Source organism: Acipenser ruthenus, chromosome 3, assembly GCF_902713425.1.
Source record: "Acipenser ruthenus chromosome 3, fAciRut3.2 maternal haplotype, whole genome shotgun sequence".
NCBI classification, from domain to species: Eukaryota; Metazoa; Chordata; class Actinopteri; order Acipenseriformes; family Acipenseridae; genus Acipenser; species Acipenser ruthenus.
In genome coordinates this window covers 83,645,575-83,717,663 of record NC_081191.1, presented here as the reverse complement: position 1 = coordinate 83,717,663, position 72,089 = coordinate 83,645,575, and the positions used below count along the sequence as shown (strand labels likewise).

The window sequence follows — 72,089 nt, the reverse complement described above, 5'->3', positions numbered from 1 at the left end:
CACAGTAGAATTCATAGAAACAATGATATGTTCTGAACATAGTGAGTAACCTGCCAGGACAATCTGAAATATATACAAGATCTCATGGGTTAGATTTGTCCAAAATTGAAAAAACGGCAGGACAATACACTCAAAAGTTCTTGTGAAGGTTAGGAACTGCAACACAATGTAATTTTGCTCAGGAAATACTTCAGACTCAATTCACACTGTCTAATGATTAATGGGAAAGGGAAACATGTAATAGACTGCCATTTCCAAGACCGGCCTGGGAACTGGTGCCCAACAGTTGTTTCTGAGCATCTTTTTAACACATCATCCTACGTGCATACATGAAATCTCATAAGTGCACATCGGTTTCACATTTTTTATGCATTTCTTTTGACATGTACTGTGGTCTGCATAATGTCTGAGATTTGTATGTGTTTTTAATTGGATTAACATGATTGTTTTTTCATCAACACATGAATTTTGGTACTTATTGACAATAATGAAGGAAAAAAAGTGTTTTACTATAAATAAAGTATTATTACACAAAATTATAAATGCAATTTCCATTTAAACTATTTTGCAGTATCCTGGATAATAGTATCCAGAATACACAGGGCATATAAATGTGATGGTATTCTGGATGCCAAATCCATTTAAATTGTACCCATGATACGTCACTATTGTTCACGTGTGGCTCCTACCATAGCACCACACTATTCATGTCTCGGTGGACAAGGGACGAGCAAAAGGTCTGAATGGGATTTTTCTTTAGCCAACCATTGCCAAAAAAGGTCTCTTCAGTTGTTGTACTCCACATAAATGAGGACCGGTCATCCCTGGAATTGCATGTTACACATTAGTAGATATAAATAAATATAAATATATACAAAATAATAAAAAGTTGAATCTCTTCTGATAGCAAAGAAACATCTATGCTGCTTAGTTGCTAACCATTGTTCCATAATATTATTTTATATTTTATATTTTTAAGTTCCTCTAGTTCGTATAGACAGGAATCTCTCTGTAATTCCCCTGTAATTTCTGTACCAAGCCAGCTGTAAACACAGGTGGCAGACATCTCATCCTGCACCCATTTATTATCAGGGTCGTCCACTTTTTGTCGCAATGTGAAATTGTATCCCATTCCTCCAGGAGATTGTGGACACAATTGAAACATTGGAAATAGCATGGTGGGTGTTGATATTTTCATTTTCAAAGGTGTCTTAGACATTTAACACTTTAGGGCGGAATTGATTGGCAACTATATTCTGGAACATGCAGGATGTTATTCTGCCTACCAAATAAATAAAACAACATTTGCCTGAGGATGCCATGCTAGGAAGCCAGGCAATGTGCATGTCTCTTTTTTTAAATGCATTGATCTGTGTTTTGTTCAAATTCTTTCTTATAGCTTACCAAAATCAAAAAACTGCAACTACACGCAACTACTCTCACACCTGCACTCTGTGTTCTTTCAAATTAAATTGACTCCCTGTAAGCTCCTAAAGAAGTCTTTCTACTATTAGCGGATGGTCTTTTCCAGAACTCAATTTTAGTGTGAGTGAGTAGGTGCTGATGTTTTTTTGTGATAGTTAAAGTGTTGTTTACATTTTTTGATAAGTGCTTTGACTGCGAGCTCAGGAACTGCACTTCTGTTCCAGTTGCCTTCTGTTCTAGTGTACACATGAGAAAAAGCGGGTCGGGTTCAGGTCGGAATGTGAACTTTTTCGCGGTTTGCGCTTCAGGTGCGGGTCAAAAAAATTAATTTCCGGGTCTGAATTTGAATCACCTAAAAAGTGTTCTGTCCTTTCAGTGTACTCATCTGTAACCCTTTCCCAAATAATGTATTAGAAGGTAAATGTTCCAGTATTTCCTGCACTAAAGCAGGAGGCGATTAGGAAGGAGTCAGCTGACTAAGCATTGTTGTTCTCGCTTGTTTGATACGTCGCAAGATATTTTTTATCACGTCTGCTTGGTGATATTAAAAATGCCTGTGGACAAGGAGAAACAAAAGACAGTGCAGGGTTTGTATCATGTAGTGGATTATAGTTCGAGAGGTAAATCACAATGTGGAATTCTTTTGGAATCATAGCGAATGAAAATAATAAACATGTGACTGGATCCATTGCTTATAAAACCTGTCATTATGTTTTTGTAAATGACAGCCATGTTCATTGATGCTGAATAATTAGAGGCCTTGGAGACCCTACTTTACATAGTTTGTAGATCAATTCACTAAAAGGAACTGGACAACCATTGATGGCCTCCTCTCATTCATAAATGGTATTATGTTTTTAAGTTACGTAGGCTAGATAAGCCAAAAAGTCTTTATATTAGTAAACATCAGCACCCATTTGTGCACAGCAGTGTAAGGAACAAACAAAAAGCGCATGTGTCTGTAGTTTGTTGCTCCTGACTCTTTCTTCAGTTACGATTTATTTACACTACAGTCACATTTAAGGTTCAGATACGGTACTTTCATTGAAATAAATGCTAATTGTCTAAAGGTTAAACCAAAAATCACTTTCTAGTATTTCATATAAACACTAAACATTTAACCCATTTGTATTACAAAAAATCCCACATAGAAACATACAGATTTTGAATGTCATAATAGCAGTACATTGCTGCCTGTCTCACTTTCAACACAATCTACATTGAATGAATGCATTTGCATTTGTGATAGGAGTGTTTGGTTGTTGACGTCATTGTATTACATTCCATTAATTTCCAACCAAACTGACTCGTTTTATTAAAATTGCAAACATTAAATACATAAATACATTTTATATATCAACTCCCTGTTGAAACAAGAATCAAACATAGATACAGGGCCTCATTTACGAAAGGGCACTACATTTGGAGTTAGCACACATGTAAAGTAGTGAGCCTAACATGCACAATAAATCTAAATTTACTGCCCCATTTGCTAACAGAGAATGCATTAAAATACGTGCATAGTATTTGGCTAATTTACATACCATACCGTGCACACTACATGTATTGTGAGTGATAATTTTTAATGTGCACGATAATGTCAGAGTCTTACCTGTGACCACCGTGATATCAAAAGCCCCAGCAATCCAGGTGTATCTTTTGGTCAGTAGCTTATTGTGAAGGTGGAGGTGGTTTACACTGACTGAAAATGAGCGATCAACAGACACAGCACTCAGCAGGGGACAGGCAGAGGCAACGTAAAGTGAAACTGCACTGCTTACCTTGAATTTTAACATGTATTCCTTGTGTGATGTCAAAAAAAAAAAGTATTTTTCCTTTCTCCTTTAATGCATATACAATAAAAGTAATGCTGTGAAATGGTGTATTTTTCTTTTTGTTCTGCCTACTTGAGAAATATTAATTGCTGAGACCTAGCCTCAGCTCTCTTCCTTGTCGGCATTGCCACTCTGCAGAGCAGGGTCCATGGATCAGGGTGGTACCTTAAGGCTCCAGCCACATTCCCACGACGGCTCCTGTCCGCCCGCATACAAACACATATATAATGATAATACAGAGAGATTCCGGTAATTCTTCGCGCCAAGTGCGAAGCGCGAGAACTGCCAGTGACTATCTATACAGCACAGATAGTATAGACAAAAAAGGAATATCATTTCTGAGAATTAGCCAATTCAGAGGACAAAGCAGCTAGGGGCAGTTTACCTTCCATCACAGGAATTAGAAAGATATAATTTATGATGTGCCAGATACTTGGAATTTGTGACCCCCTCTGTGCACCACCAGTGAGCGAGCACACTGACGTGATTTGACCAAGATTATTTTTTCCTTTTAAGAAAACATACTTACCGGTACATGTTATTAAGAAAAAATACATTTTCAAAAGTATGTTACAAAATATAGTACTAATATGAATTATATACAGTATTTCTATGTATAGTTCATATATTAGCATATAACATCTTCCGTTAAATAGACTCATAATTAAAACAATGTATATATCATATTTGGTATAAGAGTATCATATCTTTGTATGGGGATAAAAAAAAAAAAAAAAAACTTTTGTTCTACGAAACGTCAGTAACTAGAATCTGCATATTTCTGTATATTTCCTGTAAAATCAGCAGCAGTGAGTGACAGTGCCAAGGAGACTTCATGTTTTCAAGTTGCCTAAAATCACAGGTAGATGGATGCTGCTTGCAATTATTGTACTTTTAAATATGTTATAAATGATGGTTCCGTGATTTCATATTAGTTCAGTAAAATAATACATGTAGTATAAATGCATTCTGTTAACGGTAAAGGCATATTTTATGTAAGGACTGGGAATCACCAACCTGCTTAATTGTGTTAAACTGTATTACAGTATACTGCAGTTTTGCTAGACCAAGGCTGACTGAGAAATATGGAGTGGACTGAGGGTCTGAGCGATTAGACCGTGTGTATGTAAATGTACAACTTGGCCAACACCAAGCAAATAGGCACAACTGTAAAACCGATGGGGGCCAAGGTTTCCCCAATTGTTTCTACTAACTTGGCTTGTGTTTTTCAGGCACAATAAAAGCAGATCAAATGTATGACATGACAAAAGAGTTTTAATAGAGCAGTCTGCATTTCCCATTTTGTATTTGAAACTGCCAGTAACTAATGCTGCGGCCAATGCTCATTTTCAAAACTGGAGCTAATTCAAACATCGAATCAGGTAAAATATGGATCAGCTAAGACTGAATAAGTTGACATAAATGTTAATCGAGTGTGGTGATAGTAAAACAGTAAAGGGAAGCAAATGAATACGCAAAGAGGGACCCCCAAAACGATAACAGCCCCGGACCCCTGTTAAACTTAATCCGGCCATGTGTGTTAGGACTTTGTGCCCATAGAGTGAATCTAATTATCTTATTAGCCTTGGCTGTTGGAAAACTACAAAGTGGACTACCATGATGTGACACATGGAGTCTAGAGAGAACAATTTAAACCATGCAAGGTTGAAAAGAAAATGAAGATAGGACATTTGTTTCAAACAGATGTTTTAAATAAGTTTGCTGTTGCAATAAATCACCCCTGAGGAGAAACTCTAGCAGGGACAATATAGAGTTACATAGTTTAGATCATTAAGCTGTACTGTACACAGGTTTAACGCAATGTAAGCCTTAGCTTATGTACAGTACAGCAAGACAATCAGCCACATGAACATGATATACCATAACGCCTGATAAAAACTACAGCAACCAAATATATACATTTTTGGATGACAGGAGACTAAAGTTATTTACATTGAATCTAAATGAGATTCTGTTGTGGAATTTTTAGTTTAAATTTATGGTTCTAAATTTCCAGTACTTATTTAATTTCTTCTAAATGCTATAATTAAATTGTAAATTGTATCTCAGATGGCTTGTGTTTGTTTTTGTTTTTTTTGGGGGGGGGGGGGGGGGGTGTACATTGGTGTGAAATAGCTCCTTTAAACACTTTAAACAGACATCCTCTTACGCAGGAAATGTAGTACATGAAAATATACTCTTTCATATTATAATCAGCATTGTAAGGTGTAAGGTGTAAAGTGTAATGTGGGATGGTTGACAGTTTGGCCCAGGATCGGACCTTCTGGAGCCGCCCTCGTTTGAGGTGCGAACTCCGATGTCGGTCAGAGGTCACCAAGGCCAGGTGATGGAGGACCACCCAACCCCCAGAAGGGAGATACAGGCTGTGGGGAGGTGGAGGAGAAAGGTGAGCCTGGACTATATAGGTTGAGTAACCAATAGGATTAGCATAGCGAGCTGAGCCCCTAGAACTACGGCAAGCCTCTATTGAAAAGGTTAACATTTTTAACAAACCCACATCTTTCTACCATTTCCCTCTAGATATAGACTTTTATACCATATAGAATCAAAACAGTATTAACTTAAAAGAGTAACTGAATAGCAAAGTATATTAACTACAGTGGAATTAACTACATAAAAATGCTCTGTGATTTCAAACTATTTTGTAAGATTTGACAAACACCAATGGGGAGAATGGGCACAGCCTATTTCCCTGTGCTAAAGGAAAAACTTTGGAGATGGGAAGCCTGCAGTGTACTGAAAATGACCACAGTATCGCATTACCCCCATGTATAGAGCTTGTGATATTTACCACTTGTTTTCAGTTGTGGAGAGATCAAATGTGGTGTAATTTCTTGTTTAAACTGACATGAACATAAACAGAAATAACAGACAGACACACAATCAGTTTGACCAATGTCATGCAGGAGAACCTTGCTATTCCAATTCAATTTTTATATAAAGTATAAAGAATGCTGTTTCTCAACATCCAAAACCCATCTTCTTTGAGTTTCTAGAAGTGATGGTTTTAACGAAGGATGCAAGGATGTAGGTTGGCAGAAGTGTTTTTTTGTTTTGTTTTTAAAGTTTGGTGATAAATATAAGAGCTGATTTGCAGCAAAAGAGTCAGAAGCCTGCTATGTTGTTTTATCTGCCTAGCACACCTTGCTTATGTTATAATGTTATAGAAGGTGTGTTCATCCTGACAGAATTACTGTGAGGGTTGGCACTGGATTACACTATAAAATATCAGTAGTGTGCCATGCTGCCACCACTTAGTTGCCAGGGACACTGCTAAATGGAAGGGAAGGAGGAAAGAGAGACTGCCACAGTGGCCAAGGTGGTAATGACACCAAAGATGGGATTACTAAAAAGGAATTAAAATACTTAAAATACTTAAAATCGCCCCAACCTCATAGTAATGCTCCTGTATTCCATATCAGCTCTTGAACTCTCTTCATGCCTCTCGCTACACATTTTATGTAACATAATGACTAATAAACTAATTATATGCATGTGTGCATGCAATCAAAGAAAAAGGTCCTTTATTTAAAAAGTCTACAATCAAAAAGCGGGGCAGCGTTTTGTTTTTTTTTAGTCTCAGTTCATTACATACAAGCAGTATCGATGTGAGCTTTCCAATATTTGCAATGCAACATGTCAGAAGCCTGCCCTCAACGGGCCTTCTTATGAAGCAGTTAGTTCTGCACACTTCTTTTTTTTAAGTCAAGTTTACACAATCAAACTCATTTAATAATAAGCTTTAGTTATCCATGATCGTTTCAAATGAACCCATTAACCCACTGCCCCACCTTGCCCACTGAAACTCTACCGAGTGGTCCCTTCTTATGCAAGGGCTTTTCATGTGTGCCAGACTAATGCCTAGTTAGGATTTCCTGAATGTGAATTCATGAGCATTGGGCACTAGACAAAGTGTCCCAGAACAGGTTATTTTTGAGACCTGAGGGAGCTGTCACATATGAATAAAGTTAACTTTCTCTGATCCCCACAGGATTCTCATCAAAGGGTCAGATATAGATTACAGAGGTTTAAGGCACACTTAACCCACCTAGGCCTCCTCCTGAAGAACCTTTCAGGAATGGCAGCTCATATTTCATCCAGTCTTCTGTGACCTGTTTCTCCATTCCAAAGAGTGACACTTACAATGCTCTGAGCATTAGAACGAGAACATAAATGAGACCCACTTGTCAAAAAAGACTGTTAAGACATCAATCAAGTGTGGAGTAATTCACACTGTGTACAGTGAGTAAGACACTGTAGCCAGCTAATTATAAATCACCCAGGTAGATGATGTAAGTTTAATTTGCCTGTTTCTATTATACAGATAAAACTACATTTCATAGACCTGTTTGTATACATTTGAACATGATCCAGTTATCTTTGTTGAATTGATAAATGACCAGGCAGCAGGTGTTTTTTTCTGATATAAAATATGCTGTAAAATGGCAACTAACTGAAAATGCACACCGCAATGTATCACTATCTCAGGTTTGACAGCCATCTTAGTTTTCAGAATGAGTGCATTTGAGGGTACACCTTTGCAACAAATATACCCCCCCCCCCCCCCCCCCCCCCGGACACTTTAATAAGACCTGAACCTAGTATTGGGTTAGGAGGCCACCTTTTTGCCCTTATCACAGCCTTAACACAATGTGGCATAGACTCCACAAGGTGGCATAGACTCCACAAGGTGGCATAGACTCCATACGGTGCTGGAAGGTGCCTCAAGGAATGTTATTCCATTCAGTCATCAACATTTCATGGAATTGATGCAGAGATAGAGACAGGTCGTGATGACGGATGCATTTGTACATAAATAATCAAAGGACCTCTCATTTGGGCAGCAGTGTGGAGTAGTGGTTAGGGCTCTGGACTCTTGACCGGAGGGTTGTGGGTTCAATCCCCAGTGGGGGACACTGCTGTTGTACCCTTGAGCAAGGTACTTTACCTAGATTGCTCCAGTAAAAACCCAACTGTATAAATAGGTAATTGTATGTAAAATAATGTGAAATAATGTATAATGTGATATCTTGTAACAATTGTAAGTCGCCCTGGATAAGGGCGTCTGCTAAGAAATAAATAATAATAATTTACAAGGCTGTTCTGAGAACAGCTGGATTCTTGCAATCAAACATTCAATCAATGACATAACAATATCCATTAAAAAGAACTAGTACATCAGTTACAAAAATGACCTGTTATAATATATTGTTAAAAGAGCAGGATTTAATATACTCTGGCAAGCCATGACGGGCCTTGTATATTGAAGGTGAATGCCTGTATCCTCTCTTCTTATAGTGTCTCTCAAACAGTTGGGCAGGTACTTGAACATCCAACGTTAAGCAACCAGACTAATCCAAGTGGTTAAAAAAATTAGCTATTATATGTTGAGGGAACTGAACCTATTTCACTTACAACAAAGAAGAATTAGGGAGACTTGACTGAGTTAAGGTACTGACAAAGTTATTCCTAGCTAATACTTTTCAGCACAGCACAGAAACCAGGACCAGAGGTCATTTAAGTGGAGACAGACTTATAGTATAGATGATAAGAGACACTTCTTGAATGACAGAATGGAATGGGTTGCCTTGTCATGCAAAGAGTAATTTATTCCCAGAGGGAGTTTAGAGAACCACCAGGTGACCTGAGATTGAAATTCTGTATTTAAAGCAGTGGTCATGAGTAAGTAGCATTTTCTTTTTTTTACTTTCTTTCCCATTGTTAGTGCATTTTATTGCATTAACTCAAACACTGCTTTTAATTATTTTTGATAAGTTTGTGTGAAGCCCTCTTCACACTGGACATGAGATGAGAGAGCAAAAATATGTCACAGTGGCTGTTTCCATTGTTATAGTTTTTTTAAATACATTTTTTTCCCATGTGACAGTACTTTTTTTAACTGACCTGTTAGGGACTAGAGTGCAGGAGGCAGTTTTTTACACAGATAATTTGAGGGTTTGGAACCAACTCCCCAGTAATGTTGTTGAAGTTGACACCCTGGGATCCTTCAAGAAGCTGCTTGATGAGATTCTGGGATCAATAAGATACTAACAACCAAACGAGCAAGATGGGCCGAATGGCCTCCTCTCGTTTGTAAACTTTCTTATGTTCTAATGTGCGTGGAAATGACAATGCTCTTTCACCTGAGTTCAGGTGCTGCTCTTCAGTTCTAGTTGCCTGTCATAGAGATATGTAATGAACCATAGGCTAGAGTAATGAAAGTGTCTCTATAGAAGTAAGAGCCAGCACCATCTAGTGATCTGCCATTTTAAATCAAGTTTTGTTTTGCAAGAGCTAATACTGTATAAGGGAAGAAGACAACACTGGGTGGAAACTTAAGGTTCTTGTTCCATAGTCCAAGCATTGCTGGGCAGCAGTGTGGAGTAGTGGTTAGGGCTCTGGACTCTTGACCGGAGGGTCGTGGGTTCAATCCCTGATAGGGGACACTGCTGCTGTTCCCTTGAGCAAGGTACTTTACCTAGATTGCTCCAGTAAAAACCCAACTGTATAAATGGGTAATTGTGTGTAAAAAATAATGTGATATCTTGTAACTATTGTAAGGTCGCCCTGGATAAGGGCGTCTGCTAAGAAATAAATAATAATAATAATTGCTGTATATAGTTGAAGAGGTTGGTGAAAAGAAGACTGTCTTCAAGTTTTGGAACGCACCCCCTAAAAGTTATCATGTAATCAAAGAAACTAGAAAAGGATATCGTAAAAGTCTACCGGAAGCCATAATAATAGTACAGCATTTAGGCCCATATTCATAAAGCTTACCGTCTCCTTTATCATGGCAGTAATAGTGTTTAGCATGACAGTATTTCATCTAGTGATGCAAAAACGGCATTTACCGTCAGAAAACTTCACTAGAATAATGTGCCCTTAGACACTAATTTTCTTATTAGCAAATTATTATTTCCTAGCATAATGTCCGCGTTTAGTAACATGTATTTAAGCCAATAGTAATAATAATAAAAATGTTTATGTTTAATTATCCAATAATTACATAATGTAAGTATTTTGTTATTTGCAACGCATACATTAAATTGCATTGTTAACTCGTCTGAACAGGACAGGCTACTTACTGGTTGGGAAACATAAATCACTTTGTAGCCTACTTGCTCTAAGTAAATGCCAGGCTTCGATGTGCTTGTGTGGAGAGGAGGGAGAAATCTCGGAACATGATCCTCCCAGATGAGTGAGAAGACCCCGCAGATCTGAGCTGAAACTCTGATGATGTGATTCGTTGCAGGTATCGAGTTAACAAGAGCACCTTTTACACCTTTTTGGAGAACTAACATGTACTGAACAGTTGAACTACTAGAAACAAGGCTGTCCCCATAGTAATCCATATTGACTCATTGCATGATTAGGGTTCTGATGTTGGCGAGTTTTATTTTTCGTTGCTCAATTTTATTTTTCGTTCCTACAGTATATTCTCCAGTGCTGCGCAGAAAGCTAGTAGACTACTTAGCTTTACATATTTTTCAATATTTAAATGCAAAGTCTTTATTTTAAAAATAAATATATATATTGTTATTAAATATTTATTTTGAGAATCAAGATTTAGCTCTTCGCAAATAAATCTGGATTTTGTGAACTTAAGTATTTAACTAAATCTTAAATCAAAAAAAAAAAAAGATTTAACATTTAGCTAAATATTTAACTGGCCAGCTAAATCTCTAAAAAAGATTAAACATTTAGCTAAATATTTAATTAAATCTTAAATCACTTAACTAGATTTAACATTTAGCTAAATATTTAACTAAATCTTAAATCTCTTATGAAGATTTAACATTTAGCTAAATATTTAACTGGCCAGCTAAATCTGGAGTTTGTATGCAAATGAGCTCCACCTGCTTTGTGCTTTCACGTGATTTGATTGGCATTACAAGAGGCAATCAAATCACGTGAAAGCACAAAGTGGACGGTGCTCATTTGCATACACACTCCAGATTTAGCTGGCCAGTTAAATATTTAGCTAAATGTTAAATCTTTTTAGAGATTTAAGATTTAGTTAAATATTTAAGTTCACAAAATCCAGATTTATTTGCGAACAGCTAAATCTTGATTCTCAAAATAAATATTTAATAACAAAAAATATATTTATTTTTAAAATAAGATTTAGCATTTAAATGTTGAAAAGTTGCTAAATAATTTAAGATTTATAAATTATATCTGAATGTACACATTTTTAAAAAAATATATTTTTCACAACATATTTAAATCTGGGGAAAAATACAAGACATGTTAAAATATTAATGCTTTTTTTACACATGGCACCCCATAGTGCATTCTATACTTTTCTTGTGCGCTGCAAAGGAAACATATGCTAACATGAGAGGATCCTTTTTTTCACAACCAAAAGTATAATATCATGAGCTGTGACAATGCATTACATTTTTGGTGGTTACAGTTCTTTTTCAAGAAGGCATGTGCATATAAGCTATACACAATATTTTTTTATTTTTTTATCAAAAAGCCTATACTGCACCTACTCTAATCTCTCACTCGTATCAGCAGCTGGGTGTGCAATTATTATTATTTTTAAAACTAACATCTCGATATTTCAGACAACCTGCCTGTCTCCAGACATGAGCCATAGCCATAACGTGACGGTGTAAACAGACGGTGTATGGCATTGACATCTTAAGTAGGGGACACGTCTCATTTGTATACATCTGACAATTGGTTATATACAATATCTCGGTAACTATTCATGATGGAAAATCACGTCTAAAACCATTACCAGCCGGTAAAATAACCAGACCATAGTTTTTTTATAAATCACATTTTAAATACTGCCCGGTAATTTTTTTTACTGGTTGGAAATTACCGCCATCTTTTATGAATATGGGCCTTAATGTTAGATTTCGAAATGTCACATCTTTTAATTTGTCAGTTTTTCGTTAAGTATATGGAAAACTATAAAGCGGTATGTAATTCAATATGTCAACGTAACATTATTCAGCAGGTTTTATTTGACTTTATGGTGCAAAATTTGTTAATTCTATAGAGTGCTGTAAATCTTTTGGCCATATCTGTAGTGAATGCATGAGAAATGTGGGAAGGTTCCTGTTGTTACCTTGGAGAATTTTTGAAGTAGGGCACATACAGAAGCTAAAGAATGAGGTTATTTTTTCTGGAGATTTTCAAAGTAAATTAGAAGGCCGGGAAGGTTTGACTAACCGGACCAGGCAGGAGACCAAAGGTTAGGAGAGGCACTGTGCCAGCAGGGATCGGTAGCAGTGTAGGTTGAGACGGGATGAACACTCATGTCCAACAGTATGGAAAAACTAAAGTGTGACTGTGACAGGGGCCACTATTGGTGGGTGGGTGAGGCTGACAGGGCCAGAAGAAAGAGATTGGAGAGGAAGGAGCAATGTTTTGTAAAGATTCAAGAGTTGTCCTTTGGAAGCTGATACTGGAAATTGGATAGTGTGTTAGAAGTTGTAAGGAAATAGGAGCCAGAGAGTTAATAGCATCGTAGTTAGAAATAGTGGATGTTTATTGTTTGTTTTTTGATACCTATTTATTATTAAAACACCAATACAAAAAAATCTGAAAAAAGCAATGGAAAAATAATTTTAGAAACCACTTGGTTTCTCTTGAAAGAAAATAATTGATATCATCCAAAAATATATAAATAAAATATATTGGTTTACATTCCCATTATATAAACTGTTAAAACTAAATACATTTTAGCTGGTATATCCCAACTGGAAAATAAATATCTGCATGATTCCTTGACTAACTTAGTTTAAAACTTCACATTTACGTCGACAACAAGGGTATACCAAACTTGGACATTTCACAAATGCACCGTAAAAGTAATGTTATTTATAATTCAACTGATTGTATACCTTGTTATGTGTTTAGGTATTTGTAAGCACACAAAGCTTAAATAGAGGAAGAACCTCAGGAATTGATAATATGAGAGAAGTGCTTCCCTCCAGAGGGAGACCGTTGCAGAGGTGGAGCAGCATAGTGGAGGAGGAAGGCATAGTGGAGGAGGGGAGGATGGTGGAAAACAAAAAACAGAAGACAGAGAACAAGGGCATGACTTGGGGTTTAAATAGGGAAATTGGCAGATATTCTTGGCAGGACAGAACAGGGGAGGAGCCCAAGCTCCTGCCCCCTGAATCACACTAAAAGTTACAAGAATACTACAAAAAGTGACCAACAGACAAGTAAACATCCAAGGCTGTAATACATTTAGAGTAAGAGCTATTTCATATTATAATTTTGCCAAAAAAACTATAGTACATGTATGCTTTTGTAATTAAAGAAACTATTGTATTTTTGGCAGGACTTTTTCATATGGGTATCCAGTAAAAATAAATAACATATCACCCTTAATATTTTTCAACCCTTGTTCAGTCATGCTAGTGTTTAACATGACAGTATTTCATTGGGTGATGCATAAATGCCATTTAGCATCAAAAAACATCACTTATAGTGACGTTAGAATAACGTGCCTTTAGAGACCAATTTTCTCATTAACATATTATTCGTCTGATTCATAAATCTGTAATTTCCTGTTAATTAACCCTTACCGGCATCATAATTAACACATGCCTCAGACCAGGCACAGAATGAGATGCATCTTAACGGTATCATTTCCTAACATCATTTCTGCATTTAGAAACATATATTTAATCCAATAGTAATAATAAAAAAGTCTATGTTTAATTATCCAATAATAACTTAATTTAAGTATTTTGTTATCTGTAATGCATATATTAATGGCATTGTTTATGTCTGAACAGGATAGGCTACTTACTGGTTGGAAAACATATTAATCGAGTTTGTAGCCTATTCGTTGCTCTAAGAAAATGTCAGGCCTTTTGTACTTGTGTGAACTACATCATGAGGAGGGAGATATCTTGGAACATGAAGAGTGAGAAGACCCAGCAGTTTTGCCAGACGCTTTTGTCAGTATATGATCTCCCCTTTTATAATACCTACCTGATTAGCTATCTCCTTCCATATTTTTTCAGTCACAGAACCTGTATTTACAAACAACTGATCTGTGTTGACAAGTGCATCTTGTTTTAATACTGCAAGTTACTGGGGAGTGAATGCAGGTTTTCTTACTCTCTCACTCGCGTCCAGCACCTTCTAGTACAGGAGTCTCTTGCTATACAGACACCTTTATGCCGTACATTAATATGCCTGATATGTCCCCGATCATAATCAAGTTAGTGTGATGCTAGGCATTGCATTATCCAAAGAGACCCATTAAAAAAAATAAACCGACTGTTATACTGACTGGATGAAAATAAACCCAACAACAGATACAAGTAGCCTACTAAATCGCTAAAATGAAGAACATGATTAAAATAGGTCATATAAACATGCTCTAGAACAGGGATTCCAAATCCTGGTCCTGCGGACCCACTGTGTCTTTCGGTTTTCATTCCAACTGAGTTCTCAATTACTTAATTGAACCCTTAATTGAACTATTCATTAGCTTAATTAGACCCTTTTAATTGTTGTCAGCTTTTAAGCAGTTGGAGATATCAAATTAAATCAGCAACTTTTTAGGAGCTGAGAACAATTAAAAAGGTCTAATTAAGCACATTATTAGTTAAATTATGGGTTTAATTAAGTAATTGAGAACTCAGTAGGAATGAAAACCAGAAGATTGTGGGTCCCCAGGACCAGGATTGGGAAACACTGCTCTAGAGAGTTTAAACAAACTACCATCAATCGGTTGGAAATAGGCAAGAAACTTTTAGAAATACTGATGGACTGACTCCACTGGTTTGACTACAATATTCTGAATTTGAAGTATTTAATTGATTTTTGCAAAGAAAAGAAAGTTTGACTCATGCCAAAAGAACACAAAAGTAGTAGGTCAGCTATGTGTTACTTGTAACCACCCGTACGCTGCACAGTTTTCTATGTAGTTTTAAAAATGATTTATTTCTGTAAAGTGTGTGCAGTATATGTAAGGTAATGTATAGTTTCATAACTTGTTGATGTGGCACAATGATCTGTTTTGTGTACTAAGTAGGCTACGGTAAAAGAAAATGCGCTAAAATTGTTTAATTTTGTTTAAATATTTATTTATTTATTTTTAGTATTGTACAGTAGTATATGTAATGCGGGAGCAGCATGATTTGTTTTGTGGTACCGGTAGCCTATAGGCCAAAGCAAAAAGAAAGCGTGCAAGGTTATTCACTTGATTTTACTACTGTGCTGTACAGCTACGCCAAAAGTTTAACATCACCTAGAATTTTAGGATTGAGACGTAATTAAAAAATGAAAAAAACTATATGAACATAACTTTGATATTTTATTTAACGTCATGAAACCAAAGAAATTACAAAATGGCAAGTCTACTGCAAGCCATAATAGCAGTACAAGATTTCATGTTAGGTTTCGAAATGTCAAATTTGTACATTTTTTGTCAGTTTTTCGTTAAGTATATGGCAAACGGCAAAGCGGTTATATTAATTCAAAACATCATTCACCAGGTTTCATTCGACCAATGTGACGCTCCCTTCAGAGTCCCCAGCGAAGACCGGCCTACAAAAGATGATGTTTCAAACACAGAACTGCTTAAAATAAGTACTTTCATTTGTTTATGAATGGGAAAAGATTTTCATTGCTGTTTAATACAAATACAATGTAAAAGAAACAAAATAGTATGGTGTTTGCCAAACACAGCATATAACACCTTCAAGTATTGCAAATGCTCATGCATAATGTAACCACAGCATAAGGGTGTTCCCCCCTCCATTGTGATGGTGTATAGATATTTTAAGATTCATCTAAAAAGGTGTTTTCAAGTTATAAGAAAAGTGTTTACTGAAACATACAAACATCCATACAGGAAAACATATAAAAAGAGTTTGTGCAAGCAGTGATTCAGAAAATCAATGAAACCATTAAAAAATAACAGAAAAAATAACTGTCACAAATATTAATCAAACCATTAAAAATAACAGGGAATAAATAACTGTCACAGAGACAAGGTGAAAGAAAGTAGGAATCTCTACCTGATTCATGAAAAATCCATTGACAAAAGCCAAATCAGCAGAAGGTTGTCAGTATTTGAAAGACTTAAAAACAAAAGTGTTAATCATGTTCCAAATATCATACATAAGTGTAAACATTAGACTGAAAACACAGTATTATTTGGATTACAGGGAAGAGATCAAGGTAACTGGTAGCATTGTGTGATGCTAGATAGGAGATGTTAGATAGGAGAGTTGGCTGGACATCCCAATGCAGGAATGCCAAAGTTAAAAAATTAATCGCAGCCTCTGTCTGTATCCCTATCTTGCCAAACAGATAGATAAATATTTTTGGGGTGTGCAGCATCATTATTAATGGGGAGTGACATAATCGTGTGGTCCACTACAGAGCAATCAAGCCTCTTTCTACAGCGTCCAATTCGATCCAGATGTGCTTTTGATTAAAAGCTTAGTAGAGATGGGGGGGTAGGTCAACCAGTGGGATTCAAACAAATAGTTTTATAAATGTATTTTAAAACAAAAACAGCTGGATGGAAAATGTTCCCCCTATTTCTTTTCTTTCTTTTTTTTCTTTCTTTTTGTTTTGTTTTGTTTTGTTTTGTTTCATAAGCCATTATGAACACTTCATTTTAATTGTATCCACCATTTATTTCTCAACAAAATGTTTTGCTAGGAATGACTATGGGGAAAATCTGAGTCAGTATTTAAAACAAAATAAAAAGTTTTTTTGTTTTTTTTCCTCTGTGGACATGTTGTTTGTAAAACTAAGTTGATAGTTTGTTGTGTTTTGCTTTTTGCAGACAGAATATAGTGAATCATGGCAGGTAAGGCAGGTGAATCATGGCAGCACAACTGACACCCGCAGGACTTTCTGTAGCATAAAGAGTTATAGAGCTTTTCTACAAAAGGGGACAGAATCTGTAACGGCAGTGCATCACACAACACGGCCTGTTGTTACCTTGATTTACCTGTATGTATGCCATTGCATGCACTGTACAGTACAACAGTATGCCATTGCATGCACTGCATCATCTGTTTATGCTAGTGATGGGAAGCTCTGTTGAATAGAGACCAATGTTGTGTTTTAGTTCAGTCTGCTTGTGTTGATAGGTGGAATCTCAATGTGTGGTAAAACACTGCCCAACAACACCATTGTGGTGGTGCCTTCATAACTTTTGTACACTGGTTAAGACATTGATTTGGAAAGCTGAAGTCTCTGCTGTACATTGGTTTGCCTCGAACTGCAAGACCATTCTCCAAGAAACTACCAGGTGCATCTTTCACCATTTTCCCTGGATACCACTGCAGTGATAGTAGCAGGTTACGTATGAAATACGACTTAGGTTTCATGTTTAATATTGGATTCCCATCAATAGTCTCACTTAAATAACGTTGTATTAAAGATATAGCACTTACAACTGAAAGGGTAAAACTTACAACTGATTTTATAAAGCATAACTAAGGAGAGACCACGAGATAAAGAAGTAACTTAAAAACAAAGAGTCAGCCAATATATTCTGCCTCAGACAGGTAATTGCTGGACAACTTCCTATGTCACCTAGCAGCCAGACAACATGGCAGACACTTTAATCCCAGTTTAGTAGTTGAATATGTGAACCATATTATTCTCAGGGCTATATTTATTTCACCCCAACAGTGTCTTTGGGTTCAAAGCATCTTACTGCAGAGAAAATGTATGGAACTTATTTTTATATCTACTGTACAATCAGTTTGTTAATGTAAATCTGTTCTGATGCAGTAGAACACCAGAAAGCACATATGCATCAAAATATTTAAACAAATAAATAAAACAAACTTTTGTTTGTGAACTGCAACAGGGTTATTTTGTTTTGTTTTCTTTTTTTCACTAAATATTTTGTTTTTCTGATTAAGCCACATATCACGATTTATATATTTTTTATTAGGTGGTTGTGTTTTACTTTGTTGATTTATAATGTTTTATAATTGAGCCCTGTTTTGTTTCCTTATTCTACACATGTGGAATGCCTATACAAATGCACGACATTAGTGACAAACTGTCTGATTGGGAGATGATTGCCAAGTGAGCAATCAGGAAACTCCCAATCAAAATGCCCCCTGCGAAATTGCAATGATCTCCGGGAGATTTAAAAACTGTGCAGTGGTTGTGCTGGTGAATAGGCTGCTCTGACCTGTGCTTTGTCTCTCCCTGTTTATTTCAAGGTATGGTACTCGTCTCTAGCTTTTGTTCGGATCAGTATTGCCACAGGTTTTACGTAGGAAATTGTTTAAAGTATTTTAATGAAATTATATTTGCTTGATAAGAGGATAGGCTGCTCTGACCTGTGCTTTGTCTCTCCCTGTTTATTTTAAGTTCAAGCCGTAACCCACTGCCTCTGTGATCCACCTGAAGTGAGCAGGATACCCAAGCTGTGTGGCTTAGAGAAAGTAGCATTGGTTGTTATTAAATAGCTACTAATTTAATAACGGGGAGTTTGCATAGGTTAATGATCTCGGTTTCAATTATTTTTTAAATCATTTTATTTGGCCATTATTTTAGTAGTTTTAATGTATTTATGGTTTGCCTGTTAATAGTTTTAATGTATTTGTGTTTGGCCTATTGATAGTGTTAATGTATTTATGAGTGTTATTAATTAACCATAATATTGTAAGTTAGACAGCTTGGGGTGTGTGCTGGTGCTGCCACTAATTAGGTTGAATCAGGCTGCTGACCTGTCTTTGTAGCCAGAGTCAGGTAAAATTGGTTAATTCAAACAGACTAGTTAAAAGCATAGTGATCTTAAAGGGCCCCGACTTACCAGTAGGGGTGCAACAATTAATCGATGCCTCGATTATTGATCATCTGTCCTTAAATTTCCTGAGCTTCGATTATATAATGGTGAATTGATGCATCAAATTAGAGCCCAGTTTGAAGTCTCCTGTTGCCGGTTTGCATTAAAACCTTGAGTGTGTGAGAGTGCACTTCTTTTAGTGCTAATACGGTAGATTAGCGCGTTGCTAGGATACACAGTTTAAAGGGTACATAAGGACCTTTTTATTTTATTGTGTTACATGTTCCCATGTGTTGCTACAACTGTTTATGTAAGGTGTGTGTATTTTATTTATTTTTTTGTTTGTTTTAACATTTTGACCACTTTTTTAAACTTTTAAATTGCATTTCCTGCCTCAAGATGGCTTCCCATGTACCCGCATAGACCTCTCAGAACTACATTTCCTATCGTCCTCCTGCTCACTGGTAAATTCATCTCAGTTTGAAAATACAAATTGGGAGATTTTTTGGGGGGTGGCGGCAGGGGGTGTTGGGGGGGGGGGAGAATGGGGGGGGTTGCTGGTGCTGAATTAAAATATATACATACCTTTTTAACTACCCCCTGTCGAGCGTGGTAGCGCGAGCGGTGGGAGGTTGTGCTGAAGTTGGATATATACATACCTTTTATTTTACTGTTTTCCCTGTGTAGAGCGAGCAAGAGGGGGTGGGTGGTGTTTGTTAGAGAAAATATACTTAAGGTAGTAATGCATTACAATTGGCAATCTAAATTATCTGGAGTTTTTTGAGTCTCATCGGGAGATGAGGCTCAAAAAGATTCACTCTCTATATTGGGAGTCTCCCGACAAAATCGACTTAACAGGTATGGCAATTTTATATAAAAAGAAGCAGAATTCAGTACGATAGTTAAATTAGTCAGGATTTGTGAGATTAATTCAAGTGTTTTGCTTTGCTGAACAACCATAGTTCATACAGAAATTACTTCTGTTAAAGTATAGTATTTTTTATTATTATTACAATGTTAAAGGGACATCTGATGCAGACGCACGTATATTCTTTTCAGCTGTTAAAAACTCAAGTCCTTTGTGTTTCTTTTTTTGTAATCTGAAGTGCTGTATTTTTAATGTAAATTTAGCTTTTTGTTTAACTATTATGCACAACAGTGTTTTTAGTTATTGGATCTTCTGTTAAAAAAAAACAACCATTGTTTGTTCTTTATTTTGAAAAATAAAGCATCAATGCACCGGTTATCATTGATAAATGTCTATACGATAATCGAATACAAAATTAGGGTGTCGATTGCACCACTACTTGCAAGTAAGTAGGAATTAGTGGTATTACAGTGGCTCACTAGGATTCGTTGTATTTCTAGTCCCAGATCCCCCACTCCGAACTACCCAACGTGTAGCGCTCCTATTGTAAATCACAGGGTTGCTAATTCTGTGCACCTTTTATACTGCAAATCATTGTATTAATAAACAAGCATTGGCCAAACTGTATCTGACTTGGCTTGGTGTATTTGTAAGGATCGTTGGGGATTGCTCTACTGCCAATTTACAAGTACTGTGTGGGAATCTCTAATATTTAGATTTTTATCGGAATATTTTCGTGTGGCATAGTCGATTTAAATAATTGTACAGTTTATTTCCTGCATAAGGAATCGATGCCTTGTTACACACTTCTGTTCACTATATATGCAATATGTTACAGTACTTTTATTTTAAAACATGCTGTACCTGGTACTACACTATGTTAAATAAATCTCTGTTTGCAAGCCTTGCGTTCAGGAAGTGTTTCACTTGAAAAGTGATATTTTTCCCACCTCTTCAATGCCTTTACTGTTATAAACCATGGTCTGGCATGCAACAGTAACATGCTTTAACCCAAAGACACTGCTGAGGTAAAATAGCCTTGGAGGTGAAACAGTAACAGGCTTAGCTGGGTACTTTTTCCCACTTTTTTAAGGACATTTAAAGTTGGAGATACCAGCAAAATAGCCTGTTTCTTGGATACAGAATTAATATAGACAAGTAAACCTCATTCGATAAATATTTATTAAGGTTAATTTTATTTTCCAGGCAAGCAAAGCATAGCAATTAGCTTCAGTTAATTTCAATACATTAGAGTATGCACAAATGGGGGAGTGGGGTAGGCATGCACCCCTGCAGACACCTTAACCATTAAGCAACATATCTTTCTGTTTAAAATATCTATCACTGGAAAATGCAGGGTTTAAATCAGTCACCAAGCCCACCTACTGTAATACAACAGTTTTCTTGGACATGTTTGCAGCCAGCACAGGAAAGGACAGTGAAAGCAGATACGTGACAAAACAATTAAACAAGCATATGCTCTCGGTTCTCTCCTCGGTCAGCCAACACTGCCTGGGAAAAGGTCACCCATCCCTTTAAGAGGCACAGATACAGTTGATCACAGTTTATAAATGTTCAGCACTTTGTACTTCTGATCACAGTTCTGATTTTCTCTTGCTTAGGCTTTGTAGTAATTCCTGCACTGTGTGTTTACCAGACTATACGCCGACCCCACCACCGCAAGACCCCCTCCCCAACACACACACATACACACATAAGCGTGCAGTTGGTAGGATCTCTCTCTATTTTCCATGTATAATGGGCCACCGGAGAGGAGGCCTGTGGTTTAGTTTACACAGATGTGGTGATGGAATCTTGAACACAAAGTGACCACATTCATTTCAGATTGAGCCTAGAGGGGAACTCCCTGTCTATCTGCCTAACACTCCCCATTCCCCTGATCCAATTAATAATAAAAAAAAGTGGTTAAAAAGGAGAACTAATAATTTATTGCTTATTCTATAGGCAAAAATAGCATCTGATTTTGGGGGCATAACTTAAACTACACCACACAAGAAGTAGATGGTTATACCAGTGTCATAAATACTGTCTGTTCTGGTGCAGTGACTTAATGTGTGGCACGCTTACGAAACTGTTAACAATGCAAGGGGATGCCGATCATCGAAGGGTATCATTATTCAAACCTGCTACTGCACTTTGAAGCAGGGCAGCCACGCTTTGAACGATGTAGTTTGGCTTGTCATGGTGGATTTAGTGCAAGTTTACGTTAGAGAAGTAATAATAAAACTTTTTGTATTGGCATGACTCTGGCAAATGCCTTCAATAATGAAGGACATAGCCAAAATGCAAAATGTTTGTCTACTTGACTTAGGGCTAGATTATTTAATACAAATCGTCATTAATGTGAAATTACAATTCAAGGAAAAAACACCATTTGCAATTCTTTCACAAATAAGAAACACACGTAAGACTAATCAAAAACCCCTAAATTAATATCCTGGTTTGGTCATTTTTCCTTTCTTAAAATTAAATTAGAACCTATATATGGGTTAAGTGGGATACGATGTGTAATTATTTGTTTTATATGTAGATGCAGATGAGGAACAGAGAAAAGTACTAATTGCTCTATAAAGGTATGTGAGTAAATGTAACATCTGGGCTGTTCTTCTACGGTTATAAAATATCTTCAGTGTAAGGTTTGATCCAAGCCTTTTTCTAAAATATAATACAAAATAAAGTAATCAACTGGGAGTCAGTTTACAGTAATTAGAACACCCCAGGGATCCAGTAATTACATTTCATATTATGACCACTCCTTGGTTGCAGGCAATGGAAAACTGAATTACCAAACCCTTGGTGTCGAAATGGAGTCCACATTTTCACAGAAACTGTAAAACCTGTCACAGTTAATCCAAAAGAGCTGTACCATAAGATATATACGTTATTTATTAGATATTCACTAGCCTGTGACTATATCTAGCAATAATCCGAACTGGAACACAGAATCAATTCTGCCACACCTAACAAATATCAAATGATTTATGGTGCTAGAGAAAGCACTTAGCAGTTTGTGTGGAACTGCTATTCATCACTTTTTGAGTTATATTGTACCTTTCTAGATTTACATTCTCCAATATACTTTTATGGAGATATACGAGTCATGCTTCAGATTAAGGATCCATTTATTAAAGCACTTATGAATGTGTCACTGAAGTTTTTTTTACAATTATTAACAAGGAGTTTCTTAAAAAAATAACTCAATTACATGTTCTTATAACACTACATTGCTATAGCCTCTTATTATTATCATTAACATAATCTATTATAACACCTTTTATAACACATTCATCTAAAAGGTTACTGATAGTTTTTTATAATATTGTCACAAAGATTTCCAGTAACTCCTTGTTTCCTCCGAAAGTGATATGGGTTGTTTACAGTCATTGCAGTGGATGATAATTCACACTTGTGCTTATTGTTTTAATGACAAAAGTATTCCATATATATAAACCCTTGTGAAGATTTATTTAACTGGATTGCAAGTTTCTAAAATAAACCAGGACTTTTAAGTTGAAAGCGTGCTGTTTCCAATGCTCATTAGAGAAAATATTTACTCAACTCATGAAGATTTCATCTGGCAAACCCGTCTTCTAACATGACAATAACATCTCTCAAACTACACACACGCACACTGTTATTGTATTGAAATCAATAGTACAAGCTGTATAAAATGTGCTTATGAGTATAAATAACTCCAAAATGAACACTCGCCCAGTATTAAGTGGTAGATGATTAACCAAACAAGAAGGTATGCAATGTTTTGATTTGTATTTATAATATATTGTGTTTATACTACCAGTATTTACATTACACTTCAAAAACTAAAAGCAACTCACTGCTCAGGACTAATGAATTCCACACTCAAATAAATTACTACTTAAATCAAAGCAGAGTAGATTTCTGTTTGTTTCATTTGTTATGAAAGTGAGTGTGTGAAAACATAGATCTTGCTTGAGTCGAGTTGAAGAAGTTAGTAGAAGGTATATGCATGACACACACTGCCAGATAAAAGATTTTTTTTTTTTTTTTACAGCAGAGGTTGAACACATTTGAATTGCTGTTTACTTAATCCCAAGTGATCCCAAAGAGTAATCACTAAAGAACAAGAGTAACTGTAGTCAGACTCCAGGTTTAAATTTAAATAACTGTAGCATGTTACTCCCCAACACTAGCTAAATACTCACACACATACTGTACATGTAGATCACAAACAGTGATATGGTCAACACAGAGTTGGCAATCTTCAAGTAAAGGGTTGAGGAGCTAAGGTAGCTTAAAAAAAAAAATCCCCTCAAAAGTGTTCAGATTTATACAGTGAATGTGGATTCTGCTATACAGTACATCACATCAAGCATAGATGTGATGTGTAACACATAGACCTGTTAAATCTACAAATAGTATTGAGGTGAATAGTTTAAACTACATTTTGGTTCTGGTTTGAATTATCCCTTTCTTGAAGGCTTATCCCAATTTATTTTCTCAGCATTTTGGTAGAAATATATATTAAAATGAGAAAACCAAGAGCTCAGCTGAATTGCAGGTACATTGTTTATTGGAGATCTATTTGTGTTAAATATTCACAAAGGGCATTGATACATGATGTTAAGTATTTGCAACAGGTTATGTTGCAGTTTATTTTGTTAAGTGTATTCTAACTACAGGTTATTTTGTTTATTCTGCTGTGCACTTTATGGTCTGCTGGCTGCTCCACTGTGCCAACACTTGGTGGGGTGGGGCGGAGAAACACCTTTCATGGGCAATGAGTAATACAGGAAAATAGTGCCTTTTCATTCCCTTACCCTGCTGTGGCACTGTGAGGTTCTTCTAGACTCACCCACCTAGTAAACAGGGTGGGTAAGAAACAAGAAACACTGCTGGCCAGAAAATGCATTAGAACTTACCAGCCTGAGCAAGTGAGGCCTCAGCTGGTCTGAGGTGGTCAGAATTTCCAAAGGATTACTGGCGCCCAGGTAATGCTGAGGCTGTTGTCTGCAGTACCTTTCACAAGGAGATTTTTCAAATGGTCTTTGGCGTGTAGCCTACTGATCTATGTATAAGTGAGCATAGTGTTTATTTACAATATGAGTTCATCAAGCAAGTTAGCAGGGGTGTTCAATAATTATTTTATTTATCATGATTTTTACATTAGCCAATGTAAGATATAGTGTATTTTATGTATACTTGAACACAACATAGATTTAAAATAAATGAAAATACATTATTTACTGTATATTTAAATAAGCAATAACTACAGAGTGTATGTACAGTAACAGTCTTTGGTTTTTATAGTACTGTAGGTTTTCTCCAAGTACCTTTTATGCAGCCTCTTTTCCTTTTAAGGTGTTATATTTCAATAGAATGTGAGTCATAATATTTTATGTACAAGTGTTAATGTCTGGGAGTGATTTACTACAATTTTATAAGACACTGAGGCTGTTCAGGGTTATTGTTGCATCAGGAAATGTAAAAAGATTCTTAGACCTATGAAATGATATTAACTGTCTCCACTGCAAAGCTTGCACACCATTTCTTAGTCATCATCGCCATTTTTTAAGCTTTTTGAAGCTGGGGTGCAAATTTGGCGCTATGGCACTAGATTCTAGCACCAGGGTAACTCATATAGTGCCAGCAACATTTAATTATGGCGCCAGTAGACATGTTTAATTACTTATTTATGAATTATTTATTTTTTATTTTTTATTCCTTAGTACTTGGTACTTGTTTCTATAGGCAGAACCTTGACTTAACTTACAATTCTTTACCGATTTGTTATGAAAATGCTTATATGGTGCATTTCAGTGCCTGGGCCTCGATGAAGTGATTTATTTTCCGTGGGGAAACCAAATTAGTCTTTCTGCTCCTTGTCATTGACTAGGCACTTGAAACAAACAAAACAGTGTTCCACGATTCCCTACGTGCCATTTTTGATTGTAACCATTTGGGTTAATATTAGGATATTTTTGTGATACTCGTGGGTAGTAATTAGGGTAGGGTATTTTACTTCCTGTCCATCTTGACCTTCTAAAGTATCTGAAAACGACAATGACCATTTACAATTATTTATATCCTCTATTATTCTTATCTGTAAACAAACTTATCTACAAACATTCTTCTGTAAACACTGTTTATTTTCTCACCCCCTCCCATTCCAAAGAAAAAAAAAACAGTGCTATCAGACATCAATGTATTGAATGATAATATATATATTTTATCGTCATTTTCTTATTTTTTATTTTAACAGCGAGAAAAAAAACTAAAGAGAACCAAGTACACTTTTCGATTGGTGGACCCTTTGTTAATTTCTTAAACAATTGCACTAGATCACCTTCTTCGTCAACTGTATTGTAATTGTAGAGGCTTGTCCTCTAAGCAGTATGATTCTCATTTTCACAGACACACCCCAGCAAGCCGGGATCATTAGAGGGCTACATTGCACAGGTTTGAATGTATGAACCTTATTTCTTGGTAAGCATGTGTTTGAATCTGACTTGGCTGACAAGGGAAATACATGTGGTCATCAGAACTCAGTGGGCAGTCACACAATTCAGTTTTGACTGAGTCCTTGAAGTAGACCAGGCTCTGGTTTAATGGATCACAGACAACACAGCAGATACAACCTCCAACCCCCCAAGCCTATTTAAATCAAAGGAAGTGACATAATACATGACAGTGGCAATACCATGTCACTTCCTTGGATTTAAATATGCTTCTGTAAAACAGCCAAGAAATTTGAATTTCTTCCCATAAGCCTTGGCCACAAGTTTGTCAGGTCTGTACTTGTTCTCACTTAATAGAAATGCAGGGGAAATCTGTCTGGCAGAGAAAATACCCATGTGTCAGCTTTAATAGGACCATTTCTTATTGTCTCTGTTTCATAATCTAACAAATGTATTGAACATCAGTAAAATACACATAATAATAAACATTCATGCCAGTGCTTTGATGTGCTTGGAGAATTTAATGAATGAATCAGTTTTTTAAATAATCATGTTTATTAATGATAACCAAGCATAGAAAACAATTAGTTGTTTTCCTAATCCACAATTTAACTGTTTTCATTAAGATATTTTATTTCTGTGAAAGTGTAGGTTATGTATTTATCAGAAGTTGGGTGGTTCTACACATTTTTTTTACGATATTAACGGCAGGCAGGGGTGCAAATTTGGCACTATGGCAATAGATTCTAGCACCAGGGTAACTCATATAGTGCCAGCAACATTAAATTATGGCGCCAGTAGACATCTTTTATTATTATTATTTATTTTTTATTCCTTAGCACTTGGTACTTGTTTCTATAGGCAGAACCTTGACTTAACTTACGATTCTTTACTGATTTGTTATGAAAATGCTTATATGGTGCCTGATCGCTCTAATTTCCGTGCCTGGGCCCTGATGAAGTGATCTCTTTTCCGTGGGGAAACCAAATTAGTCTTTCTGCTCCTTGTCATTGAATAGGCACAGTGTCCGATTCCCTACGTGCCATTTTTGATGGTGCAGTTCAAGTCGGAGTCTCCAATAACAGGTGCTTATTTTAAATGTTGGCAGAGTCAAGACAGTCACAGGAAGAATGTGCAGCCATGTTTTCCCTGTGTCTCTCACTTAGCTGGGGGTGGGGGATGGTAAATCAAGAGGGAGTAGCCTGTAAAAGTCGCATAACCTGTTAAATGTGTTACCTCAAATTCAATGTACAAATAAAAAGTGAATGTTTGTCTAAGAAAATCAATATTTTATTGCCGTTCAGATTTAGGACTACAACACTGTTCCTTAGCAACCATAGATGATGATAGTTTCTCATTGGGTCTGGACTACAAGACTGACATTAAAGCTTTAACAGAAAACAATATCCCAGACTGACAACAGGGTTGCATAAAAATAAAGATTAGATTTTAAAATTAAAGGGATAAACTACAATCCCTTTGTGTGGGTAACCGCTGCTTAAGCAACAGAGAGAGATATTGGAGGTGGAGTTGAAACGTCAGCACAGGCACGCAGGATTTATTAACAAAAACAGAAAGTAAATAAAGGTGGTCATGTGACGTTACCAGCCATGGTAACACACAGAGGACACATACAGCAAGCTGTACAAAAATACAAGATAAAACACAGTACAAAAACTACAAATAAAAGGTGCCACAGAGGGCGAGCACTAGCCTTATAAAACGAGGTGTCCCGCTCCAGGAACCGGCTACACTACATAACCCTTGCTATACATCTCATGGGATCACTATGCCCTAAACTAACCTACTGATGAGCTGGTATTCATACAACGACTCCTGCTGCTTCATACGGCCTCGGCTGGGCATTGCCTTCACAAGCACCGCTTGCAGTCTCAGGGTTGCGTAGCGGTCGTTCCTGCAGAGCGGACCCTCTCCTGTATACGCTGCTCCCCTCTGGCATGGCGTTGCAGTCGCCCCGAGCTATCTCCCGTGGATGTTTTTGAACTTACGGACACTCGGTCAAGACCCGCCCACCTGCTGATTGAGGACCAGCACAGCCAATCACTTGCTGCCTTTCCCTTCAACCAAGCCTAGCAGGCAGCAAGTCTCAATCGAGCGCCCGTCTGTAAACAATAATTCAGTCAAACAAATCAACTCCAAATAGACACAAAATAAACCCATTTCCCCATATAAATTATACCAACACTAATTTACACATGTGCAGGGCAATCGCCTGCTACAACGTGTGTGACAGAGAAAGAATGATTCTTGGTGTTAGAGCTCCCTCCTGACCTGTGAGGGCGTTGTGTAAAGGGAACAGAGTACCCTGGACTGGATGACCTGACAATTCATTCCCAGGGTTCGGCGGAAGTCGGCCATCTAGAAAGGGGGCAGAGCTACGGTACATTAAATCATTGACCCAGAAGGGAAACGATGTGGCATCCGTGGATTGGAGGAGCTGTTGCACTCGTTAACCAAGGGGTCATGGTTGACGGTATATAACGCACAGTTTGTTTGTTTGTTTGTTAGATTAGACAGCTAACACGATCCGGAGCTGTCGCCCATGGCCAGCACTAAACCCGGACAATACTGCACTACTTTTTCACCACAGTAAACTGCACTTTCACTACAAGCACTACAGCACTCACTTGGATTGGCGACCGTGTTTGTGTTTTGTGTATTCATTGTATTATTGTTTATTGTTTACGGGACTGCAACCCTTCATTATTGACTGCACAATACACATCGCTCCGATTTGTTTTCTGTTTGGTCATCAGACCCCTTGGATTTAAAAATAAACAGAAATAATTTCACCCGTACTTTGTTGTCTGTCTTTTCATTGTTGGATTACTGCACCTGCACTGCACCTGCACACCACTTACCACTTTGCTGCAACCTGTCATACAATAAGAGAAATAAGTTGCCAAAGTAAGGTAAAAATGTCCTTCTCCTTTTTCTCCCATTTCTTTGCAGACCGCAGGCACTTTTATCCATGCATATGTATATTACAGGACATCCGAGTTTAATGACAATTAACTTGTTTTGTCAACATGGAAATATACTAGGGAACGCATTTATTTTGACGTCTGTATCATTTATATTAAACAGTGTATTGATATTTTAAATGGACTAGTCGCACGCATCGCACGCAAAAACAACAAAAAATAAATAAAAATGTGAAGACCCAGGGAGAAACCTTGGGGCAACCTTGGCCAGCACGAAGCAAATAGGCACAACTGTCAAAGCGGTAGGGGTCAAGGTTGCCCCAATTGTTTCAACTAACTTGGCTTGTGTTTTTCATGCAAATTCGATCCGCTTTTATTGTGCCTGAAAAACACATGCCAAGTCGGTTTTACAATTGTGCCTATTTGTTTTGTGCTGGGCAAGGTTGTCCCAACGGTTTCCTGAAACTTGGCTTGTGGTTTTTGATATCTCCACTTTAAATTGCTGGGCACTTTTGATAACTTGGTGTTTTTCACATTTCCAATGTGTTTTTGTTTCAGATAGTAAAATACATTAGAGAAGCAAATGCAGCTTTAAGCAATTATTTCTTTGTTCAACTCTCTTAATCACATGAGTGCTTCAACCTAATTTAAAAAAAATAATAAAAATGGTGTTTGGGGGTAAGTTTCCCAAAATATTGAAATAATATTTTATATAATAGTGTTAATGACCTCTGAAGTCAGTCTGTAACTGGCAGAAAATGACCAAACCCTCAGGCCATTATCTGCCAGATAGAGACCAGCACAGAGGTCATTAATTCTTTATTGAATTGAATTGCTCAACTAAATAAATTTCAATGATAAAGGGAGGCATGTTACATGAAACACATATGTAGTTCAACATTTCCAGCACCGCTGTTACTGTGTGTATATTGCTGACAAACCTGGAAAGTTCATCTTTCACCTTTTCTTACATTAATCAAATCTCCTTAATGTATACTATAATTTCAAATACCAGTTAAACTTAAATTGTGTCCAAAAAAAACATTCAGAAAATGTGTTAATGGATGTTAAAATTCTTACAGTAGTTATTTGTTTCAAGTTGCTCAATAGTTAATACATCTGCTATATGTGGAGTACACTAAAAATAAGATTAGCTTTAACAAAATATTAATTTATCAATCAAATTTTTGTAGTAAACCTCACAAGAACTCAATAGAGTGCTCAAACATGTCTTCTCTCCAAGTGCAGCTGGTTCTCCATCCAACACTCTGCTATTAGTGTTGCAGGGGGTAGGGTAATATTTTCACTCTGGTGTACCAGCTGTGCTTAGAGAGAACATGTTTGAGAGCTACTGCACAGAGGCCACAAGAGTACTTTTAACTTCTGCGTTTTAAAAGGTCAGTTAATGCTTAATGCATTCTTTTTAGGCTGGCAATCAGAGCTTAATTTTATAAAAAAAGTTTTTTCAATACTGAGTAATTGTAGGTAGACATACTAGAATTCCATATCATACGGGACTAATTAGACACGTGATTGATTATTTTTCTTTTTAGTATTGCTAAGTAAATTATGAACTAATATGAAAGCCACAGAATGAGAACACTAGAGCACTACTGCTATCTGGTTGTATTTAAGATTCTCTGCAGTCGTTCAGCAGCAAAGTGAAGAAACAGTGGTCTGTGTGTATGTGTGTGGGGAGGTAATAATAATAATACAACTTACAAAATATTGGCATAGATGGTTTGAGATGTCACAATGATGTTGTTTCTGTAGGTGATAACATATTTTTCCATCTGCGCTCTACAAGATGTATTCTGTAGCAAAGTGTTTATTTTTCTCTTGTTTACTTCTGGTGTGAAAAGGCCAGGAAGTTAGTTCTCACTTTCCTGTTTTATTAGTCCAGTGACTCATGCAGTGAGAAACCTCCTGGTATGGAACAACTTAGCAACTGCAACAATTATATTTATTGTGGACAGCAGACTCATTAGAGACAGTTCATTTTTTTTTTTTTTTTATAAATTTAGTCGTTGCCAATTATTTTTTATTATTTTCTCCCAATTTGGAATGGCCAATTATTTTATTATGCTCAGCTCACCGCTACCACCCTTGCGCTGACTTGGGAGGGCGAAGACGAATACACACTGTCCTCCAAAGCGTGTGCCATCAGCCGACTGCTTTTTTTCACACTGCGGACTCACCATCCAGCCACCCAAGAGCTACAGCGTCGGAGGACAACACAGCTCTCGGGCAGCTTACAGGCAAGCCCGCAGGTGCCCGGCCAGACTACAGGGGTCGCTGGTGCGCGGTGAGCTGAGAACACCCTGACCGAGCTAACCCTCCCTCCCACCGGGCGACGCTTGGCCAGTTGAGCGCCGCCCCCTGGGAGCTTCCGTCCTCGGTTGGCAAAGGAATAGCCTGGACTCGAACTCGCGACGTCCAGGCTATAGGGCGCATTCGGCACTGGTTTTACTGGATGTGCCACTCGGGAGCCCCAGAGACAGTTCATCTAATATGAGAGGGAGGGACTGCTAAACCAGAATACCAAGGTTAATTTATTATTATATATATACATATTTTAAATAAAGAGACAATCAGTCAGGTGTATATAGGTGTGAAACCATAATGTGTAAATCAGGGGTCCATTTTTACAATAGGGTTAATCTCAGTGATAATCACAGGTAAGTGATTTATGCAGTCCAGTGATTCCCCTGTGCTGCAAAATGTTCAAAAAAGTATATTATTTTGAGAATGCACTTTTACTTTCAAACAAACATCTCACGAAGTAAAAGGCAAACATTTTCTGTATTTATTTTATTTTATTCACTTATTTTAAGTGATACAAATACAGTATGTATATTTACACTATGCTTTTAGAAATGGGAGTTTTCACAGTGAACTACAAATTACACGGCAATGGGCACATTTCACAGAAATCGTGAAATTCCTGATAACCATGAAAAAAATACAGCCTTATCCATGGGTGATCGTAGGTATGTTTTCAGCCGTCGAAGGCACGAAAAGCTGTGCTCAAGAGTAGCATTAGACATCGGGATAGTAAGGTAGGTTTTATGTAGGACACAGAGTATAAACACAACTAAACATTGTGTGCTATACAAGCACCTTCTTTTCCACTGTGCACAGTTGTCTTTTGTCAAAAAGTGAGGGGGCATGGCTCCCCGGCAACAGCACTTCTGCTTGTGGCCTGTAAGAGCTGCTCCAACCAAACTGTAACAGGGCTTTACTGCAGAACTAATAAGGAGAGCTGAGCCTGGACAAGGTATTTAAGGGTGAATTGCAATTTCAGCATTCTCTTTCCAGACCACACCAGGCCACTATACAAAGACCCCCCCAATGCTGTGGGAATAGCTACAAATATATACAAAATGGAATATGAACAAATGATAGCCAACACATCAGTCCTACACTATTACAGGGCTAAAAGGTGGTCTGCTAAATTTGGACTATGACTTGGTTGAAACTTGCTTAATTCTGTAGGCACAGTGTGGTATGGTGTATTTATTTTAATAATATTTTCACAGGATATCCCACTGAGATTCATCCTGTGATTTACTGTGAGGTCCTGGCAAGGGTAATGAATCAGCAAATCGCAGTCAATGTGTGTACACGATGGGAGTATGAAAACATATGAGCAGAAGAGAAAACTAAATACTGGTAAGGGCACTTTTTTGATAAAATATTTGCAATTTTTAAAATACATCAATAATGCCAATCAGTCATCTAAATTTGGGGGCATCTTTTTATCCACTTTATCTGGGAAAGCTTGATAAGCTTAATTAACCATTTATTCAAGTCCTACAGATTGTGGTCTATGGTAGCTGTAACACACCCTGACTCTGGAATTATCTTCTTTGGGATCAAACTATAAAGTGTTATGTACTCTTAGTCCATGTTGTAAATGGTATTGAGCTAAGATTTTACATCTTTTGTCATAACCCTTGCTAACACCCTGAAACACAGCCTGTTGGCATTAACAACAGGAGCCCAAGAGTTGCAGGTCAGTGGCAGGTTTGTTTCTGTATTGAGTAGAGCAATGTATTAATTAAATTTTAAAGTAGAACAAAATCATTATTTAAAGTAACAGGCACTAGGACCTGCTGCAAAGCTGGACTTGCCCCACCATAGAGAATTGAAGCAGAGATTTCTGTAACTGTTTCAAAAATACTGCATTTGTTCAGCTTGTGCACAATAATTGTTTATGGTGTATGATAATAGTAATTGGTGTTTTTTCCCTGTTATGTGGTTATGAGAACTCCCTGTACAATATGTGCATGCACATACTAAATCTTGACTTTACAAAAACAAGAGTATCACTGAATAATGTTCCAAACATTCCATTCTATTCCATTTTCACCCACCAATCAGGATGTCATTTCAACATTACATTCTCGTGTTCAAAAATGCCTTGGGGAAGAGTGAACCAATACATATTTAAAACAATTACAGGGACAGTCAAACAACTGAATTAAAATGCAAGATAGCTGGTGGAGCTTTAATAGTGTCTGGCAAACTGTTACACTACATAGCAAAATGATTTTCGGTAATTAGAACTTTAATTGCATTGGAATGTCATCAAGTAGTTGTATGAATAGTCAGCGCTCTGATTTATAGTGTATTGAGGATGATAATACAGGAAATAAATCATCTATTGTTAGCAACACATGACACAGCGTAAAGTAGAAGATTCTCACTTGGGAACGAATCTACACAGCTGGATATATACTGTAGCACGTTCATTTTCGGGTTTGACACAACCTGGTTGATAACTTTCTTGAGTAACATTTCTGGAAGCTAACACATCTTTACGGTATTGATGTTGGATAACATAATTAACTAGAACAAAAACAATAACAAAGCATCCCAACTCCACAGTGCAAGGGGAATGGCACCTCTGTTAGATGCAATCAAAACTGAGAATCATAAAAAACATTTGATTGATTAAAAGTTGCTTTGGCTTTCTGATCATTATCATCTAAAAACCAAAAACTCAAAGTCAACCATTACATTTCCTCAGAGGAGATTCCATGATACTGAAAATATGAATAACTGGTGTAGCTGATTTACATATATTATTATTTCTTTATTTAGCAGACACCTTTATCCAAGGCGACTTACAGAGACTAGGGTGTGTGAACTCAGCTGCAGAGTCACTTACAATGACGTCTCACCTGAAAGACGGAGCACAAGGAGGTTAAGTGACTTGCTCAGGGTCACACAATGAGTCAGTGGCTGAGGTGGGATTTGAACCGGGGACCTCCTGGTTACAAGCCCTGTTCTTTAACCACTAGACCACACAGCCTCATTGTGGTCAAGTGGTTATATTACATATATGTGCATGCTCTATTTGATATATCCATTTATAATTCTGTTTAGTAGTTAAACTAATTTACATTTGTGAGAACTTTTTCTGATTCAAAGCCTGAAGTTCGCAAAGTTTAACTTTTTAAGGTTTGCACACTGTCAGTGGTTACATTATAAAGAACTAGAGTATGCATTCTTGTCAATTAGCATGTAACTGAGCTTAATATAATTATTTCCATTGTAACTTTTAATACTTTAATAAGGAGAAATATGTGTGTGGTCTCCTAACTCAATGGCTAAATCTGTGGGATAATAAATCATTTTAAAATGCCATATCAGCATATCCAATAACATTAGCACATGACTACATAACACACCCTGTGAAACAGCAATACACTGAAGATCTATTTGATGTATCTGTAGTCTCTTGTTCAATGTTTATATTTATACCAACTTTAATTAAAATGATGATTTATTGTTAGTTTCAATACTAGGATGTCATATGAGAGACACTTATTATGTTGTACGAGAGGTGTGCATCATACAAGGAATATAGCACCAAGCTGTTTATTCCTAATGCATGATGTGTGGATTATATACAAGGTGCATGTTACAATAAGTGCCAAAATGTATAGCACTGGATAATGTATCTGCACTGCAGATTGATAATGGCTACACCTCTATACATCTCCAATTGGAATCTCCAGTGGACTCCCTGGAGAAGGAAGGGAGTCAGTGCCTCCTCAATATTTCAAAGTGATTACTTGTTAAATTATATATAAAGTATAAATGCCGGCGCTACTTAGATGTTTTAGTCCATTTAATCAGACACAAGGTGCTTTGTCCCAGGAAAAGTTAAATAGAAAACACTTCTTACATGTTGCCACCTCCAAAGAGAAAATACGTCAACTCCCGCTAAATAAAAGTCTATATCCCAAAAGTGTCTCTCAATCATTCATACATTATTCATTAAAACAAGGTAAAAAAAAAACAGATATGCTGACGCGTTTCGACATGTTGTCTTCATCAGAGCGTATTGAAAGCAGGATTAATTAGATCTATTAATGATTTCCATTACACGAGAGTAGATGTTAAAACTTCATGCTGATATGAACTCGGCTCTCGCCAAGATAAGCACCAACTAAGACGTAGCTTTACAGTAAACTAATGTGATCCATAGGTGTCTCCATCCATTTGCGCTTCCTTCCATATGATGATGTAGATATCCTTCTGTCAGGTGTTGATGGCTGAAGTGTAATGCTGGCTCCAGGGATCAGCTTATTTTGCCTCCCTAGCGCATCAGCACACACAACGGCTGCGATGCTGGCTCTAGGGATCAACCACAGTGCAGCCTCCCCAGCGCATCAGTATGACAACTGTCTGGACTGAGCTGAGTAGGGTACTTCTCTGGGGTTTTCAAGTGGGCACCTTCCATCCTCGGTGTTTCGTCGACTAGCCCACGACACCTCAAGAGTTCTCGACGGTGATTCTGGCGTCCCAGCATCACCCCCCCTCCATCCCCCACTCAACTCAGCCCAGCTTACTTAACCGTACATCAGCGTTTCTTTCTTTCTATTGTGCTTGAGATCCCCAGCCAGAATCTTTCCGTCTCAACCACAGCCAGTTGCTGCTCCTCTCTGCTGCTTCAGATAAGTTCTTCACTGTCCGACATCACTGAATCCGACGTCTCTGAGAAACCGGGTTGTAGAGTGTGCCACAAATCCTCGACAACCCACCTCCACTGGGTAAACCCGGACTCTCCATCCTCGCTGTTCCGCTTCAGTGGCTAGTTGAGCATACCGCAGTTTCTTCCTCTCATATGCCTCATCTACAGCATCCTCCCATGGCACTGTTAACTCTACCAGGTGAACAAGGCGTGCTGATCTAGACCACAAGACAATATCTGGTCGAAGGTTAGTGGTAGCAATCTCAGGTGGAAAAATAAGCCGTTGACCAACATCTGCCAGCATTTTCCAGTCTGTAGCAGCTTCCAGTTGTCCTGGGCGAGGATTGGTTTTAACACCTTTTCTTGGTGGTTGCTCTCCTGGACGGAGAAATGTTGTCTTTTGTGTGTAATGTTTTGATGGAACAGGTGGCAACTTATTGGTCATGTTACGCTTGTCTTCCAATGCTAAGGCCAAACATCGCAGCACCTGGTCATGGCGCCAAGTAAACCGTCCTTGGCTAAGAGCCACCTTACATCCTGTCAAAATGTGCCTTAATGTTGCAGGTGATGAACACAAAGGACATGAGGGATCCTCTCCTACCCAGAGGTTTAGGTTCTGTGGTGATGGGAGAACATCATATGTTGACCTGATGAGTATTAAATACACCTGGTACTGATTGTCATTTATCACCATTATCCAGTTACTAGAAATAATGATATAGCAACCCATGCATTCACATTCCAGATACTTAGCAACAATCTGCTACATATATTATTAAACATTAGTTGATTCAACACATGCAATTGTCATATTACAGTAACAATCTATATATGTTCATTTGTTATATGTAACGTTATATATGTTATATATAATTGCTTTGTCCTCTTTTAGAATAAATGAATGAACCAATTTGTCTAATGTTTTTGCTCATTTAAAAGCAATACAGGGCAGTTTATGTTATGGAATTCAAGGAATGATCACTTTTTAGTACCTGCCAATGTTTGAAAAATATCCCCTTGATATGAAAAATGATTAGGCAGAGGAGCATCGTATACTCCCCCCAAAGCAACAGAGGGGCTGAGAGATTTGCGGAGAATCCCTATTCACTCATAATGGGTGCACTGTGTTCATCCCGATGAACAAAACCAAAACCAAACCAAAAATGAGAATTAAAAATATGTGTAAATACATATATTATTATGGCCATCTACACCACCACACATTGCTGAATGTGAAAAATATAAAAATAAAAACAGTTAACCGCCCCCCCCCCCCCCAAAAAAAAAATAAAAATAAATAAATAATGTGATCTATGTTTGTGTGGCAATGGAGGGAAGGAAAAAAAAATGTAAAAAGGAAAAAATCTCTATGGGCCCTAGACCTTCAGCCTCCTCCCCTTCAGGCCTAAAAAATAACATAATTATACACAATAGTTGGCATTGTATAGCAGAATGCAGTTTGTTTGGTTTTTCTTTCAATATATGCAAAGGATATGGTAGGGTTGGATACTGGAATACAGTCCTTCTTTAGGATGTTGGTTCCAGATGTTGTTGGGCAACGAGAATGTCTTTAATATTATTCCTTATGTAGATCTCATAAGCCTCTGAAGACCACCGATCACTTACCACACAGAGACAGAAAATGAATACAATAAAACATCATAAATATCCTGAAACACATAGATTTAAATATAAATTTAAAAAAACACCAGTGCACAAGCCAAGTGTCACTGAGGTGAAGTGCAGCCCACAGAATATTAGTTAAAATTGAGGTGTTCTTCTAAAATGTTGGTTTTTTTTGGCACGTTATGTATAAGATATCTGGGTTTCTGGTGTGTAATCTACATAGTAGAGTCGCTTTGAAGTTACAATTGTCTAAGATTTACAATTCTTAACTCTACTGAAATGCAATTTGTAAACAAAGGCTGTCACAACTATATTGAATGAGTAATACCTTTAAAAAGATGAAAAATTGAGTCGGATTTGCTAATTGTATGTCTGGGATTAGAGGTACGTTACCTATCCATTGGGCTACTGATGTTGGTCGGAAAACAAGGTCCCTTTACTGAGGCAAGTGTGCATATATAGAGGCTAGCCATGGTTCTGAATTAATCCTGTCCATATTTTGTAATAGTATGTTATTTTTTGTTTATTTGTATATCTAGGTACATATAAATAAATATATTATTTATTTGCAACATGGATCAATAGGGCATACTTTAATGCGTGACAGTGTTTTAATGATAACTGCTAAGAGGGATTACAATAAGTGAAGAATGAAACTAGAAACAAAACTACAGCTATGTTAAAAAAAAAACTGTGATAGCAGCCTTGCCAAATAAATGGCTTGTTAGTTTATGTTTTTTTTTTAACAAAAGTAAGCACATTTTGAATGGTGAAATGTACTGTACTCTATTTTTACTAATGAAAATTGAATTCACACCAGTCTCAGAATACACAATAAGCATGGGTGACGTGGTTTGGAGAAAAAACATGCAGAACAATTGGCTGTTCTCCACTCCCAAACCACACCCAATCTGCATATGTTGTACTCCGCTGAACTTTCCCGAACTTCCCTGCAACTCCCCCTTTACTGGGAAGTTTAAGGAAAGTCAAGAGTGGGAATTTGCAGTATGATGCTGCAGGTAAGTTAGTTTGATTGACTTGCCTCCTAGTCTTTTCTTTCTAAAAACAAACTGGAAGTTTATGTGTGTCTTTTTAAAACAGGTTGCATCACTATCATCAAACAGTTATTGTGACAGATTTACAGAGGTTACTGGGATGCAAGGTGTGGCCCTGTTTTCTTTGACCAATTAATTAAGTTATTGGTACTGTGTGCATGTATTTGCTTTTTCATAGCTGTTTCAAGTTAGCTTTAAAAATAAAATTGAGAATACATGGCAAAATATATCTCCAATAAAAAAATAAAACTGTACAAGCAAAATGTTGAAAATAACCACAGTCAAAATGACTTGCTGTTGTATATAGTCCCCAGTTTTAATAGCCACCTAAAACTCATTCGCAACTAAACACTCTTTGTTTTTGGCTTGTACCACATACCTTATTGATTAATGCAAGATGATGTATGTTATTGTGTTTGTTTTTCTAAATTTTACTTTGAATTTATGATTTATTGTGCTGGTATTCAGAAGTCCAATTAGTAGTAATGAAATATTTAAAAACGTATTCATTAATGTCTAGAAAAGGACTTTTGCCAAGTGCTGCTGCAGTGCAATTCTGTGGGATACAGACAGTATTACTATAAGGTACAGTAAATGATCTACCAAATGTACCCAACATGACCATAGCAAAACTACATTTAAACTTAAGAAAATGAGGTTTAAAATAAATTAGTTTTATCCAGGCTTGGCGATAGGAAAGCTTTTAGGCTTCGGAATTTATGCCAAAATCTTGCTGGATACGTTATGCTTAGTGTGGTTGATGGAGAGCACAGTTTAGACTGTGGCTTAGTAACAGTACCCAGGAGGTCAAGGCTATGTGGTCAATTATTCTTAATGGTTGTCCATTGTAGCATTATTTCTAAAAACTACAAATCCCACACACCACTGCTTTTACCAGTAAGTGTGTGCAACAATGTGCACTTTTATCAGTGTTCAGAACTCAGTTAAGGGCGTTAAAAAAAAAAAAAAAGAAAGTTTCATACAATATATATATTTTAACGTAGCAGTTTCTTAGTTTCTAATCCCATACCCTGTCAGGGTCAACAAGCTTTTATTTAATGTACAGTATTGGAATAGGATTCTAGGACATGTCTCCAAGTAACTGCATTCTAAATAAATAAATAATAGTAATAATAATAATAATACAAGGACATTTTAATTTGGAATGTATTCATAGTACCATCATATATATTGTAACAGAGCCTCACGGCTCGGGTTCATTTTCCCCCTTGAATAATAGACCCAGACACAAGATTTATGATTTTAGCGCTTGCACACACTTTTAATAAAGCAAAACAAATAAAAATGAAAACAAACACCTAACTCTTTTCGAGCACTACCTAAATGTATGCAGGTCCCTGACTAACTCGGAGGACGGCTAAGCTGTTTACCTGGCATATAAACAAACCAGTTTCACACAGTACCTTTTAGTACAATTGAACACACCGTCAATCGGGCTTCTTCACACAGCAGCAGCCTCAAAGAGACTGACTGCTCTCCTTTAATACCCTGCACCTGGCTCTAATTTACAATAATAGCTGGTGCAGGTGATAATTAACAATAATACACATTTTTGGCAGGGAGGATATTAAGCCCCTCACTGATATGCTCATATATATATATATATATATATATATATATATATATATATATATATATATAAAGTGTGCAGAGCAAGTGCCCTGCCTGTAAATAAAGTGTGGGTATTATGTGTTTTAGTGGTGGTTGGCAGGGATGGGGTTAATTCCTATCCCTGCCAAATACATGTGAGAATGTGGCTGTTCCCAAATGAGATAATTGGTGTCAATTGGGAACAGCCACAGAATATAAAGAGAGCTAGGAGCGCCTTTAAAAGGAGACTGCTAGGGAGCTGGTAAGAAAGGAAAGTGCTGTGTGTAATCAAATAGAAAGGTATTGTGTGAACAGTAGTTTAGTTTAAAACTTGTAAACTGTGTGAAAGGGTGGTTTTGGCTGGTAAACAGCTTAGCCGTCCAGTGTGCTAGTTAAGGACTCTTAAAAGTTTAGTTAGGTTCTATGTGGGAGCTAGGCTTTTGTTTTGTTTTATTTTTGTTTTGTAAATAATAAAAGTGCTATGAAACTGCAAGTTCTGTGTCAGGGTGTGTGTTTAACAGGCAAACGATATATATATATATATATATATATATATATATATATATATATATATATATAACAATATAATTAGGGCTGTCACTCAATTCATTGTTAATTATTTAATCTATGGGCATTAGCTGATTAATTGGTAGATTAATCCGTCCACATTTAAGGAAGGTAACTATCTTATTCTGGCTGTCCTGCATAGTAATACTAAATCAATATAATCTTTAAAAAAAAAAAAAAAAAAAAAAAAAGACCAATGGGAATTTATTCTTTTTAAAAGCATTTTTTATTTTCTTTTTAGTAAATGTAACACATTTTCATAGAACAACCATTCATTTGGGCCACTGTCAGTCACATACCTGGAAACACAAGGCAGCTGAGCTGCATTTCCCATTACAGCTACATACTTGGCTTCCTGTACTACTTCTTTTTATTGCATCTAGCAAAACCTGAGACACCGAAGAGATGAAGTCGTTCGGAATCTTGTTAGAGGTACCCAAGAATACTGTGGCTATTGACAAGTGATTGCTTAACATGCTGTCATATAAAGTAATTCCACATAATTATCTCTGTTTGAGGAAATGGTGCTTTCATTGTGCCCTATGAAAGCCACTTTGTGCTTGCTCATTGTGATGTGTTGTATCCTTACGCTTCTGCATTTGAACATCAATCCCGGTTTGTCCAAACGTTTTGAGTGCAATAGTGGCTCGCAAGTGACTTTGTGAACAATCATGTTTTTGTGCTGACTTCGTTAGACATACTAGATTGCTGTAGCCAGTGCAAAAAAAAAAAAAAAAAAGAAGTAAAAACTTAATAGTTGATAGTTTTCAAGCGAGGAAGTTTAATTGTACTATAACCATTAAAATATATAATATATAAAATGTAATACACTGTTAGTATGAACAAAAACTAATACATTATGTTAGTATAAAAGTATAATTAATATAAAAAAAGTTTTCACCAGTTTTCGATCCACTGGTCTTTGGCGTGCTAGGCAAACATGCTAACCTCTACACTACAGGCTCCAGCTTCATGCCTGCCCCTTATTATTAGCCAAGGACCCAGTGGCAGTTAATGCTTGTTTTTTTGCTTTTCACTGGTTCCATATTACAGGGAGAGCAGAGGAACAAAATGAGGGGTCTCTTATGGAACAGAGGCTGAGATATCAGCAATTAAAATATAAAGGATGTACCTCACACTGCTGCCCCAGGAAGTGCTGTCTGTCTCGAGCAAACCTCTCCCGAGGACTCTGCGGTGGCTGTCCACATTCTTTTTTAGCCAGAGTACATCTTTTTTCGCGAGAATGAAAGAACCTCACAAAAGAAGATCCCCTCACGACAAACAAAATGAAATTCTAAATTCCTTTTTTACCAGAGTACTTCTATTTTCGCCAGAACAGCTGATTTTTTCGTGATATACAGACATGTCATGGTTTATTAAAGATATATGATTTTCAGGCATTTTCAGGTTTTTTTTCTTTCTTTTAAACTGAAGAAAAAATGTCCGCCACACGAACAAAGTTTTTTTCTGACAAAAGAAGATTAGACCCTCGCAAAAAAGGATATTTTGTCGTGAGGCCAATTCGTATTTTGAGATCAAACATCTAACTGCAAGAGCTGTACTGAGCATGCTCAGAACCAAAATTTCAAAACCCTATAACTCATAAGTCATATTTTTCCACCAAACCAGAAAAAGGCACCGTTCTGGGCCAGTCCCCTTGTACCCTAAAATTATGATACCACTATAATATAATATATATATATATATATATATATATATATATATATATATATATATATATATACATATGAAGCAGTGGTTGAAAATTCTGGCCTGTGATTGACTAAAACCTCATCATAGGAGCAATAGACTGAACCCTAACATCCTTACACCACCGGGCAATAGTCTCCATCTGTCAAGTGATTGGTTCACATCGCTGTCAGTCCCACCCCTTTTCAAAGGAATGCCTTTTATCTCCACTCTTCACAACAAGAGAAAATGGCGAAATGTGAAAAAAATGCTGAATAGAGATTCTGTGACTTAACAGAAAATGAATTACAAAACATACTACAAAAGAAAGATGCTCCTAAAATGCTGATTAAAACATCACTGTCACTGTTTTCTGACTTTCTGAAATTCAAACAAATGCAACTTGATGAATGGATATAAACGGAATTATGCAACAGTCAGTAAGTCACACAGATAGCTGTACTCCAAAAGAACTTTGTTAACTATGCAGTATGAACTTCAAAAACATTTTCTGTTATTTATTTATGTATGTTATTTATTTACTTATGGAGTAGCAGCTATATTTAAACAAAATACTTAAGTCAATATGTACTGTATTTACGTATGTTGTATCAGCTATATTTAAACAAAATATATAAAGTCGTATTTACTATCCAGCCTTGCCTCGCTTATTTTCTTGATTCATATATTCAATATGTACTGCAGACTCAGCTCACAGTGGAAAATTAAATACCCCTCGGGAAGACTAAATAAATAAAATAAGAGCACCAGCAAGAGTATACACATAACAGTAGATGAGGAACAGCTAAATGAAATAGAAAAAAAACAAAGATTGAAAAAAAAACACACACAAAAATAAATACAGCATGGGCTGGTTAATGTGCTTAATGAAAAGAATATGGGCATTCATTTAATAGTAGAAGTTTTAACATCTCTGCTGACAGCAACTTTAAAACCAGCAATAATATTCCTGTCAATCAGGAAAACTCTTAGAAAAGCAGGTAAAGACAAGGCCAGACACCACCCCCTGAATTACCGGCCTGGATTTGAAGTGTCTGCGGGAAACTGAGGTACTGTCCCCTGACACCGCGGTCAGATTGGTGTGTAAAGTCTGGTTCGATCGTCAATTTAATTTGGCACGACTTGGACAGAAGGGTGTCCGACAACTAACAAAAAAATATTTTGCGATCCAGAAGGATGAATATGTGTGACTTGCATATATCGAGTTAACAAACTCACTTCAAGATCATCAGTCTCCATCGCAGCTGCTCTCCTTACTTCCTTAGCCCTTAGCGGTCCATTTATTCAGTGCTTGTGAGGCGCGTCAGGTCCAATTTATTTTTACATGTGCTGTTTATTTTACACACGCTGTTTAAAAGTATTTTTTTTCACAGTAAAACAGGTTTAAAAGGCACTGCATATCAACAGGACACTCAGTACTGCAGCTCCAGCCCCGCCCCACCCCTTGTTCGCTGTATTTTTCACATACCTCTTCATAGTCATGCATACTGATAAATCATCTCCTGATCACTTGTTTTATCACCAAACTCCTCAATAATGCGATCCAAGTCATTATTTTATTACTATAACATCTCAAAAAGCTATGCAAATGTCTGATATTCTTTGAGTGCTGGATGCGGAAGCAGCTATCTTGTTTGTTTATGGCCATGTTATCTCTGTGGTGCCGGGGCTATGTGTATTGCTCAGATCCGCCCTTTTTTCGGCTTTTCTCGGCTCCTATCTGTCTCACTCAGCCATTGAATGGTTTTCTCGGCTTTTTCCGGAGAAAAAACGACTAGAGACCTGTGCTTTACATCTTTTTGAAGATGTTGGACAGGGTCCGACATCAGACTGGAAAGGGAAAATTGTAATATCGGACCTGGTCCGACATAGGACTGCTAAGGGTTAATGTCATTTGAAACTCCACCCATCATCACAGCTTGTGCTCAGTCCTCTAATTTATAGTGAGATGGCACTTTCAATGCAGAAATTCACAATAAACTAATATTTTTAATAAGCGAACAATGAATTCAATTAAATTAAATTTGGGACTATATTACACTGCAGATGTGTACACAATAAAAGTTTCTGGTTTTGTCTTAATTCAATTGTGTTTTAATTATTTTAATTATTGTTCTTCCAACAAATGACAGGTAGTCGTGTTATAAGCGGTATAAACCACTTCGGGCCGTGCGGTTAGATGATATATACCACTTCTCCTCAGGCGTGGTATATATCATGGGAACCCCGTCGTGGTTTATACCTTACATATATATTAGCTGTTAGGTAATAATGTTCATATTTTTTGTTTAAATATTTAAACAGGCACGGTAATACAAAAACTAAACATATTTTCTGTGAGGTGCTATACTGACATACTGAACGACTATATATATAACAATTAATCCAATAGTTTTTCCACAATAATAATTTAATAATAATCTATCAGGCTAATTCAATGTTAACTGCAGCGATTGATTGAAAAAGCATCGGTGGTTTTATTATTGATTATGTAAATTGCACCCAGTCCCTGAACTTAAATTCCCTGCACTTGAATAAGAAGATTATATCGTATTGGTCTTCAAGAGTGAGGGATGAGGCTATACTTTGAGTGTTGAACTCGGTTTGCAATAATTTCTTTGTTGTTACAAGATTGTGTAGTTTTTGGAGATTTTGTTTTTTATGTGTGCCTAATATTTGTCAGTGTGCACCTAGATATCTTATGTGGCCAAAATAAATTGTTTCTGTTGATGATTAAAAAAAACAGAAACCTCCATTACATTTATTTTGTATGAAACTTCTCAAGTGCTATGTACAAAAGAAAAATAAGAAACAAAATATATAGATTTTTGCAAAATTTTAAACCAAAGAAACAACAGTTAGCGTAGATCCTATATATACTGTATATATATATATATATATATATATATATATATATATATATATATATATACACACAGTCAACCTCAGTTAACTCAACACTCCATGGGGATGCCATTTAGTGTTGACTTATCCGAGGTGTCGCGTTAACCACGGGTGCACATGAGCCATGGCATTAACATGCATATAAGTAACAGAACTCACGCGTTTACAGTATTTACAAGTTTATTTCTAGTTAAATGGAAACGGTTGAAAGAACTGCAGTGAATGAATCACTTACAGTATACAGTACTGTACAAACTTGGAAAAACTTGTATAGTTCAATTGAAATAAGAATTAATAAAATAACTACAGCGTTATTTTTACGAAAACAATCCAACCACTAACTGTGCACAAACTGCTGACTACACTATACTTTTAGGTATTGGTTTGTACTGTTAAATTTCATGGCTTAAATAGAAAAAGTTAACAAATGTACATAATACAGAACTAACTTGGTGAACAAAAACAATAATAAACAACTTACAGTTTCACACAGAAATCAAACATTATCGATTGTTTTGCATACAAAATCACACGCTTTGAAAGTTTTGCTGACAAGCTTGTTATCCCAAATAACCTGAGCTTTAAAGCCAGTTGAACGAGAACTCATTTTTTGCTTCTCACTTATTATGAACTGACACTGTAACCAGCTGCACTTGGTAGTTGTGAATGAATGAATGAACAATCTGTTTCCAGTCAGAGGTCAGTCACGTGAAACGACAGTTTTGAGTTGTCCACTAGTCTTTTTAATAGTTTTTATCCCTTTGGTACCGGTAATAAGTGTTGATTTATCGATGCAGCAGCATTTTCAAAATGTCCACAGGAACTGTCAATTAATTAACAAAGGTAAGGCATCTCCTAAACAAATATTAACCATTTTTTAGGAGTGTGCAAGACTGAAGAAACTGTCTTTGCTTTTATGTTTTGTTGTTTTTGTTAATTTCGCAATGTGTAAATAGCTTGGCACAAGGACTGATGCAGCTTTCATTTATTCCCTGATTCTCTCTTTGTTAGTGTGTCATTTTCCACTTCGCAATTTGTTTAAATATATTTACACAAAGAACAATGCTGTGTTCTATTTTTCTCCAATTCACTCTTTGATTGTTTGTCATTTTGTTTAAATCGCTTCATACAAAGACAGATGTTTTTGTCTTCTGATTCGATCTTTTCTTAGTCTGTATTTTACTCTTCGCAATTTGAGCAAAATAATTTACTCAAACACTGAAAAAACATTTCATTTAGGTCTTTTCAAATTTGGTCATGTTCAAATCGCAAAATGGTTATTTTGTTCAGTCAATGTCAGAATTGTCCGATTGAGTGTAACATATATATAAAGAAAGAGATTGGGGGAGGGGCGGGTTTCATTAGCCCAAACAAGCCAGACAGAACAATACAGCAGCAGACAGATGCTTTATTAAAAACAGCTGGTCCCCTCTCCCTTTAAAAACTGCTGGAGTAAGAATCCCTCACTGACTGCTCCCAGACCTGCTCTGGGGGAGCCCAGTGTTGCGGTTCCACCCATTTCCTTTCCTTGCCCTTCCCAGGCATGTCACAGTGAAGCACAGCCAAAACAAATCACACCGAAGTGGCTGCTGGATCGACAAACCTTAGCTAGTACAGTAATTACAAATGGCAGCGAGTAAGGGAGGGGGGAGGGGGGAGGGGGGAGGGGGAGGGAGGGAGGGGGGGGGGAGGGAGGGAGGGAGGGGGGGGGGGGGCGCTGTACGGGGCAGGCATGTCTTTGCCAGGCGGAATCAACCTTTGCCAAGTTCTTAATAAAATCCTCAAGGGATACAAAAAGGAAAATATACATGTAGATTTCTTAAAGGCAGGTTGGATGTGGGATGCGCACTCATTTGAAGGATAAGTTTACCAGACAATACTCATGGGAGAATTAAAACACCTGAGAATTAACCAGTATCCCAATATATTTAATACTGTAGCATGATGCCCATTTGGGTGTCAGTTTTCATTGAGGTTCTATTAATATCTAATAACTTAAAACATGTGAAAGGGGAAAATCTGTGTATGCACACCTCTACTTTAGACCTGACTAAGAATGACACATTTGTATAGTTAGAAAACACAAAAATGTCCACACAAAATGTCCACACAAAAGCTGAGTAAATTGATTTAATTGAAACACGACTATTTATTTTTGATATGTGTTGAATTGCACATTGCCATTGAATGTACATTGTTTAAAAACATGCTGAAGAGATGCACCAGGAGGCGGCGATACAGCACTGAATTCATTTTTTTCTCAGTTGAGGAGGCTGTTGTTTCAGCGGAGTGTAGACTATGGGAGTTGTGATTGCCTGTAGTTTTCTGTTGTAGGATTCCACACTATGCTTGTCTTTCACTGGAAGAAGGAGTCCAATAGTTTCTATGACTGGACTTGTGACAGCCATTATGTGTTGGCTTTTTAGACTGACAGAGCTGAGAGTTTGCACCACTGTGCTTTGGAGGTAGTGATTTGTGTATCGTCTGAAAAGTTAAGCTTCAGTGGAAAGCCGAGGCATCATTGAAGACAGGTAGTGAATGCCCATGGGTTCTCTGGAATATCAATGTTTTTCCCCATCTAGAACATGTTGAGGCTGTCTTCTCGGGTGTAAGTAGAATGCCTGAGCATCGGGGGGGATGGCAGGGCATTTTTCTATATTTTTAAATAGGCTTTCGACTGGATACATTTTGTTTCCTGGCTGTTCATATATGAAGCCACAGAGGCTGTCTTTGTTTGCCTCATGAATATCTTTGTGATTTTAGCCGTCTTTTTGACCGAACACGGTTTTAAAAAATTTTGGCAGCTAGGCGTCTGTGTGTTTTTTGACTTTTCCTAAATATATGTATTAAATATCTGAAAGCATCAGTAGACCCAGGGTTTCAGAAACGTATGGAGATATAATATGTTATACTACTAGAAATACCAGAGCTGTCATTTTGACCATCATAATAAAAACGGTGGGTTTGGCTTAGTGTGCATGATCAAGCTGTTGAACTTGAAAGCTTTGCATTTATTTTTAATAGCTACAACAGGATACTTTTTCAGACAAGTGATTTATTTATCAACAACTGTAAAAATACTTATTGTCTATTGAAAACGAACAGACAAACACAGTTTAGGACTGCACAGCAAGTCTTGCAGTACTTTCAAGAGTTATTGGAAGACAAATCTGGACACGAAAATGTACTAGACCAACAAACAGTGATGAAACTTACTGTGATTACAATGAGGTTACTGATAGTGACAGTGGAAGTGATAAGGAAGTTGCAGAAATTTTGGGACAGAGACAAACACAGCCACAGCTTCATACTCAAGTAAGATTTTTGTTACTACCCGGGAGGCAACAATTGCCTTCCTTAGACAGAGGTTGATCGACGGGCCGTGTATCAACTTGTGGACGCAGAAGGGCTGCACTCTACAGTCTACAAGTGCAAACCAAGAAAAAATGTAATTTTGCTAAGCATGATTTATCTTTCCGTTGCCATCGGGAGTTATGCAAAGAAGATCCCACAGACTGAAGTTTGGAATTGATATAGTAGACCAGACACATGACAGCTGTGTGTAATAAGGCTGTGTGTGGCGAGTGCACTGCACATGTCTGTGTTGATTGCACAAACTAGACTCCACAAGGTACTTCAGTTGTAAGTTCCATCCTTTGAAGAGTTGTAAGTTCCATCCTTTAGTTTGAGCTAGTCCTGTTGTACATGATTATATTACAAAACAAAAATAAAGTTATGGAATAATCGTGTAGCAAACCAGCTATTACAAGACTAGAAACGGAAATTACCATTGAATAGAAACTCAGGCACAAAATAAAAGACAGGTAAACAGAAAACACTTGTATAAAATAAAACACTCAAACAAACAAATGTGAGGCACTGTAATTGTCTGCTGCTCCACAGAGTGTCGTAAGCTCCCGCTGCATCTCAAAAGTCGTCTCTAAGCTGCTAAAGCCGCCCCATTTTAAAGCCCAGCATTTGCATACATGTGCAACATTTTACACAATGCAACCAATCAAACTCCCCTTCCAACACCACCCTCAAGTCTGGTGTTCATCATTTTTGCCAAGCAGGCTGCAAAAACAGTGTAACAAACATAATCCTGAAGGAAAACAAACAATAATGTCAAACGCAAAGTTTTTTGCAACCCTGTGTTCTACATGTTCATTTGCGCTCCCAATATCACAGGCAAGATGGGGGAATGGCTGATTATAGCAGTGCAGCAATAGCCTGTTCTTTATGATAAGCAGCACAAAAAATATCTCGATAAAGAATCTAAAGAAATTATGGGAAAATATAAGCGAGGAAAATGGAATTCCAGGTAAGCACTATGTTTAGTATGTTAAAATAAACACACTGTTTTGACTATAATGTAAAACTATCTGTGCTGTTTGACATTTGTAGTTCTAGTGTTAAAGGACAATGTTATGTATCTTGCACTGTTTTCATCCTTCTTTAGTTGGAAAGACTTGAGTCTCAGCTCCCATTGTCCCTCTCGGCCACGACGCGCAAGATAATACTACACGTCTACCCAGACTTTCCTCTCCAAGCCCGGAGCTGTTTCGGTTGACATAGCTTCAGATTTAATTGATTTTTCAAGGTCTTTGTTGGAGAGGGGTGAATAATGAGTAGAAATAAATACATTATTTTAAGTGTTTTGGTTAGCTACTGTATCTCTAATTTTCAGAACAGCGCATCTAAAATTTGTACATGCATCTAAGAAATAAACATGCTTTATAAATACCCCCTATCTAATTGAATTACAATTGCATTAGGTGCACATGCAGCAGTATTAACAACCCTTTATAGGAAACTTGATGCAATTTATTACCGTCAGCCCAATAAATTTGCCATTTTGTTATTTTAAAATTGTGTCTTAGCTTTCTGTGTTTAACAAATGCTGCTATATTTGTTATGCACAGTATTTATTTTTTCTAAAATAAGGGCAATCACACTAAAAGGAGGGCTGTGTGGTCCAGTGGTTAAAGAATCAGGCTTGTAACCAGGAGATCCCCGGTTCAAATCCCATCTCAGCCACTGACTCATTGTGTGACCCTGAGCAAGTCACTTAACCTCCTTGTGCTCTGTCTTTCGGTTGAGACATAGTTGTAAGTGACTCTGCAGATGATGCATAGTTCACACACCCTAGTCTCTGTAAGTCGCCTTGGTAAAGGTGTCTGCTAAATAAACAAATAATAATAATAAAGTAGCATTTTTAAATTGCATGAAACATTTGCAATTAATAAAATGCCACCCAAGTTCCATTTATTCATTGATTCAGAATTTTGCATTTAAAGTTATTCTAAAAGTATTAACTAATTTAAGATAAGTAAACATCTATACATGTACAAAAAAAAATCTGATACAAAAGAAGAGTATTGGCCTTTTTAATTTTGTACTATCCATTATCGTAATGGATCATCGTATGATCCTAGTACTCGGCACACATGTAATTTTAATGAAGAAGCACATACCTTGCATAATCAGAAGCCTGAAAGCATCATCTTTGTGTATACTAAACCATGATCATTGTTCGGGGGCAGCACAGAAAACAGAAAAAAGCATGCTGAATCAACCTTGTAAAAAGTTAATTTAACATTATTAATATAACTACAATTACATTCTGTGATGGGGACACTAGACCCAGCTGTGCTTTGATTCCAACAGATTTATGAATTTGTTCTTTTATTAGCTCTGATTATTTTGGGGTATGTTCCTGTATCATATGGGCAGTGGGTCCCATTCCCTACCTTAACTGTTGTAAAAAGACATTCCACCTCCCTTACAGGTGGCAACACTAAATCCAACAGACTCTGGAAACCTCCCACTTCTACATGTTTAGCTTTACTTTACAAAAACAGGCACACTTCAGCGTATCTTGCTTCTCATTACTTTTTGTTCTCCACTATATGAGTATGCCACACTTATGGTTGTATATTGTTATAAGGGCCTGTCAATAATTATGGACATTTTCTGAAAACGTACAAAGCGTGCTCTTTGCCTTCCTACAAAAGAACTATAGCCACCAGAATGTGAAAAGGCCTGGGGAGAACCCTGTATACATTTCAGAAAATACGTGGTGTTACTCAATCGTGTACCTTTCCAGATGACTTAAATGGAACATGTTTCATTTTGACCCTTCATCTGGGGTCATGCACCTTTCTTACTTCTTATGTTGGTTACATTTTGTCAGTCGATTCACAGGTAAATGATTACATTTGATGTTTTGTACAAGTTTGAATCATAAACATCATACATAGTGTGATAGAACCTCTATGAAATCAACAGGTATGATATTTTGGAAATTGGTATAGCTTAAATCTATTAAATATTCTTCTTTCTGGAAATCTGGTCTGTAACTAGATGTCATCTTTACACCAGGTTAACATTATATGTATTTATGGTGGCCACCAATTGATTTATTAAGCAGATTTTTTTTTTTTTCTGAAAGAATCTGTGAAAATCATTCATGAAAAGTTGTGATCAGTCCTAGTTTTACCATGGAACGCCAATTAAACAAGTCCTAGTTAAAGGATAGGGTTATGGATGTCCCATCGTTAACAAGTCACTGGGCATGAAGAAATATTTGAAGCCTGCCTCCCTTGTGTCCACAGGTGAAGTATGTAAACATCCATAGTGAAATGTCACAAAAGAAAATCTGCGTCTTTCATTACCCACTCCCCTCCTCCACACAGTTTTCTCAGCTAAAAGTAAATAAAAAAGTAAAGTTTAGAGGCTCTTGCTTTTAAAAACATTTTAACAGTACAGGTTTTTCTGCATTAAATAAAGCTTGAACACCCACTAACATATACCAGACTCTCTCTAAAAAAGCAGATAAATACATTTCAGTACAGGGGGTGAGGTTCCTTACACCTGCCAAGTCTTTCCACTATAATGGTTGGCTGACTGGCTTCCTACTTTGGAGGTCTGATTCCAGCTCCCAGGGAAACAGAAAACTAATGCATTTACACACATCAAACACTTGAAACCGATTATTTCACTAATATATATATATATATATATATATATATATATATATATATATATATATATATATATATTGTGAACTGGTGAAGTCCATGTAAATATGAGATGTGTACGTAGTGCCTGTTTTGGTGCAGAAGAACGTGACAGAGACCCAGGTCCAAGGAGATTTCGGTTTTAATGATTTTCCTTTTCCTCTTATATTCTACAAATGAACACACAGAAGTTCCAATTATCAAGACAAATAATAACACAACTCAAATAAACACAGTCCAGGACTTTTTGTGGAACGAGGCCCTCAGGTAAGAAATGGCTTGCTGTATCCAAGTTTTTTTGGTGGTGGCTTGGTATTGTGGCTTCTTTCTCTTTTCCAGGTTGTCGCGGACATCCACCAGATGGCGCTGTGGAGTTGTGGTAGTCCCCGTCCTACTCACAGGTTTGTAATCCCGACGGCCCCGGAAGCCTGTTTGCAGTATAGTGCGGCCCCAACACCCGGCCAACCTTTCGTAAAGGTAAGTAATAACACTGCTGTGTAGAATAGAATTAATACAGGTGAAAAACAGTGAGCACTGAGCGTTCTCTAACTCTCGCCTCTCTTTTGTTGCAGGTTCCACTGTTCCCCGGACATACAATAAAGTGGTTTTCATTTAAATCACCCTTTCTGTGTCCCTGCGTAATTTGTACACCGTTCAACTCTTCCAGCCGAACACAGTTCTCCTGTTAATCAGTTGCCCAGTTCGGGGGCTTTTGATACAGTCTTTAAGCACTCTGTTTACATCCACACAAGTCCCGTACTTCCATAGCTCCCAGCATATCAACAGTACAATACAGCGTACTCACTCTACAGCGGTCAGTGTTCTCGGCGTTGCTCCGATGCAGGGAAGCCTGTAGTCCGCCGTGTTGTTTCCAAGGTAAAACCACCGTGCACAGTCCCGCTGTAGAAACAATGGTTGTCTCCGACTGGTGACAATGGTAGTCCGCAAGGTTGCTTCAATGGAATGTCCCACTACGCTGTACCGTTTTAGAAACGAGTGCTACAATTGTATTCCTCTGAGTTACCACTGGTTAATTTCCCAATTTCGCTCCCAATGCCGCTGCCCACTTTCGTCTGGGTTAGGTACTCTCCCGTCCCACGGCTCGTGTGTGCACCTGTTCTCCCTCTCCCCTCTAGCTGATTCACGCAGCTTTTTAAAGCTACCGCTGATACCCGTCATGCACGGTATGTTTGCCCCGTTGTTGGGAATTGTAGTTCCCAGTCGTTCTGGGTCTCTAACCCCTTTGACACTCTTAATTTCACAATATATATATATATATATATATATATATATATATATATATATATATATATATATATATATATATTATAAAAGGATTTTAAAAGTATTTAATTAACTCTATAGGGTGTATTTCATATGACAGAAATTGTATTGCTAGCCACCTTAAGTGTGTAGCTAGTTTTTTTGGAGAGCCAAGTTATACTTCACTCCCCAGCTTGGGGTTATCCAGAAGCTGATAAGTATAAGGTACAGTACACTATGGTCAGGTGCTCTGTCTGCTGGCTCTGTGCTTCTGTGAGTACTGCCAGTCGGACAGTGATTATGACAATTAATCTGAGTGGGGAAAGCAGACAATTGCCCTGCCCACACTATGCCTTTAAACCGTATTAGTTGCATTTAAGCCGTCTTAAAAGTGCTAAATACGGTTTGCGTCCACACTACGCAGCATTTAATACCGGACTCGAGAACCGGACTCGAGACCACCTCAGGAGGTAGTCTCGAGTCCGGTTCTAATTAGATCGCATCAGGTAGTGCGGTTTATCAGAAGTGTGGACGCTGTAATACCAAACTACATTTTTTTGTGTATCCTCCAATTTCCCAAAATGCTTTGTGGTATGTTTGGCGAAATACTCAGAGCAGGTGCCTGAAGGACTTGCTATCAGTGTACACTCCGCACTAGGTATTCATTTTTATGCTTAAAAAAACTCTGTCAGGACATCTCTGTTAAACTAGTGTCGAAAATAACAAAAGCACAACGTTAAATTAGGCGACCGCAAAAATGAAATGCGAGTTAAAAGTACGATCGGGGATGAACAAATTATGTAATTTGTCAGCTCTGTTTGAAATAAAATTAAGAGGACCAGAATTAGGCTCAGGCAAGATATGAAGGTAAAAACAAAGATTGTTTTGTAATTAACAGCTTTTTCCGAGTTTAATTATAAAACAGAATCAGCTCAATTTGTTTAAAGGAACTTCACCTGATGAAAAATATTATTATTATTATTATTTATTTCTTAGCAGACACCCTTATCCAGGGCGACTTACAATTGTTACAAGATATCACATTATACATTATTTCACATTATACACATATCACATTATTTTACATACAATTACCCATTTACACAGTTGGGTTTTTGCTGGAGCAATCTAGGTAAAGTACCTTGCTCAAGGGTACAACAGCAGTGTCCCCCACTGGGGATTGAACCCACAACCCTCCGGTCAAGAGTCCAGAGCCCTAACCACTACTAAAACTTCAAGCCCTACTTGTGTGTGTGTGTGTTCGGATTTACTTTTTCCACAATACTTGTTACATTTGTTTTTAGCAATATGGACCTCTGTTAATATGGGGCATAACACATTATTTTAAAATAAAATACAGTGCATGGTGGGATATTATCGTATTCATTTCTAAGGTTCGTTGTGCTGCTGGGAATTGTAACTGAACTATTCTAATGGTGTGTGGACGCATTAAGCCTGACTAAACATGAAACGGTACTTCAGTGTGGACGCTTTGAGCTGTATTAAGTAGAGCGGTTTCGAGTACGGTTCTCGAGATCGGTTATGTAGTGTGGACAGGGCCAAAGTCTACAACCTACAAATATAAAAAAAACACCTGCAAATGTGTTTCTCACAAATTGTATAAAGATCTACCTGCAAAAACCTGCACTCAGATACAACTGAAAATGCTATAACATCCCAACTGGAAATAAAAAAAATAATTCTGAGGTATTACATGTGTTGTCTAAATGCTAGTTGCTGTTAAGTGTGTATTACATTTGTAGTTACTATGTTATTTCTTGTGAAGTAAAATAATTTATAACATGTCTAGGCAGTGTTATTACAATTGCAGTTACCAGTTTGTATTACTTTATAACATTTGCCAGTTCTATGGGCCACTTTAATGATTTGCTGCACATCTGTGGTGTACAGTGTCAGAAGTAAATAGGTGTAAATTTCAACTGAGAATTCTGAGAGGGAAAGCTGCTGCAGTGTCTACAATCATGTTCACTTTAAACTTGAAAACATAATTCATGCATTAGATACACCGAAGAGGTTAAGTGTCATTACCTGTTACTTATTTCAACCCCAGAAGCATGTTAACCAAAAAAAAACATTTTCACCAACCATTTCCATATGTTTCTCTTTATGTATTTCTCTTCAACATATAATTTGCATCCACCTTGAAATGGTTCTCATCACATCAAAGAAGGGAACTTGGTTCCACCATGAAACAATGAAGCAACCTTAATAGTATTTATGTAGCCTGGAGAACTAAAGTTACATTTTACGGCGTTAATGTACAGTTGAGTGAACATATGTGATTGCCTCAAATTAGTGTTGAATACATGAATATGGGTTGATGATGTAATGCATGCACTGATTCAGGGTAGTGATTACCATAACATAGCCTAATGGTTACGGGCAAAGGTTTCTGTTGTCTTCATTAGTGATTTAAATAGATTGATTATTAGAAATGAAGTTTGCTCATACCAAACAGTTATTGATTAAGTTTAAAGGTATACATTCCCTTTTCTAAATGCAAGTGTAGAATACTGAGAAGGTCTGTTCCCCTGTAAATGAATGCCCCTCGAGCCTTTCTTTGTGTTGAACAACACCTGCTCAATTTGACTTAAATGTAATAACATATTTTAGGTGGAGCAGAATTGTTATTTACCAATAGGTTTTTATTTTGAATTAAAAAGAAAAAAACGTCCACAGATTTCTCCTTCTAACATTTATTTTCTTTGTATTACATAGGTCATTACTTTCTGTATGAGGGCTGAATGAAAATGTATTTGTATTATCTTTCAAGCTTTGATTATTTTTTTCGTATGCGTACAGCCATGCCTCATTTGGGTTGGATTTACAAAGCCTGAAGCTGAAGCTCTGATTTGATGTCATGTCCTGTATTAAATCCCATGTAATGCACTCAGGCATGGCAAGTCAGCATTAACACATGTGGTTACTGAAGGTCTGGGCTAGGTTTACTTTTGTATTAACCCAAGGATACAAACAGTACAGGATCAATTCATGCTTGATATGCATACATTCGTAAAATGCAGCAATATTGATAGACTCTGATTAAAATTCTGAAATTGGATTTTATTAATGCTTGCTTAAAATTATACCAGGTCTGTTCAAAATATAGAAAATGCTGGTTACAACCCTCCCTACCTCTATGAAATTATCAAACTACCAATATAAGAACTCACTTTTCTGTTTTGGCCAGTCAGTAGAAATACAGGTGCCTACAATATGTAAGATAGCAAATGTTAAATGGTTATATTTGCAAATGTGCCACATAAATATCTATGTGAAAACTATAATGTGAACTTTTTTACAGCAAGTTTTCACCTGCAGAAATTTTCTTCTCAATCTTACATTCTTGTAGCCTACCATCATTGCTTATTTAACCCCTTTACCATTTGAAACTACTGCAGCTCATTATTATTACAGATTTGGCACCAATCAACCCTCCATTCTCAGCCACAGGGGTGCCGGGGTCCATAAGCCAGCTCTCGTACCTCTCCATGTGTCTCTGAGATGGGTGGTCTTGCCTTGCCTTTTTTTTTCTCAACCCACAGTCCCACTCTGTCCCTCTGCGGTGCTCAAATCCCACGCAGGACACCATATGTACCAAGGGGATTTGTTACGTGTGTGGGTCGTCACTCGATAATAATGAGGCAGACACAGAGCATTTGGTGTTGACACGCCTCACAGGTGCGCAGATTTAATAAACACAGGGCCGATGCTCGGGTACCAACAATGGTAATCCTAGTGCCGGATTTAATAAAGAAAACAAAACAAAGCTAAAAATAAAAATTTGTCACACAAGGCCAAGCGCTGATCTCACTAAATGAGATGTCCCGCTACAGGAACACGCTACACTATGGTAACCCTCTCTATACTCTCTATACCCCTAAACCAACCTATTGCTGTTGCTCCCAAAGTCCCGGCCTCCCAGCGACTCAGCGTCGTTGTGACGGTCCTGGTTGAGCAGCCTTCACAGGCACCTTGTAGTCGAGAGGTTCCATAGTAGTTGTCCTGCGGGGCGGACACTCTCCTCCTGGATGTAAACAAAACAAGCTTTCCCTCAGTGCCCCCCCCCCCCCCCAGCCAATCTGGACCTCCTGATGAGCTCAGTGCTGTGCAAGCCCACTGCTCAACTGGTCACTTAGCAACGCGCGTCCCAGTTGCTTTCCTAAAGGCACACCTACACTCCACGAACCAGCGACAGGGCTCTCCCTGTCACATCCTATAATTCAGATACAGTAAAGGAAAGTAGAATAAAGTAGCCCCCCATTGCAGTAGGAACTAGTAGCAACATGAATAAACAAGTGGGGGCCAAATTTGCCCCGATTTTATGGGTGGTTGCTTTATTCTACTTGGCACCTTTTGTAGATATAACATCATTATATGTGAAAAAACGAATTTATAAAATAATATAAGTGTTACAATCTATTGTACACAACCAAAACTACTGTTTATCAAAACTCTTTATAGCTTTACTGGCAAATGTGAGGTTTCCATATTCTAAAATCAACAACAAAAAAGGTTTAAAGTTTGGTAAATTACAGTTATTGTGCTAGACCCTGAAGAAATGATCTCTTGGATTTGTATACAGCTTGCTTAATTGTGTCCTGTCAGTCCCAGACATTCAAATGGCACTGTTTTATCAGCTTCCAATCTGGGCAGCGCTGTAGTAACTGCACAATGTCACGACTATTTTCAAAGATCACAAGAGACCCATCATGTTACTTTGTAACAGTGCTGTGGGAAAAAAGAGACAGAGTAATAGAGCTCATTTTCTGTAGATGACAGGGGACTTAGTTCTGCCAGGACTGCTGTGTGATTCCTGCCTTTTTGTCACAGTGCCAGCCTTAAGAACAGTAGTCCAACAGCTCTTCCAAAACCAGGGCACTACTTGTTTTTTTCTTTTCTTCTTTTATCATTATACTCACTGTACATTTTTTGTGAGATTCAGTGCTTATAAAAGGTGCCATCGTGTCAACAGGCAGGTTTACTCAGGTCTCAGTGAGAGTGGTAAGCAAAGCATTCTGAGGGCAGGCTGAGTGCGCACACAGAGCTCAAAACAGGAAAAGATGTCAAATACTGAGGGTCAGATTATCTTAAAAGATGTACCATGCAGAGACCCAATATAAGGATTTTTGGACAAAAACATAGAAAAGACATAATTATTTATCATTATTAGTTTTATATTTATGAAGTAACAAGTTTGAGTCTTACTGTCAGTGGAACAATTACTAGGCTCAAGAATATAGTGCTCAAACAAGAAAACATCTCAGCCTGTACCTAACAGCTCTACTCAACGGTAATTTTGCCAGAAATGAATGAACAGCCATGCCAACTTGTTATTTTGTAATTAAAATACATAAATATGATTCTAAAATCATGTTTTTAATTGTATTTTCCTAATGTAATTATCATGCATACAACTTATTTGTCGCTTTGGGTATCATTTTTAAATTGAGTATCTGTAGTTGTAGTTGTATCTGTACAGTCCACATATATCCTCATTGCTATGTATTTGGCAGGTCCTGACATACACTAGCTGCTGCACCTTATTAACTGTACAAGAGTGAAACACCAAGCTATGATTATCTTGGCATGGATACTTTCACTCAGTTTGCATACCTTACTATCAGGTAGGCTGTTAGTGTTTCACTTAGTGTAATTTACCTCAGTTATGTCATCATGGTCAAAGCATGTGAGTCATTATAGGATGCAGCTGGTTAGTTAATGACAGGAAAGAGGAAATAAGACAATGAATAGGGTGGGGCAATTTCACTCTCCAGGTTTAATACCAAGTCGATGCAATACCACCTGAACATAAGGCATGCAACCAGATCTTTCGTTAACCTACTATGGTACCAATACATACCTTATCTTGTCCAATTGTATTTTTATAAAAGGTTTTCTACTTTCATCTTAAGAGACCTTTGAGGTCTCAAAAGCTTGTGATTAATTATTGTTTAGTTAGCCCAATGAAAGTTATCATGTCCTTCTTCTTGTCTATAAAAGGTTTAGAATTAATTTTTCTTTTCCTTGATGGCATTTTTGGACCACTTCATTGAAAAAAAAAGCTTTTCACTACGTTTCTGGCATATTGTACTTACAGAGCTGTAATCTTAAACAGTCCACCCACATGATAACATAGTCCTTGGGAGCCAGGACTCTTATTCTGCATGTGTTTATAATGTGGCGTGAGTTAAAACAAAGCTTATTTTCCTGTGATTTAATTGCCATATTGAGGAGCCAACAGATGTAGTTTAATATGAAAGAAAGCATTTTAATAAATAGCCCTATAATGAGGATGGAGAGTAGCTTTGAAATCCCAGCTTTGGTTATTCAGCTTTGGTTTTAAGTGCTCCCTTCATCCGATGGAAGGTTGAAACCACAACGCTAAGAGAACCCATCATTTCCTATTGAGGCTGACAGTTCTCAGGTTAATATGACCTGGGAGGATGAAAACAAAGTTTACAGGCTCATACTTGCCAGACATTTGAGATTAATATAAACACAGAGATTAAACTACACACGTAACTCTATGGTAGACTACAGACAATGTAAACCACCTGTTGGCCAACCAGATCATCATCTTATTCCAAGCAAGTTCTTACATTGGCACCAAAAAGTTTTCCTACAGCTTCTAGACTTGACTTTAAATGGACAAGAGTTTGTTCAATTAGTCAAAATCAAGCCTTCCCTGATGTTTTAACATTTAGTAAAGGATGTGTTACAATTTGTATAGTTCAAACTGGAACTCCATAGTGTTATTTAGCATGTTCAACTGCACAATGATATGGAGAGCCTTTAAATACATTTCATTCCTGATGGCTTTTCTACTAAATTCTATTGAATATTCTTTTAACAAAACAAATCTTGATTTTGAAATTACGTAATGTGTAATGATCACATTTTTGCTGTTGTTAATATTGTTGCTGTTGTTAATATTTTAAAATGATGTTTGCTATTGCACTTAAATATGTTTTATGTAATTTTTTATTTTGGTTCATAAGAGATATTAAAAGTTTTAAATGTATTTTAAGTGTACCCATCTAATTTATGCTTTGTGATAGTAAAGCAGTGGACAGCGAGCAGTGCAAGGAATTGAGTGTAACTCCCATCTGCAGGTTAACATAATGAGATTATAAATTGAAAATGCTTCCAAAGAATCTATAAATAGGCTAAATAAACATGACATCACAATAAAATTCACAGCTTGGTGTGGCTTGGTTGTCTAGAGGGGCAGACTTTGAATTGGATTTTTGGACTGTACTAAATACTTTACAAAATAGGCCAACGATAACGTCTCCCATCAAAGAGACTGAAGTCTATTGAAGTGGTCTGAGATTTCCTGTGAGCTCCTCTGATGGAGCCAGCTTGAATGGAACAGTAGGTATGGGAAAAAAGAGAGAGCAAAGACACTGGAAGTCAGTGTTTATCTTTGGAGGCAGTGCATGAATTCCTCCTCGCATCTGATCTTCCCATTTCCACTGGGGTGTTACTGATTGGCAGATGTTCCCACTAAGAGAAATCCCTTGACTGCAACAAACCCCACCCAGATTGCTTTGTTCTTCAGTATGCATTTGGACTGTTTGCATGCTGGTAACTTCTGCAGTGGTTTAAGTTTTGTTATTTTTTATTTAAAATATTTGCTTCTCATGAAGTGATTGTTAATTTCTTAAAGCAGTGTAATTAGTTGGGTGGGTGAGAATTATTATTATTATTATTATTATTATTATTATTGTTATTATTATTATTTCCCACCTTTTCTCTTGTCACTGTTAATCAAGATACCCTTGACAGCTTGACCGAAGCATTTTTTACAGATATTTAAATTAATTAATGCTATGTGAGTGAAATAAGGAATTTCAGTTTCCTTGTGCTGTGGTGGGCTGCAAGCCACTGGAGTGTGTTTTAGCATTTCTCTGGCTTATTTGTCTTCAAGATTAATTTAGTTTCTGGATTTCCTTTGCTCAGTAAATGTTTAATGATTTTTAAGTAGGGATATACATTTATAATCTATAGTAGATAGTGATATTGATGTGATGCAGCTTAAATGTCTGTATCTGATAGTTAATTTTGCAGGTAGCTTTTTATAAGCACAATAATACTCTTCAGGTTGTTTTGTTGTGAAACACTTCTCGGGTGTGTTCAGCTCAGCTTTTCCCCGTGCCTCACATACAGGAGGTGTTACATGTAATACACATTGACTGCATGTCAAGTGTAATTGCTTACATTTACTGCAGTCTTAGCAGCCACAGACAAAAGATCATCTAAGTACCTTAGCATGCTTTCCACTATGGTCATTTTTTTCAGTTTTACTTGTAAATGTATGTGTATTTAACGTCAAGTTAGTTGGTTAGAAAAAAAAAACAACCTTATGCCAAAAAATGACATGTCCGCTGTATTAGATTTCATTGCTGTTTAAAAAATAATTACCGGTATTTATACCTGACTTCCATTTATCCCAGCTATTTATTACCTAATGTTTAAACATTAAACACCCAAAGGAACAAACACTGCGCTGTTTAAACTTTTATTAATTGAAATATAAATGCCCTTTAACCCAAACCATTTCCCAGATTTTTATTGGTTGGGCCTCCTTACATAAACAAAGGTATTGCAAAGCTATTCTTAAGGCAGATTCGTAAATCACAGCCAACATATCATATTTAAATTTTAACCTGTTTAATGTGTGCATATTTTAAAGAGGAACATGTGAGACCACAAAGTTATGCTAATTCATATTTGGTATGATTTACAATAATTATTTTGTTATCGCAAAAATACTTTAAGTAAATGTAATTTATTGATATCCCTATTTCAATGAAGTCACAATTTAAATGGTGCATCTTCACAGATTTTATTTTAAGAAGAGTTGCTCATGTGAAGCAATCAAATCCAAACAGTGCAATGTCTGTGTCAGTTTGCACTAATGATATAGCTTTGCACCTCCTTCAAAATTGGGCCAAAACCATTTATGTGAAGACATTGCTAAAGACCTTGTGTCAAAATTTTTGTTTAGGACTTTTATTTATGTAACAATAGAGTGTTTAAAGTTATGTATGAACCAATATTTCATTTGCAACTGCATACAATTGGAGTGTAATGGACTACACAAGGCAGGCATTTTGACCTTGGTAGACAGGATGGCTTGCTGTCCACAATTAAGATGTTTTTTTTGGGGGGTGGGCATCAAAATCATAGCTGTTGAGGACAGAGGGTTAGATTGGTGTGGAATGTCACCTTAACAAGCTTGTTAAGCACTGTCAATCATAGCCTTTCTGTCCTCAACAGTTTGTATATTTACCTGTTGATTAGTTTTAACATGGAGACTGCATGTGTGCCGAGAGGACTGGTTCTTTTGCATGCAAACTGTTTTGTAAAAGAACTGTAAATACTGAAAAGGGCAAATACTGTATCTGAGTTTGTTTTGCAGGAGCTGAAACTAGCTCTGCCTGTTTATTAGTTAGTTTTAATGAAAGGAGATTATCCCAGTATATCAAGTAGGAGTTTTTTTTTTTGTTTAGTGGCCTAACAACTGGCGTTTCAGATTTCTGACTCCATTGTATAACAGCATCGTAGTTAATCCTGTAACGGTGATGTACTGCACCTCGCAGTAAGGGGGCGCTACATCACAGACCAATTTGAATGTCTCCTCACCACTGCAGCCAATTTACCAGTCAAGAGGACTGAAGTTCAGCAGCCAACCTATGTTAGTGTTGTCAAGCTTCTTTTCACCCACCAAACCTAAGCAAGAAATGTTACAAAGCTACTAATCCTGGAACCAAGGGCCAAGCACGGGAAGTCTCCAACTGAACAGTGGGAATGTAAAACAAAGTCTTTCAATTTGGAGTTGCAGGTGGATTTGGTCTTTCAAACTACAGTTAATCCTGCCAACTTACTTAGGGAAAGCAAAGCAGAGACAATGAAGGTGTGATCTCATCTTGTTATCCAGTTTTAAAGTGAAAACTAATTATATAAATATATATAATTTATAGAAAATTCAGGGCCAGTGTCAAGTTTTTGTGTTTTTATCAAAAAGTAATTTTTTTTATAATCATACAGCTTTAACTTGCTGATACCTATGTTAAGACTAGTGGGTACAAAAAAGTAATGTATATTGAAAATTAAATTGGAGAAGCTAAACAATAGTTGCACATTTCTTAAAGTGACTAAATATTTTGGATAAGTATTCGTCACTAGTGTCTACAATAACATAAAACCCAGGGAGACCCCTGTACCTTGGTATCAGCCAATAGCTTTCAGCTTTATGAAGAACTGAGGAGGAGGATGGAAGCCAATGGTTAGTGAGAGAGGAGGCAGGACAAAGGGAACAGAGGACGCAAGCAGGAAGAGAGAAAGAAAAAAGGAGAGCTCTGAAAAGTTGCATTGTACGCATACAGTTTAGTTTAGTGAAAATTAAACATTTCTAGCCCTAAAGGCTTGAGTAGGATAGCTGCCACATAAATAGTACATTTACTCATATTTGCAATTTTATATCTGCATGTATACCGGTATTGATTTTTTTGCTTTTCATTTATCCTTTGCATACAGGTTAGTGCACATGAAAGCTTGCAGTGAAGTCGACATCTGCTGCTACCTAATGGCTACATGAGATCCTGGACATCGCATAAGAGAAAATATAATAAAGCAAAAAAGTTTTTTTGAGCATCTGGTGGGCCCTGGTGTCGGGGCCCGGGTGGTTGTCAGAACTGAGGATTCTTGATGTGGTCACCAGCTATCCAGGCACAGCACATGACTTGTCACATGTCTCGTACATCCTCAGACAGTCCGGGATATATGAAGATTACAAGGCAGGTGTATATGGAGCTGGTTGGCTTCTTGGTAAGTAATGTATACGTGTTTCATAGGGCGCTGATAGGAAGCATGGACAATTTGCTAACATTGTTAATGCTTGTTATAGGTGATGCTGGTTTCGGGATCAGACCCTGGCTGCTTACACCATTGTCGGACCCCAGAATGCAGGCAGACATTCAGTACAATACAGCACACATGGCTACACTCTCTGTTATTGAGCATCCATTTGGAGTGTTAAAAAGTCACTTTAGATGTTTAGATAGATCTGGTAGTGTGCTTCAGTATAGCCCTAGAAAAGTGTGCACACTCATTGTTGCATGCTGCATTCTGCTGTCAACAATGCTCTACCAGGAGCACTTGCCCCCACCCCCAAAGCTATTGATAAGTCAGTGCCTGTCATGTCATATGCAACAATTTCGGCTATGTTAAAATAGTTATATAGTAACCATGTACGTGTGATATTTAAATAGGCTATACTTAAAATAGCTTTTTGAGGTGCAGTCATAAATACAAGCAATCAAATGTTAAAGTGACATTTCGCCAAACACCTTTTGAAATGTAAATATTGAACTTTTAATTGACTGAGTGAGTGCTTTGCTGACATTTGATAGATATTACAAAATAAATCAGAGGGATATCAAGTTGAACAAACAAATATTTATTTGATTTGCAGTTAAACATAAATGTTCTATTAACAATTACTTTCTCCCCTTTGACTGTTTCGCAGGACGCTGTGATTTGGGACAAGACCCTGTCCTCCTCCTACGGAGCGCATTTATTTTGTCCTTAATGTTTCATTGAAGTTAATGTTCTTGCTGATTCAGCACCAAAAAGCCTTTCACTAATACATTTAGCTCCTGGTCTGTAAACGTTAGATTCCTCACTCTGTCCTCCTTGGTCGCTGTCATTGTGACAAACTCAGAACCGTACTTACCTTATACAAGTGCCCTTATATACTATAATAAAGTGTGTGTAAACCTTATGCATAATTCCACACGATGTGACAACTTGCAAATTAATCCTTTAGCTCGCTTTATTTGTGCGTATGATCAGCTTAGTGAATAGAGCGACCACTGCTTCATTTTTGTGCGCAATGTGGCTTCCCCCTGCCACATGGTAATTCTGGTCATTTATCGCTGTTTAGTGTTTTGTTGACTTTATTGGGTGTGTTGCTCCTTTCTGAAAAAAAAGTGCTAATGATGAATTGGAGTTAGTAGCTTTGAGAATTTAGCCTTGTCTTTTATTTGGAGGATTTTCTATTTTGTCAAATGCCTTGACTCCACGAAAATGAAATGTTGTAAACGCACTCATGAAAATTAATTAAAACTGTTGGTTTTTTCTTGACAAAAGCCTGTTGTAGTCTCCCATCATGTCCAGTGATTTATTCTTTTTAAAGGAAATCATCTTCACAAAAAGACAACTGTATTAATTTTGACACATTAAGCAATTTCTCCTTTTGTTTTAGGAATGAAGTAAAAATAATGTTAAAACAACATACAGTATGAAAATACACAGTGCAGAAGACAGCACTTTGTTCTTTGCTAATAAAAACAACACTGTCACAATGTGGTATTTATCAGAGGCGGTAATTTGAAACTATTTCTGGAGGCTTATTTCTTTTGTTGTTTTATTTTTTATCATGATGCTCCTTGACAGCATAGGGTGGGGTGTTATCAAAATGTCAAAGCAAGACAAAGGATTGTCTCTGAGGATTGTCACTCCCTGAATAGGTGTTTATCTGTCTAGGCAAAGTTACAGGCTCTTCCCAGTCAGAGTGCAGAGTAAAAAAGGAACTCTGCTCCACACCCATTCTCAGCTCTGGGAGACATCCTCACACCTCACACCAATGCTAACCTAAAAATGATTCCCTTCATATGGAACAATAAGTGGGGTGGGGTGGGGGGGTTTGAAAAAGAAAAGGTGAAAGAGTTCTTCTTTGTGACTTAAATCTCGAATGAACCCTTGGTTAAAGGACACTGTAACTTTTTGTGGTATACACTACAGAAGGTGTTTGACTAAATGTTTATACAGTACTTGACTCTGGAAAAATCTCACACAGCTTTCTTCAGCAGTTTAGACATTTCATGAACTAGGTGTCTTATAATTTGATTCTAATCAGTACCTCGATAGAGACAGACAAACACCTTGTAATGTAGAAAGCTGTTATAAATGCAAAGTCACATGTAGATCATATTTATCTTACCTGAATTCTGCACCACTGGTTATCTGTGCATTTATTGTAGTACTGTATGTTATGACCCTTGCAGTTAAAGTTTGTGTAAAAGTATGTAACAATCTAAACTAGAAAATAAATTAAAAAATCATAATGTTGTAGAGAAAGTAAAAAGACTTTACCACTGCAACGTTTTACAGCACATTTAAATTGAAATATTGCTGTACGTTTTGCTAGTAAGATGAGATTAATTGGATTTACTGTAAGCTCTTGTTTTCAGTTTCTAAAGTATTCTTAGCTTCTAGTATTAGGCCAAAAAACAACAAGGTATTATCCTAAAATGGCTTGCCTAAGGTAATTTCATTCATTTCATTGATATGTTTAAGGTAGTGGTAATTATATATATATATATATATATATATATATATATATATATATAGTATCACTTATGAACAGAAACCTGGCAGTTCAGAAGAGAAAATTAGCCTTGTAATTACCTACGGATTAGAAAGTAAAGGGCAAGCTCAAATTTACTTTAAAATTAGCCAAGGAAACAAGCCAAATTGTGCTTTATGAAGTATATTTTCACATCTCAAATTTGTTAAGAATTCTGTTTAATCTGCTGTTCCCTTTCAATTCGAAGACGACCACCAAAACGTTACTTATGGGATATGCCCCCTATTGGTAGGTATTTACTGAGCTCTTCCTGGGATCACTTTCTCGATCACACAGTTCCTGGTGGTCATTTTCTCTTCCAGGGAACCATGGTTACGATAAGTAACCTAATGTTATCTTGCACTTTCTGTGTCTTTTTTTTTTTTTTTTTTTTTTTTTTTTTTGTTATTGGATTACCCACCATTTTGATTTGAAAACATTTATCATACAGGAGAAGGGAATTATCAGTCTAATTTCACTGTTTAAAACTCCTAAACCATGTCCTACCAAATAAAATGATTATTATGCAAGTATATTCGCATTTCATATTCATCCAGCTGTAATGGAAAAATAGTGGTTTGGTCTAATCTGTGTCCCAGCTCACATTACACACAATGTCTAGGCCACAATCAGGTCTCTCAGACTGGAACAATTTTCACTAACTTGCCCGATTTTACCTTTTTTGTGTTGCCTTTTAGCTAACATTGCATTTCAACATGATTTTGAATCAAGTGAAGAGCAATCACATGGATTCAATTTATGTAGATCACGTTATTTTCATGAAATGTGGAATTAAAGTCAGTTTTGCTCAGGAAATTGTATTCAGTGGATGAAAAGTTAAATTGATAAGATCTGTTTCAGTATTTTATTACCAGCGATAACTGGTGAATTACTTTTGCATTGAGTGTATTTTGGCAAGGGTATTGCAAGTAGTTTACTGAAAACTGAAATAAATACCCCCATTTTAGCACAATAGTTCAGTGCATCTAATTTATTACGAAATGAGAGATCAAAGGAGTGAAACTGCAGAAAGTTTAATGACATGACTGGCTACATTATTTCTTGTAAACTACCATTCTATAAAACGTGCAAGGCTACCAAGGATTGCTGTATTTAATTCAACCAGCCAGTGTGCACGCAATAAGTTTGACAGATACAGGAAGCTGGACTTGGGTTATCAGCATTGTGTATCCAAAATATTATCAGTGTTTTATTGTGTTTTTCTTGGAAGACTGGGTGTTCTCGTCGGCATGACGACAAGGCACAGAAAGTGTTATCGTCCTTTCACTGTCGTCAGCACATGAGGAGCGGTATAATCTTCCTGGGATAAAGGACAGTCAAAGCAACTGACCCCTGTTCCACTGTTCAAATAGATGAGAAAATCTGTACTGAAAAAGACAGGGCAGTGCTGTGAATGTTTCCCTTTGAGTGCCTTAAACGTTTGGGGACTGATACTCAGAGTACTGACCGCTACATAATTTTAGATCATGAGGAAAAAGCATTTTACTTTGACCCAAGAAAAGGACATGTGCCTCTGCCGTTTACCTCCAATATAAGGTAGACTGTTACTTGAAATTACTGAAAGTGTCAAGGTTACTAAATATTTAACAACAAGTTAGTGGGGAGACACCCTTTGGTGTTAATGGTTAAATGGGTTGGGCAGTTTTGTTGTACTGCTGTTGCACATATACAAGTGTAGAAATCTGCCATCAGCCATTGCCATTTGGGAGAATATAAATACTGTTACCTTTTATATATTAAAATAAGACTGTCCCTTGTGGTATATATACTTTTACAGACAAAGTTGCACTAAAGAGACTTACATGCACTGTCAGATATGTTGTCTATCATAACCTGGTATTTACATCAGCCACTGTTTAGATCAATTGAATGAGGCCCAGACAATTATGTTACAATATATACAGAAGCTGATTAGCAAAATAGCTATCCCTTGCTATAAACTGTAATACATTGGCCTTGTCAGCTGTGATGACACAATGCAGGAGCAGCAGTGCAGGCCTCCACAAGGTTAGGGACCTCCAAACTGTGCCTTTCATTAGCAAGGAGATATCGAAAGAGTGTTTCCTGCTGGAGTTCACGGCTGTAAAAAAAAAACAAAAAAAACTGCTGAAATCATGAAAAAGCTAAAAAGAGTTTGTTTACTTAAATAGAACTTGCCAACTTGTTGGTTTTTATGTCTTTTGTGTGACTGATTTAGGCCTGCTATTCCTTTAACTGAATATATATATATATATATATATATATATATATATATATATATATATATATATATATATATATATATATATATATATTAGCTCAAAGAGTACTGTGCAAAAGTTTTAGGCAGGTGTGAAAAAATGCTGTAAAGTAAGAATGCTTTCAAAAATAGACATGTTAATAGTTTATATTTATCAATTAACAAAATGCACAGCGAGTGAACAGAAGAAAAATCTACATCAAATCAATATTTGGTGTGACCACCCTTTGCCTTCAAAACAGCATCAATTCTTTTAGGTACACTTGCACACAGTTTTTGAAGGAACTCGGCAGGTAGGTTGGCCCAAACATCTTGGATAACTAACCACAGATCTTCTGTGGATTTAGGCAGCCTCAGTTGCTTCTCTCTCTTCATGTAATCCCAGACAGACTCGATGATGTTGAGATCAGGGCTCTGTGGGGGCCATACCATCACTTCCAGGACTCCTTGTTCTTCTTTACGCTGAAGATAGTTCTTAATGACTTTCGCTGTATGTTTGGGATCGTTGTCATGCTGCAGAATAAATTTGGGGCCAATCAGATGCCTCCCTAATGGTATTGCATGATGGCGAACAAACTGCCTTCTGCTACAGCCAAATATTTCAAATTTTGACTCATCAGTCCAGAGCACCTGCTGCCATTTTTCTGCACCCCAGTTCCTGTGTTTTCATGCATAGTTGAGTCGCTTGGCCTTGTTTCCATGTCGGAGGTATGGCTTTTTGGCCACAAGTCTTCCATGAAGGCCACTTCTGACCAGACTTCTCCGGACAGTAGATGGGTGTACCAGGGTCCCACTGTTTTCTGCCAATTCTGAGCTGATGGCACTGCTGGACATCTTCCGATTGCAAAGGGAAGTAAGCATGATGTGTCTTTCATCTGCTGCAGTAAGTTTCCTTGGCCAACCACTGCGTCTACGGTCCTCAACGTTGCCCGTTTCTTTGTGCTTCTTCAAAAGAGCTTGGACAGCACATCTGGAAACCCCTGTCTGCCTTGAAATTTCTGCCTGGGAGAGACCTTGCTGATGCAGTATAACTACCTTGTGTCTTGTTGCTGTGCTCAGTCTTGCCATGGTGTATGACTTTTGACAGTAAACTGTCTTCAGCAACCTCACCTTGTTCGCTGAGTTTGGCTGTTCCTCACCCAGTTTCATTCCTCCTACACAGCTGTTTCTGTTTCAGTTAATGATTGTGTTTCAACCTACACATTGAATTGATGATCATTAGCACCTGTTTGGTATAATTGTTTAATCATACATCTGACTACAAAATCCCTGACTTTGTGCAAGTGTACCTAGAAGAATTGATGCTGTTTTGAAGGCAAAGGGTGGTCACACCAAATATGGATTTGATTTAGATTTTTCTTCTGTTCACTCACTTTGCATTTAGTTAATTCATAAATATAATCTATTAACATGTCTATTTTTGAAAGCATTCTTACTTTACAGCATTTTTTCACACCTGCCTAAAACTTTTGCACAGTACTGTATATATATATATATATATATATATATATATATATATATATATATATATATATATATATATGTGTGTGTGTGTGTGTGTGTAAGGTATAAACCACAATGGGCCGGTGCAGTTCCCATGATATATACCACACCGGGTGGTGAAAAGGACTGAGGTGTAAGCCAAAGGCCTTTAATCTCCCCAGAAGTGGTATATCTCATCGGAACTGCACGGCCCAAAGTGGTTTATACTGCTTATAACAAAGCTACCTGTCATTTGGGGGAAGAAAAATAATTAAAATAATTAAAACACATTTTAAATTAACACAAAACCAAAAACTTTTATTGTGTATACATCTGCAGTGTAATATAGTCCCAAATGTAATGTAATTTAATGTATTGTTCACTGTGACAGAAATATAATGAGTTCTCGTTGTAAATCTCCCTCCCGACCTGTGAGGGCGCTAAGTAGCGAAAGGGAAAGGCTTTGGACGGGTTGGCTTGACAGTTCATTTTCTGGGTCGGGAAGTCGGTCAGCCTGGAAAAAGACGAGACTCCGTTGCAGGAACGTATTGACCCTGAAGGTAAACAAGGTAGCAGCTGCAGGCAATAGAGTCAGCTGCAGTCATTTACCAAGGGGTCATGCATAATCGCATAAAGGGGCAGGAAAATTGTAAATCTTTTCCTTCGCTTGGGTTCAGAGAAGCATGGAACTGGAAGGACCGGGAGAGTTCCCAAAAAGAGATAAAAGTATCAGCGTTATAAAACTGGAGACTGAATACTGGTCCCCCAGTTGATCTTTTTGCACTGGCATACAATTCACTTAATATTGTTGAGATTTTTTGGACTTATTTCTTTAAAATGAATGTCCAACTTTAAGTACA

The 72,089-nt window shown here is 37.1% G+C and overlaps 1 long non-coding RNA gene across 1 annotated transcript; it reads left to right on the top strand.

Moving 5' to 3' along the window:
* The first annotated feature begins 32,863 nt into the window (after nucleotides 1–32,863).
* LOC131724797 (uncharacterized) lies at nucleotides 32,864–66,178 on the top strand. The gene is made up of 3 exons (XR_009320316.1): nucleotides 32,864–32,981; nucleotides 64,616–64,906; nucleotides 65,607–66,178. It is a non-coding gene; the product is annotated as an uncharacterized LOC131724797 (long non-coding RNA).
* Nucleotides 66,179–72,089: the final 5,911 nt, after the last annotated feature.